Source organism: Bufo bufo, chromosome 1, assembly GCF_905171765.1.
Source record: "Bufo bufo chromosome 1, aBufBuf1.1, whole genome shotgun sequence".
In the NCBI taxonomy this organism is placed as follows: domain Eukaryota; kingdom Metazoa; phylum Chordata; class Amphibia; order Anura; family Bufonidae; genus Bufo; species Bufo bufo.
Genome location: NC_053389.1, coordinates 764,228,049 through 764,300,137, shown reverse-complemented (window position 1 = coordinate 764,300,137; position 72,089 = coordinate 764,228,049). Strand labels below are relative to the sequence as shown.

The 72,089-nt window shown below is 46.3% G+C and overlaps 1 protein-coding gene across 1 annotated transcript; it reads left to right on the top strand.

The window, feature by feature from the left end:
* The first annotated feature begins 23,826 nt into the window (after nucleotides 1-23,826).
* Nucleotides 23,827-70,419, top strand: EVI5L (ecotropic viral integration site 5 like). Its single transcript, XM_040414691.1, is given in 22 exon segments — nucleotides 23,827-23,936; nucleotides 29,151-29,311; nucleotides 35,468-35,633; nucleotides 36,188-36,412; nucleotides 36,852-36,925; nucleotides 37,281-37,407; nucleotide 37,687; nucleotides 38,258-38,320; nucleotides 38,323-38,400; nucleotides 38,483-38,571; nucleotides 42,269-42,366; nucleotides 42,449-42,509; nucleotides 44,071-44,124; nucleotides 44,530-44,562; nucleotides 46,862-47,002; nucleotides 50,245-50,373; nucleotides 54,720-54,860; nucleotides 54,948-55,106; nucleotides 64,678-64,824; nucleotides 64,929-65,024; nucleotides 65,125-65,220; nucleotides 66,232-70,419. Coding segments are annotated over 21 exon segments (2,427 nt in total). The 5' UTR covers nucleotides 23,827-23,936; the 3' UTR covers nucleotides 66,520-70,419.
* Nucleotides 70,420-72,089: the final 1,670 nt, after the last annotated feature.

Here is a 72,089-nt window from a genome sequence, read left to right as displayed (position 1 = left end):
TGAAGTATCCAGATAAGCTGCATAGATCATGGGATGTTATACATCCATTCCTGGTTGTCTGATAGTAGCCATTTCATCTAAACATTCACAAATCTTTATGGGGTTATTGACAGCACACACCTAAATCATTATCTTATAGAATGATGATAGTCAGCCAGAGGTGCATCCCAACACAAGTACCACCCGGAGTAATTCCCCAGTGAAATCACTCAGGGCATTGACTCTTCTTGTAGGAGTGGTGCTCAAACTGCTAGGATGCATCTGTGGGACCCTCTTTCAGAGATGATGTCCTCCACTCGACTGAGGGGTCTTCAGGAGAGGTGGGTAGTTGAGCTAGGCTATCAGACGGTCAACTCTGTAGCTGTGATGTCATCCTTCCTACAAAATGGACATGTGCACACCTGCAAGGAAGAATACAACATATAAATCATTTTCAGGCAATTGTGGAGGCAATAGAGGAGAACTATAAAACTTGATATAAACTAGAAATAAACCAAAACCAAAATGATTGATGCAAGAAATTATTTCAACTTCTAGAACAATGGTCTCCAACCTCTGGCTCAGCAAGTGCTGCTAGTAATACAACTCCCATCATCCCATAATAGCCTGCAACTGTAAGAACATGTTTGGAGTTGTTTTCCACTCACCAAACATCTCAGGGGTGATTTATCAAGAGCAGGAGGGATTTATCATGAAGGTCATGCCTGATTAAAAATTAAGTGCATCCTCTGATGCACTTCGATCATTTAGAGCAGAAAACTGGCATACATCAAGTAAATCTTCTGGGGCTGATGTCCAAGCCCACCCCTTTCAAAAAATGGAGAGGCTGGCAGTAAAAACGTCATTTTCACACTAGCGTTTTTCTTTTCCGTCCTAGGGGCTCAAATCCGGAAAAGAACTGATCAGTTTTATCCTAATGCATTCTGAATGGAGAGCAATCTGTTCAGGATGCATCAGGATGTCTTCAGTTCAGTCTTTTTGACCGATCAGGCTTTTCAGAAAACCGTAGCACCTCCGGCCAAAAATCCTGAACACTTTGACTGAACGCCGGATCTGGTCTTTTTCCCATTGACTTGCATTAACGCCGGATCCGGTGCAGTGTGTTCAGTAAAACCGGATCCGGCTTTTGCATGTTAAACCCGAAAAATGTGAAAAAATGTGAAAAAAATGTTAAAGTCCATAAACGGCGGATCCGTTTTTTCCAATGCATTTTTTCATTGTGATCAAAATCCTGATCAGGATTCAAATGTAATCAGTCTTCACACGTTTTTCCGGATCCAGTGGGCAGTTCCGGTGTCGGAATTGAACGCCAGATTCAAACAATGCTAGTGTTAAAGTAGCCTTCAAACATTTTTAAACAGAATTTGCAACTTTTGTTTATCAGTTTTGTGGTGTACAGGAATGATAAATCTCTCCTTGTGCTGTGAACTACCAAAAGCAGTAGACATAATAATTAGGCTACTTTCACACTCGCGTTTGGTGCGGATCCGTCATGGATCTGCACAGATGGATCCGTTCAGATAATACAACCGTTTGCTCCAAAGAAGATACAGGCGGCACTCCGCTGTCAGCGATGCGGTGCGCGTGTCCAGGGAAGGTCCGCAGATACTTGTATAGAGAGGACCGGCACTCGCTTTAGCTATGATTTTCAAGTAATTTTAATGGTCACATACAAGTGGTAAGTGACGCGTTTCGGCTACTATGAGCCTTTGTCAAACATAATCATTACAAGCAACAAACAAGTTTAAATAGCCCGCGATGGAGCCGGAAATGACGTAGGTAACCATGGCAACAAAGGGCACAACAATACAGAAATAGGATTTTTGTAAAAGAATGTCATTAGTTGTCAGGGCACCATGCTTTATAGTGCTGTATTTTGCTGCACATTGTTATAGTGGTGTATAATGCTAGAAGCTGCAAAAAAAATCCGCTGGAAAAAATGTCATAAATTCACAAGGCACAATGCTTTACACTGCTGTAACATGCTAAGCATTATGTTGTAGGTACAGAATGTTACATAATAATGAATATTAAATACTTCATGCTGAATGGTAAGCTTGCGTAATACTATATTATACTTTACAGTGCTAAACACCATACTTTACAGTGCTATATTTTGCTGCATATTGTTATAATGGTGTGAAATGCTAAAAGCTACATACTGCAATGAATTCGCAGGAACAGAGGTCATAAATATACAGGACACCATGCTTTACAGTGCTGCAGCATACAAAGCATTATAGTGATGGTACAAGATATTAGATATTAAACACTATAGATAATAGAACACGTATCACTACCCCGGAGAGGAGGAGACAGGCTTAAAATGCTTAAAAAACGAGAAGCCTACTGGATTCATCGCCTGCAAACCCTAGAACCTAAGGGGTTAAATCGTGACTATGATCTGAACAGTTTCCTTTAAGATATAGTCTGTAGTTACCTTTTCAACATGTTCCCTTATTCTTTCTTCCACAGAGAACTTGATGCATTCCAAAATCTGTGTCATTTAGTGTCTGATCAGGGCGTAAGTTCACCGTTTAGCATATAGTGTTTAATATCTAATATCTTGTACCATCACAATTTATGACATTTTTTCCAGCAGATTTTTTTTGCAGCTTCTAGCATTATACACCACTATAACAATGTGCAGCAAAATACAACACTATAAAGCATGGTGCCCTGACAACTAATGACATTCTTTTACAAAAATCTTATTTCTGTATTGTTGTGCCCTTTGTTGCCATGGTTACCTACGTCATTTCCGGCTCCATCGCGGGCTATTTAAACTTGTTTGTTGCTTGTAATGATTATGTTTGACAAAGGCTCATAGTAGCCGAAACGCGTCACTTACCACTTGTATGTGACCATTAAAATTACTTGAAAATCATAACTAAAGCGAGTGCCGGTCCTCTCTATACAAATACAAAAGTTTGCATCCGTTCTCAACAGATCCGTTTGTATTATCTTTAACATAGCCAGGACGGATCCGTCTTGAACACCATTGAAAGTCATTGGAGGACGGATCCATTTTCTATTGTGCCAGATTGTGTCATAGAAAAACGGATCCATCCCCATTGACTTACATTGTGGGTCAGAACGGATCCGTTTGGCTCAGTTTCGTCAGACGGACACCAAAGCGGAGTGGAGACGTAACGAAGGCAAGCTGAGGCATACTGATCGTATCCTTTTCCATTCAGAATGCATTAGGGCAAAACTGATCAGTTTTGGACCGCTTGTGAGAGCCCTGAACGGATCTCGCAAACGGAAAGCCAAAACACCAGTTTGAAAGTAGCCTTAATCATCGCCTCTCCTTACCTTGGTGTTATCATGGTTGCTATTGTTTGTGTGACCAGTGACCGGTGAAATAGGGGGAGCATTAACCAGTAAGATAGAGCAGCATCCAGGAAAATAGGGGAGATCATAAGCAGTAAGATAGGACAGAGACCAGTAAGATAGGATGAATAATAACCAGTAAGATAGGGTAATGACCAGTAAGACAGGACAGTGGAAATGTCAGACTATTAAGATCACTGATACATAAGATAATGGGCGATACAGTAATTAATAATGGGTAAATTGTCAGAGTCACTCACAATAAATATCATCCATAACCCCAATTGTAGTGTAAAAAAACGGATTTTACTGATTCATGACCATACCCAAAAACAGGACATTGAGATAACCCATAATTCCCAACATATCTTCTTTGGTGTTCTACATCATCAATCTCAGTGAATTGAAGATAGGACAGTTAGCAGTAAAATAGGGCGGATAGAGACCAGTAAGGTAGGGTAATAACCAGTAAGTTAGGACAGTGACCAGTAATATATGGAAGTGAATTGTAAGATAAGGCAGTGATCTGTAAATTAGGGTGGGAAGTGACCAGTACAATAAAGGGGGCAGTGAAGAGATGAACCAAAGGCACTTTCCAAATGGTCTGAAAGCTGGAACCTTATTGGCTGCTATGAACAGCTCCGCTCGTCTTATGCAGAGGTTTAGATGAACCTCTTCATCCACATAAATCATCCCATACAGTTCCCTGGTCCAGTAATGATCCCCCTCCTGCAATGTCAGAACTTACCATGATCTAAAGAGGGGTCGCAGACTTCACTACAGACACACGGATGCTTCTCTCTTGCAGACAGAGGGGGATGTGAAGCAGCAGAGCTGGGAGACATCTTCCTCCTCCTGCAGCCGGCAACCAGGAATGACAGTTGGTAACAGCAATTATCATTCATGTTTCTGAGGGGAAGTGCTGATTGGTTGATCAGATTCTAATCCACCAATCAGCAGCTCTCTGTTCTCTACAGCCTGGGACTGGAGGAGCACACAACAGCCCGAGCCCTGAGTGCAGCACAACTGATGTGTGCGACTGCGAGGTGGACCAGTTATTACCCCCATAGCAAAGTGTTGGTAGGGCTGATGCAAATTACATTTCCCATTAGTGTCCATACTTTTGCTCTTTTGCCCCTGAAATACTTCAACTTTTTTGTTTATAGCAAGGTACATATGGTTAAAGGAAAACATTTTTTTTTATTTCACTATGCCGTAAATAAGCATTATTATTAATCCCACTAGATGGATTTTATCCCGTTCCTGTTATTTTTCACCTTCCTGACAGAGCCTAGTTTTAAAAATCTGTAACTTTGGGATGCTTTAATTATCCAAGCCATTAAGAGACTCTTTTTCTAAATTTTCTAAATTTTTATTTCTCTGCTTTTGTATTTAACTTTTTTTGCGATATGTTTAATTTAATTCTGTGTTTGAGATAAAAAGAAAAAAGAAAAGAAAAAAGAAGAATATCCAGGAGGCTCCTGAAAAATGGAGAGATCTATTGCATGAGTAGGCATTCTGGCACTTCCCGTACTACAGTCCTCCATGAACCTGTGTGTGGGATCAGATGCAGCTCTGGCACCCAAATGTACACCGAGGGGGCAGTGCCATGTCATGAAAACGATGTGTGGCCTATTAGAATTGGGCATAGTCTGCAGAAAGGGGCAGTGCATTGTGCCTGTGTATACTATGAAGGGGACATGGCAGACTCCAAGAAATCAAACACTGATGGCCTAACCTAAGGAAAGGGCATCAGAATTAAAGTTGCAATAAAAACTTGCTCTGCTATATGGCTGCCCAACTGCGGTGCACAGTACATTACACACCGATCAGCCATAACATTGGAACCACATACCGTAGGTGAACTGAATGACATTATATTGTGTCAATATCAATTGTGGATTATACATATAAGGTGACAAGTGAACATTCAGTTCTGAAGTTGATGTACTGGAAGCAGGAAAAAGGAGTCAGAGTACACTGTGCATTACAGTTTGCTGTATATGTAATTGAGACCCCAGACCTGACCTCTGAATTAATTCAGACCCAAACCAGGCCAAAAAATGTATTCTAACCTCTGACCAGAACCCTAAATTAATTCAGACCTCATAGCAAACCCCTAAGTTAAAGTTGCTGTCACTCCTTCACTCCTTGTTCACTGAAAATGTGGCCACTGGAGTCATCAGCTGATGTTCTCTCAACATCTCCAGAAAACAGGGGGATGCCTCGACCATCCACATGCAGCCAGGTATTTCATTTCAGATGAATGGCTTCACAGCACAGCCGACAGCAGGAGAAGAGGAGCGTCTGCGTCCAGGAGCAGGAGAGGTAAGTGTTTTTTTTTCATATATTATGGGCAGTGGGCTGATGAGAGGCACAGAGGGGCTGATGAGAGGCGCAGGGGGGCTGATGAGAGGCGCTGTGGGGCTGATGAGAGGCACTGGGGGGCTGATGAGAGGCACTGGGGGGCTGATGAGAGGCGCTGTGGGGCTGATGAGAGGCGCAGGGGGGCTGATGAGAGGCACTGGGGGGCTGATGAGAGGCGCTGTGGGGCTGATGAGAGGCGCAGGGGGGCTGATGAGAGGCTCTGGGGGGCTGATGAGAGGCACTGGGGGGCTGATGGAGAGGCACTGGTGGCTGCTATGAGGCTATTAGGGGCTGCTATGAGGCATGGGGTTATTATCTGAGGTCTGATTGGGGGTCATTCATATTGGGATCTGATCTGAGGTCTTATTGGGGTCTTATTAACATTGGGGATATTATTGGGGCTGTTAGCTGAGGTCTGATTAACATTGGGGGTCTGATTGGTGGTCTGACCTGAGGTGTAATGAAAAATATTTTTTTCTTATTGTCCCCCTCTAAAACCTAGGTGCGTCTTATGGGCCGGTGCGTCTAATAGGGCAAAAAATACAGTATTTGCTTGCTCCAGCCGACCTCCCCTGCCCTTTGCGAACGCCGCGTGCTGTGACATCACGCGGAGGCACTTGGGTGAGTTCCCACACTTTTTTTCCCAGGACTTGACCCCTGGTTAGCCTAATTGTGTTCGGCCGGGCACGGCCGCTATTCCCGGGCACGGCCGCTATTCCATTTCCCGGGCACGACCGTTATCCCCGATGCAGATGTTGAGGTAGCTCCTCCCTCTCATTGCCCTGCTCAGAGGCCGAGCAGGCAGATGTAAACGAGCGTTAGTCATCTGAGCAGGCTGATGCATACTGCACTAGTACCTGACAGACCGGCGCTCGTTTACATCTGTCTGCTCTGCCTCTGATAACATTTTATTACCTGTATGCTAGCTCCACATTCTGCAAGCATCCACCTGAGTGTCAGCATTCTCTGCTACCAACAAAGCTTTCAATTTGGAGCGGAAATTGCGTATCACAGCAGACTTCCCAGCCAATAGAGTATTGTCTTTGACATACCAGGAAAAAGCAGTCAGTGAGGTGGTGTTGTGGTTCGCCTGTACGGAATTGGTGGTATTTGCCAGAGTTGCTGGAGAACTGTGAGTGCTATTTCGGGGGCACTGACCTGTACAGGGTGTGGAGGATGGGGAGGTTGAGATCCACTGAGGATATTATAAGACTTTTCTGTAGCTTCCTATATTGTTGCAAGGTCTGTATGTTGGTTGTTGCAAAGCTTGTGTGTTGGCTGAAGCCTTCCTATCTTACTGGTGGCTGGCCCTGCCCCTCAATTGTGCTTCCGGTTTTGGTTCCGCCCTAGACTGCAAGGGGGTGGGGCCTGTTGGGGGTGATGTGATTGGGCTGCTCAGTCAAAAATGCCCAGGCCTATTTTTTGTCCCAGTCCGGCCCTGCCCTGACATTAATAGTGTCGCAAACATGATGTCCCCCAAAAATAATTGTCAATCTGATACTGTGCCAGGTTGTCCCCCCACAGTAATAGTGCACCCAAAAGTCCCACCAATAGTAATAATTCTCTGTCATAGTGCACTTAGTAGTAATAATGCCCCTACAGTGCCTCCAACAGTAATAATATACTGTAACAGCGGCTGCTGTGCGCCACTCTTCCCCTGCTTACCGGCGGGGTCCCAGTCGCCGTGTTCAGCGGTGATCTAATGCCAGTGTTTCCTTTCAGCCCTGGCCACAGCATGCTTGCTGCTTGTTTACTGCAGCATTTCCTTAAAGGGGTTGTCCAAGTTATATTTATTGATGACCTATCCTCAGGATAGGTCATCAATATCAGATCGGCTGGGGTCCGACACCCGGCACCCCCGCCGATCAGCTGTTTGAAGAGAAGGTGCGCGCCGTGCCAGCGCTGCCTCCCCTTCACTGGTTACCATCTGCAGCGGTGAGCAGGTGTAATTACACCCAAGCCGTCCCATTCATTTCAATGGTACGGATCTTCTACTTCTGGCAGAGGAGCGTTAAACCAATTAACAGTTTTCAGTATATCTTAGCTGGGGCTACAAAGCAACATGTGCCTCTCGAAATGAATCACATCTAATATTGGTCCATGGGGCTACTAGGTGAAAAGTGACAGGTCTTGTCTGGTAAATTTTTGGTGCAGGTTGCAAATTGCACGTGACTGTCATATGCAACTGCAGTGACCAAGATCATTGCTAAACAGTTAATTTGGTGCTAAAACAGTTAAAGGGGTATTCTGGTTGGTACAAGTTATCCCCTATCCACAGAATAGGGGCTAACTTTAAGATCGATGGGGGTCCTACCACTGGGGCCATACCCCGTGAAGGCCCCTTGCAGCTCTCCTGAAATGACCGAAGCGGCCGGCTGGCTACATTCATTTCTATGGGAGTTGCGGAGAGAGCTCACCTATCTCCGGAACTCCCATAGAAATGAATGGAGCGGCCGCACTTAAAGTTATCCCCTATCCTGTGGATAGCGGATAATTTGTACCAACCGGAATACCCCTTTAATGCCTTGTGTTATGCTTTGCATGTGATCCCAAGCGCTGTCTATAGGTGGCACAGCTTAGTTTTCGTGCCCTACTCAGCAAAGGGAAAGTTGAACCTTCCCCTACTGAGGGAATGAGCTGTGTAGTGGCCTAAGTTACTGAAGTGACAGGAGCCGCATGTGCCCGTGTAGTGCATACCTCCCAACCGTCCTGGATATAGCGAGACAGTCCCGGATTTCCCGGAACAAAGAGACAGGACACAGAGACAGTTGCCTGTAATGGTGAAGCAGGGAGCCGTTCACTCACCATTCATCATACAGCTGCTCTGTGTAGAGGAGTGGTGCCAGCCTGGGAATCAGTCTGTGTGTACCAGCAGTGGGTTGTGTAACAATATCCTGCCTGCTGCTTGCTGCAGGCGCAGGATGAGCCCAATCATCAGTGAAGTAGGTGAGTATTTACTGTTTTGTTTTTTTCTTCCTGTGAAAGGGGCACTTATCTGAGTATAACTACTGTAAAGGGGCACTTATCTGAGTATAACTACTGTAAAGGGGCACTTATCTGAGGATAATTACTGTAAAGGGGCACTTATCTGAGGATAATTACTGTGAAGGGGCACATATCTGGGCATAACTACTGTGAAGGAGGCACATACCTGGGCATGACTACTGTGAAGGGGAACACACTTGGGCATAACTAATGTGAAAGGGACACATATCTGGTCATAACTACGTGAAAGGGGTGCATATCTGGGCATAACTACTGTGAAGGAGGTGCATATCTTGTCAAAACTACGGTGGAAGGGGCACATCTGGGCATAACTACTGTGAAGGGGGCACATCTGGGCATAACTACTGTGAAGGGGGCACATTTGGGCATAACTACTGTGAAGGGGCACATCTGGGCATAACTACTGTGAGTGGCATATCTGGGCATAACTACTGTGAAGGGGGCACAATGTGGGCATAACTTCTGTGAGGGGCACAATGTGCTCATTACTACTGTGATGGGACACAATAGGACCATAACTACTGTGTGGTGACACAAAGCGGGAATAATTACCATGTGGGGGCATTAAGGGGACTGGGTTGGATTGGGTTTGTATGGTTATGTTTTAGGCAGAGTTAAAGGCGTGGCCAAGCAAGAAACAATGTGCCCCTTTTTCTGCTTTTCAAAAGTTGGGAGGCATGTAGTGTGATGTTTCCTATTAGGATTCTCCATCCCTCTAGCCTGAGGACAAGTGCCAAATCCCTAAGAGTTTGGGAGGGAGTAACCCCAACAGAAAGCCGGAAAAATATCTGCATACTGTCTAGGATCACAAGGGACTGTGCGTGTTACCAAAGGTAAGCTCGTTTGTGGCAAAAGGCTTTGCTGTTTGTGAAGAGGGTATGCTCTGAGAGCGCCACCCGTTTGAGGATCTGCACCCCGCCGTGGTAACTGCAGAACTGATTGTGAGAGTTTTTGCATGCCTATGGTCAATTTTTAAGGATACCAAAGCGTTCGGAAAGAGCTCAGAGACTAAAACTACCATCATAGTTGCTGCCGCAGGGCAATTAGGTCCCAGTGTTAGGAATGCCCTAATAGTTTTTGTGTCACGGTGCTCCTACCTGGATACTGTCGCTCTCCGGGGATAGGCTCCGTAGCAACAAAGGAGTTGTATTTGGTGGAGTAAGAAGAGTCCAGACTTGGTAAAGTTCAACAGTTTTTACTTGAATAAACTTGTGTCATCCAAACAATACTTGATCTTTCTCTTGGCTCCAGCAGGCTAAGTGTAAACTGACAGGTAAACTTGGTTACTTTGCTTTCTCTCTCTGCTGCTGTGCTAATCTCTGGCTTCAGTCTGGTTCCTATCAGCTTCAGTTATTGTTTCTTATGAGAGAGTGAGGTATCCTGTGACCCATTTTGCTGAGTAGGGTGTCTTTGGCACCATTTTCCCTCTCAGAGGTAACAAGTCCTTTAATATATCAGGAATGGGCTGCTCATTGAGCTACTTTCCCAAAGCTCCTGCAGCAGTGAGGGGAACCCACATCCTCTCCACACCATGCTGCTTCACCCTCTAACTCCAACTCTCAACTCCACTCCAGGTCCTGCAACTCTTCCCTTGGTAGGATGCGGGACTAGCCCACTACTGCCCAAAAAAAGATAGAATGGAATGGTAAGTTCAATTCTACCTAAAGGTACTCTCTGCCAGACACACTGCCACCTGCTGGTGAACCAGGCACATTACCTGAACATAACAGTTTTAGCATATAACAAAATGACACTTTGCAGTTAGTGGTACAGTTGGTGGTGCAAACAAATACAATGGCGGCAAACAGAGTAGCAATAGGAATGTAGAAGTGGTAGTGTCCCTCTGGGCCACTACATATACAGCTATTGGGATTATACCGTGATACACTTTAGAACTGTACCTGTTGCTTCTGTTTTTCCTGCAACTCTCATCATCTTTAGTAAAAAGACTGAGCCTGGTTATTGACTCCACCTTCTGTCTACCAGCCTATGCACCTCACCTCCTGTCTTGCACCACCCAACCAACTGATCACCGTCAGGGGCACCCCAACTACAACTAGGCAGGAGTCCCAATACCAGGGAGTGCCTCGAGGGGAAAAAAGTGTATGCCCTCCATTCAATACACAAACCTAGGAGTCACCATAGGGAAGATTGTCACTGTGAACTTTGAGTACTACTACCACTCTCAGGGCCACAACCACCACTCCCATTCTCTCTGCCCTGCTCCTCCCCTCCAGGATATCTTCACAACTGTGACCTGCCAGCAACTTTTCTGTGTCTTTGTTCTAAAAGTCACACAAATGTTTTTGGTCACACAACTGTTCTGAGACCGGCTCTTGCGTGATACATGTTGAAGTGTAACCCCAACCTTACGGTGTCAAGTTACTATGATTTAGGGTACAGCCACATGGTCAGTTCTGAAAGCCAAAATCAGGAATGGACCGTAAAAGGAGAAAAAGTATAAAGAACAGATATGACTTCTCTTTTTTGAACCACTCTTGTTTTTGGCTTCTTAAACTGCATCAGGAAACCTGACCGTGTGGCTGAACCCTACGTTGAGATCATAGTAACTTAACATTGTAAGATCGGCGCTACACCACAACATGTGTCGCTAGGGTCGCCACCCGTACGGGAATGACCCGGACAGTCCGGGTTTGTAATCCTGTGCCCGGGTACAAGCCTTTCTCAGACCCGGGCACAGGATTCAAACTGCAGACTTGCACACCTGACAGCTGGCGGTGAGCGGCGGCGTCGGGTGTCAGTCAGCGGCGGCGGCCGATGAGGTGTCAGCAGCGAGGACGATCAGCTGTCACTGCGGGCGATCAGCTGTGATGCTAGCGCAGGGCGGCGCTGTCTTCAGACACTCCCTTCCTCCTTTAAATGTTTTCTTTTACTATTGTTCCTCCTTGTGTTTCCTTTTACCCTACTGTCCTCTCTGATATCCTGTCTGCTTGGCCCGTTCCTCAGTTACAGCTTGCGCTCCACAGCTGGACCCACTTCCGGCCTGTGGAACGCAACTTCCGGTCCCGATGCGTTCCACCCGTGTTCTGGTTTGGCTTGAAGAAAATGTGGCAACCCTATGTGTCGCCCAACAGCCACTTGAACGTGTGGCCATACCCTTACTGTGGTTGACCTTAAAACCAAGTAATAGTGTAACTTGACGGACCACTTGTACGTCAGTTCTCCAGCTGCTGAGGACATCCATATCAGAGGGGATTCTAGAACTGAAGACAAGAATCAGGAAGTAGTAATACTAGAGTAGTCTTATTCCTCTTTGTCTTGACCTCAGACATTCAAATTCACCTTATAAATAGCGGATTATGATTTTTTTTTTTTTGAGGAAATTGTTAACCAGACAGCGTGCTGGAAAGCCAACAGCCTGTGACATTACATTATTGTCATCTCTTTTTACCCCACGCTGATTTGTAATGGAAAGCTTAGTGTATGTTCACACCAGCAAATTACTTCACAGAAAAATATGAGTATATTGCCTGTGGAACCTGCGGCAGAAAGTCGAGGGGTTCTGCTGCAGCTTCTGCTGTGGGTCTACATGCTGATTAGCTCAGCTTAATGTGGCTGATCAGTATGTGGACACTCGCTGTAGTATATGGCCTCCAATGAGGAAACCCTGGCAAGATCTAGCAGGATGCTTTATTCAACTTGCTGAGAAACAAAACATTGGTCACTGCCAGGGGCATAGCTACCATGGAAGTAGGGGAAGAGGCTGCTACAGGGACCAATCTCAGAAAGGGGACCAGAAGGAGGACAAATGGATTTATTTTAGGGCCCAGGGAGCGGTGAGTATGGTGTTTCTAGTCCTAGCACTGTTATTACTCACCACTCCCTCGTCTTCTTCTCTGAACGCCTGTGGTGCACTAAGTCCTGGCAGAGCACAGCTTCAGGTCGGGATGTAGTGTGCGTAGGAGCGCACTGTGACCTGATTATGTACGATGGCCAGCCACAATGTAGTACGTACCTAGACGCAGTGCTGCATGAAGAGTGGAGACGCCCGCAGGAGAAGAGTGGGGAGTATTTTTTCTTTTTTCTTGGTCTAGTCTGAGGTCTGCATTAAGGGGACAGGGAAGGATGGGGCGCATTTAGTTCTAGTTACTCCGATGGTCACTGCCACCCAATGATCCTAATGATCAGGTTTTCTCATATAGTTTTGAAGCTAAACCAGGTGTGGATAAGACTAGATTCACATCTGAGCGAAATTCTGGAATCCTCTCGCAGCATAAGGATACAAAACTGGAATCGCTTTATTTGCATGCAAATGAGGAACCGGAGCACCAAGAGGCGGGCTTATGCGGTTTGAGCACCACTCCAGTGACACCCATGGTGCTGACTACAGGCGCCTCCAGCACTCCAAAAAGCCCCCCTCCCTTTAGTTTGACAATGCTAGACTCCACGTCTAGCTCTGAGTTCTAGCGTCTGCGCACTTGTAAGTCGTGGGTGGGGAGGGCTCCCCAGTATACAGCAAGGCCACACGGGTTGATAAGGAAACTTTGTATTTTTATTCCTAACAAATCAAACCTAGGAAACACCACAGAAATAACAGTATGGCAATATATGTATTTACAGTTCTGGGAGCACTCACCCTGGTGCTGCGCCACTCGCCAGAATATGTAGTGAAAGATGTTTCCCAATTTAATTATAGGCAAGACCGTGTGTACGACTGACAGAACTATATTATCTCCCCTTAGCGTTATAGATCCGCTGTAGTGTCTGCAGAGCCATTTGCTGGTTGCACAGCACGGGGTTCACAAACTTATCACCCGGCAGAGTATCAGACTCAGACCTGCCGGAACCTCTATAGACCAAAACACCACACAGCAATACAGAGATACCCAGAGTACCTTATATTCCAGACGCGAAGTCACTGTACCTGTCCGGTCGGACGAACCTAACGCGGAGCCTACAAGTCGATACTGTGCTGCGAGAAAGAACAAACCTAACTGGTGGCGCACACAGCAGAGCCTACAAGTCGATACTGTGCTGCGAGAAAGGACAAACCTAACTGGTGGCGCACACAGCAGAGCCTACAAGTCGATACTGTGCTGCGAGGAAGAACAAACCTAACTGGTGGCGCACACAGCAGAGCCTACAAGTCGATACTGTGCTGCGAGGAAGAACAAACCTAACTGGTGGCGCACACAGCAGAGCCTACAAGTCGATACTGTGCCGCTGAGTCACCTGTGTAGGCCTACACAGAAACAAGTTGATCCTCTACGTTTAGCGTGCACGCTGTTCACAACTCACCAGATCCGGATCTGCTATGGCTCACGGTGCCGGCGGAACCCTTCCTTCCTGAAGTCGTCACAAGGAAGCTCCTGCTACTGGTATCAGTTGCTGTACGGATCCAGAACTCCAGCACAGCTCCTCAGAGAAACAATCCTTTACACTGAATGATCTCTCTCAGACTTTTGCACCACAGGTCCTTGTCTTTTCTGTTCCCTTCAGCGAACACCCTTTTCTCTCCCCTGCAGCACAAACAGAGTTCCTTACTTCCTGTAGCCTTAGAACACAGTCCAGCCCAGCTCACAAGGGACACAGCGGCATCTGGTGGCTGGAGTTAGTACTACTGGTAATAACAGTCTATAAGTTCCTAACACTGAACTGATGCAGCCTGTGTGTTTCATAGGAGCACCCTGCAAATAATTCCAGTTCACTTGAAGGTCCACTTAAGGCTATATCCTCACCCTCTCACACACTCGTTAGTATACAGCATGTGTGCACCACATCTTCTGCTGCTTGCTGGTCCGAGATGATTTGTGCGCACAGGCTGGTGATGTCACTGAACCTGTAAGTAGAGGCGCCGTCAGCTTCATCTGCAGTCACCTCCACTTCTGGATTCAGTGACATCAACAGTGTTTACGAATGAGTGCGCAGACGCGAAGACTCAGCGCGAGACGGGTAGTCTAGCTCTGTCAATGTAAGGGAGGTGGATGTGTTTGGAGCGCTGGAGGCATCTGTAGTCAGCACCAGGGGCATTGCTAGAGCGGTGCTCAAACCTCTTAAGCCAGCCTCTTGGTGCTCCAATGCATCATTTGCATAAGAATAATACTGTACATTTCTCCACAATGCCAGAACCTAGAAAAAAAAGACAGACATAATTTTACTTAGCTGGATCAACCCTACCAGGCTATATTTCTGATATGATCCTGGTGACACAGCTTTCTTCAATTCTTGCTATTTCTGGGCTTTGAAGTCACTGAGGCGGTCCTATCAGTGATTGACTTGGTGTCAATCACTGATAGGACCGCCTCCTGGATGTCAAAGCCCAGAATGAGGGGATTTTAAATGATTCAATTAAAAGTTTAACTGAATCTTTTCCCATAAAACTATATATCAGTCGGCTCAGCTCCTCCTGATCTTTAACCACGGTGAAAAGTTCCCTTTAAACCCTTCTACCCCAGGCCAGTTTTCACCTTCCTGCCCAGGCAATTTTTTGCAAATCTGACATGTGTCAGTTTATGTGGTAATAACTTTGGAACGCTTTTACTTATCCAAGCTATTCAGAGATTTTTTTCTCGTGACACATTGTACTTCATGACAGTCATAAATTTGAGTCAATATATTTCACCTTTATTTATGAAAAAAATCAGAAATTTACCAAAAATTTTGAAAAATTTGCAATTTTCAAAATTCCAATTTCTCTGCTTTTAAAACAGAAAGTAATACCTCATAAAATATTTATTACTTAACATTCCCCATATGTCTACTTTATGTTGGCATAATTTTGGAAATGTCATTTTATTTATTTTTATTTTTTTATATTGACTTTTTTTATTTATTTTTTATACGTTTGTAAATTGCCAAGGACATTATAAAATAATATCACAGGTATAATATTGAAATGAAACAGTCTCAAATAGGACTAGCATATACAAAATGTGGCCAGCATGGCCCAGTCAGAACAGGTAACAAACAGGTTTAAACAGTTGTACTGGTGTAAGATAACAGTATGACATGAATACCTAGGCACAGATAATGTGTTATGAGTTAGGGGTTGTCTAGTGCACGGACATCCTAATTTTGGATAGTGGGTTATGTTACTAGAAAGGGGTGAGTACTAAGAGAATCTTCTGTAGATCCTCCAGGGAGTCCAAACCTGGAGAAAGGTGGATCTAGAGCGTGACTCCCAGTGAGAAATGTCCTCTAGCCTGTAGATCAGGTTCACTTTGTTAACCCAATGTTCCACACTGGGAATCTCGGGGGACAGCCAATGATTCGGTAAGAGTAATCTGGCAGCTGCTATCATAAGGGAGAAGAGTGATGATCTATGAGGACCCACTCCCCCAATTCCCAGGGATAATAAAGTTAATTCGGGGGTGCAGGGGAAGGAAGTCTGGCAGATCTTATTGCATAGTTTGATTATGTTGAGCCACCAGGGTTTGATTAGCTCACAAGACCACCAGATGTGGATAAAGGAGCCTCTATCTTTGTGACATCTCCAGCAAACATCAGAGGCACTAGGATCATATAAACATGTCTTATCTGGAGTCCTGTACCATCCTGTTAGGACTTTGTAGCTATTTTCTTGGATACGGATGCATCTGGAGATCTTATGAGGGGTGATTAATATCTTTGCAATCTCAGATGGTGTCAGAGTTCGCTGTAGGTCTTTCTCCCAAAGACTAATTACAGCAGGTTTAGCTAAAGAGGGAGGTGATTTTAATTGTTTGTATATTGTAGATATGGTTTTGGGGGGATACTGCGAGTTTCCTATCATTCTCTCGAACCATCTCGACTCAAGTGAAGGAGGAGTCCTCTTTGCAAGGAGGAGTGATTCTGATCTAAGGAAGCGCATAACATAAGAATAGGGTTTCGGATCTGAGTTTTGAGTATTTAGCAAATTTCAGGATCTGGGAGCATACAACCATCTTGGTCTAACAGTTTTGAAATGGCAACTTCCGATGACCTTAAGGAGATTGGACAGCTGTCTTTCAGCTCTTTGGGAGCCAAATCAATAACATCCTTTATAAGCATAAGGGGGTAGGGGAGTGTTAAAGCCCCAGAGCTGGCCGAGAACTACCTCCAGACCTTCAGAGTATTACGGATGAGGGGATTAGGAATTGAGCTGGGTGCAAGAGGTGGTATGTCAGCCAGCAGAAGAGCCCGGATAGGGGAAGGTAGCAAGGCATTTTCCAATATGAGCCAGGACTTATGATGTGGGCCTCTCACCCAATCTACCACTCTTGAAAGCTGGATAGCCTTCATGTACATCTCGGGGTCAGGTAGCCCGATTCCTCCCTTAGCTCTAGGTTTGGTTAGCATATCAAAAGAGATACGTGGGTTTTTTCCCTGCCATATGAATTTGCGAATATGTTTGTTTAGGGAAATGAAGTAAGATTTGGGGATCTCAATGAGGAGTACTTGCATCAGGTATGTGAGTCTCTGTATCACCAAGGACATGAGGATATTCTTTCTTCCGAACCAGGAGAGGTAGGGAAAGTCCAATGAGTCCAGCTGGGCAAGCATAGATAATAGCAGAGGTTTATAGTTCAGCTTGAATAGTTCTGATAGGTGGGGGGAAAGCTTCACACCCAGGTATGTCAATTGTTAGGTTTGCCAATTAAAGGGAGAATTTGTCTGGAGGGATGAAAGAGTAGGGGGAGAGAGGCCAACATCGAGTATTTGGGACTTGGAGGGATTGACTTTAAAATTGGATAGGGATCCAAAGTGGTTAAGCTTTGATAATATTAAAGGCATGGATTTGCGTGGATTTGTAGTGAGGATCAGTAAGTCATCTGCAAAGGCAGCTAATTTAAATTCACAGCCCTCAACCATTAGACCTCTGATCTCTTTGTCCTGTCTAAGAGCTTGTAGGAGTGTTTCCATCACCAAGACAAATAGGAGAGGTGAGAGTGGGCAGCCCTGTCTCGTTCCGTTTCTAATTGGGAAGTGGGAGGATAGGATCCCATTAACTGACACGGACGCCGAAGAGCAAGAGTACATAGAGAACACAGCATTAATATAAGGGTCTGGTATTTGAAATTTAGAGAGAGTCAACCTAATGTATGTCCAGTCCACTCTATCAAATGCTCTATCAAATGCCAATCAAGACTAGAGGGGTGGCTTTATGTGACGCATAGTATAGGGCGTTTAATATCTTGGTGGTGTTATCCTTCCCCTCACGACCTTTGACAAATCCCACCTGGTCTGGATGGATTAAGTTAGGTAGCAGATTTTGTAATCTAGTGGCTAGCATTTTGGCTAATAGTTTGAGATCAACATTAAGTAGGGAGATAGGGCGGTAATTGGAACAGGCCATGGGATCTTTGCCTTCTTTGGGAATAATTGTAATAGTGGCTTTTGTCATGTCTGATGTAAGTGGGTGGTTGGACAATGCGAGATTACAAATTGGGAGCAAGAAGGGAAGTACGGTGTCCCTGAAGGCTGAGTAGTAAGATATGGGGAGTCTGTCGGGGCCTGGGCATTTTCCCTTGGGGGTTGACTTAATGGCTGTCGTTAGTTCTAAGGAAGTGAATGGTTTAGTCAGGGTTTCTCGTTGTAAATGGGTTAAAGACGGGAGGCTGAGAGTGCCTAGGAAAGAGTCAATGTTGGCCTCTCTTCCCAGGGGAGGGGAGATTGTAAAGTGACTCATAGAATAATCTGAATTGTTCAGCAATCTCTTCTGCTTTAAATAATTGGGTACCTTGAGGGGATTTAATGCTTTGTACATAACAGAAATTTCTTCTCTGTTTAATTCTTTGCATCATATATTTCGAAGCCTTGTTGCCATGGGCAAAGACTTTTTGTTGGGCAGACAAGAAAAACTTGGCTGAACGTTCATTAAGAAGGTTTTTTAGTTCAGTTCTGAGAGAGGTAAGTTCCGAGAGTTGCTGAGCTAGTAGAGATTGATTATGAGCTTTTTCTAACGCATGTATTTTCAATAGTAGAGTAGTGAGTTTTTTCTCCGATTCTTTTCTAAGGAAGGAGCAGAGACTAATTAGTCTGCCTCTAATGCAGGCTTTATGGGCATCCCATAGGACCCGGGGGGGATATTCCCAGAGTGTTATTGGTTGAGAAATATTCCTCTAGGAAGGAGGATATTTGGGATTTATGTTTGGCATTGCCCAACAGAGACTCATTGAACCTCCAACTTGTGTGTCTACCAGATCTGGCAACGGGACGTACAGTATATCACAGAAAATTAGGGAGTGATCAGACAGGGTTGTGACGCCTATCCAGGAGGATGGACAGGATTGTAAATTTTCTTTTGGAATTAGGATATAGAGTTATTTGCTGGGGAGTAGAAGGAGTAGTCTAGTGTCTCAGGGTTAAGGCAGCGCCCTATATCTATGAGACCCAAGTTATAGAGTTTTGTTTGTAGCAATTTGAGTGCTTTTGATGAGACAGGGGATTTTTTTGAGGAGGTATCAATAAGTGGGTTGAAGGCTAAATTAAAGTCTCCAGCCAATATCAAGAATCCCTCTCTATGGGTTTCTACTAGTGAGAGGAGAGTAATGAGCCAGCTAATTTGGTCTGTATTAGGAGCGTAAATGTTCACAAATGTGAACAAGGTTTGTCTCACCAGGCCTTTGAGGATGAGGTATCTACCTTCTGGATATTGGATGTGGGACTTGTATTGAAAGGGTAGGCCTCTGTGGAAGCCTATGCTAACTCCTCTCGAGGCGGCACCCCCAGCCCCGCAATGGTACCAGCTGGGGAATTTAGAGTAGGAGAGGTTGGGCTAGTTATCATGTTTGAAGTGGGTTTCCTGGAGGAAAACTATTGAACACTTCTCTTTGTTCAGAAGGGAGAAGATTTGGCATCTCTTAGAAGGGGATCTCAACCCCTTGACATTATAAGATACTAGTCTGAAATCAGACATTTTCTAGTATGAAGAGGGGTATAGGGGGGGCTAAGGGTAGCTTGGTAAAAAGGCAATAACCAACCGGCAAAAGGAGGAGAGGGAGGGTGCCACCTCGAGAAAAGGACGTCCCCAGCCATCTTTCCGGACGGCGACAAGTCATTGCGTTCTTTCTTTGCACAAAACCTTATCATACACATAGATGAATAGTAAAACTAGTCGTTGGTACCTGTCAAAACAACAAAAGTGTAAAACATAAAATGAAACGTGAAATAGAAGACAAAATTGACTGCCCTTTCGCCGTACAAGAGAGGACTTAACATCAGAGCCTCTCTGATTAGGCGACATAAGGGGAAGGGGGGGGGGAGGTAGAATACCTTAAAGCATTTCCATCTTTGGAACCATTGGTACTGGAAATTACTATTGTTGGGGGACCTGGGGAGCTACGTGTTTCTGGAGATCCACCAATATTGAAATTGTAATAACTAAGTGTGGAGGTAAGCCTCCTCTGGCCTAACTAGAAAAGAGAGCTTAGTGAGATGTTAAAAGCAATAAAGGCACAAGAGTGAGAGCTCCACCCGTTGTGCCTTATGGGATGCAAGCTGTTATGCTACGGGTAATATAGTGTACATCTTGTAGATTACTCCGTAGCTATGAAATTGCCCTAGCTGAAGGACAGATGGGAGGGATCCCTACTGTCTTTTTGTCCCTTACTGAGTGGAGATAGGATCCGGCTGGACGATGCAAAAATATATGCTCTATTATCTCCACTCAGTAATGAAGGTAGCATGATGTGGAGCATACTTTGTTAAAAGAGTAGTAGCAAACAGTCCCGTAATGTAGGTCATAAGGCTCTCTCTTCAAAGTGAGGATGGTTGGATATTGGTTACTTATCCACAAGAGCTAGGCGTTTTGGGGTAGGTGGAAAGTTCCCTCTTCTGAGCCTTTGGAGCTTTGGGGTGCGAGGAAGCTCCCAGGATGGCACGTTAGGTAAGTCTGGTAATGTGGTTAGGTTCTGGACCACTTCCCAATTTTCTATGGGCAATGGGGAGAGTTGAAGGAGGTCATAGGCTTTATCCAGGTCACTGTAGGAAGAGATGTGGATGCGGCGTCCATCATGGAGGAATGAAAGGCCAAATGGAAAAGTCCATCGGTAAATGATTTTGTGATGACGCAGCCAATCTGTAAGCGGTTTCATAGCCCTGCATTTCCTAAGTGTAGATTGGGCTAAGTCCTGAAAAATGGTGATGGCATTATCCTCCCATTCAACTGAATTGGAGTTTCTGGCGCTTGCCAGTATGGCTTCCTTAACTGGGAAGTGTAAAAATTTACAAATCACATCCCTGGGAGGTTCTGTGGCTTGCGGCTTTGGGCGGAGAGCTCTATGAGCCCTCTCAATTATCACTTCATACGCAGAGTCCGGCCCCAGTAGTTTAAGGCAGATCTGGATCACCGTTTCAGGGATGTCAACTGCAGGTATCGTTTCAGGAATACCTCCTGTTCTCCTGATCTTCCATGGCAGTGTACAAGGAGTTAATATGGTTTTGAGCCAGTGTTAAGCTGGAAGTCACCTCGTTTTGGTGATGCAGGATTGCGGCCTGGGTTTCCTCTAGTATTTACACCCTCCAGCCTATGAGGCGTACATCTTCCTTGATAGAAGAGAGGTCAAGGCTAAGGGGTCCCAGGGCGTCTGCCAGAGCTTCTTTAAAGGGCTTCTGTCACGCCACTAAAGTGATTTTTTTTTTTGGGGCTAGTTAAATTAGGTATATAGCGATATATGAAAATATAATTGTGTTACTTACATTGATCCAGCAGTTTATTCAAAAAACGAAGTTTTATAATATGCAAATTCGGTCTCTACCAGCAAGTAGGGCGGCTACTTGCTGGTAGCTGCTGCAGAAATCCGCCCCCTCCTCTTGTTGATTGACAGGGCCAGCCGGGATCTCCTGCTCCGGCCAGCCCTGTCGGCGCCTGTGTTGATTCGGAGCAGGCGCTCTGAGATGAGGAGGCTCGTCTCCTCAGAACTCCCTCAGTGCGCCTGCGCCGATGACATCACCGAAATAGAAGACGTCATCGGCTCTATACAGCCTGTTATAGGGGGCGCTCCAGACTACACAACCAGACTGCTGTTATAGGGGGCGCTCTAGACTACACAACCAGACCGCTGTTATAGGGGGCGCTCTAGACTACACAACCAGACAGCTGTTATAGGGGGCGCTCCAGACTATACAACCAGACTGCTGTTATAGGGGGCGCTCCAGACTACACAACTAGAATGCTGTTATAGGGGGCGCTCCATACTATACAACCAGACTGCTGTTATAGGGGGCGCTCCAGACTACACAACCAGACTGCTGTTATAGGGGGCGCTCCAGACTACACAACCAGACTGCTGTTATAGGGGGCGCTCCAGACTACACAACCAGACTGCTGTTATAGGGGGCGCTCCAGACTACACAACCAGACTGCTGTTATAGGGGGTGCTCCAGACTACACAACCAGACTGCTGTTATAGGGGGCGCTCCAGACTACACAACCAGAATGCTGTTATAGGGGGCGCTCCAGACTATACAACCAGACTGCTGTTATAGGGGGCGCTCCAGACTACACAACCAGACTGCTGTTATAGGGGGCGCTCCAGACTATACAACCAGACTGCTGTTATAGGGGGCGCTCCAGACTACACAACCAGACTGGTGTTATAGGGGGCGCTGCAGAGTATATATCCAGACTGCTGTTATAGGGGGCGCTCCAGACTATACAACCAGACTGCTGTTATAGGGGGCGCTGCAGACTACACAACCAGACTGGTGTTATAGGGGGAGCTCCAGACTACACAACCAGACTGCTGTTATAGGGGGCGCTCCAGACTACACAACCAGACTGCTGTTATAGGGGGCGCTCCAGACTACACAACCAGACAGCTGTTATAGGGGGCGCTCTAGACTACACAACCAGACTGCTGTTATAGGGGGCGCTCCAGACTATACAACCAGACTGCTGTTATAGGGGGCGCTCCAGACTATACAACCAGACTGCTGTTATAGGGGGCGCTCCAGACTATACAACCAGACTGGTGTTATAGGGGGCGCTCCGGACTACACAACCAAACTGCTGTTATAGGGGGCGCTCCAGACTACACAACTAGAATGCTGTTATAGGGGGCGCTCCAGAATACACAACCAGAATGCTGTTATAGGGGGCGCTCCAGACTACACAACCAGAATGCTGTTATAGGGGGCGCTCCAGACTACACAACCAGAATGCTGTTATAGGGGGCGCTCCAGAATACACAACCAGAATGCTGTTATAGGGGGGCGCTCCAGACTACACAACCAGAATGCTGTTATAGGGGGCGCTCCATACTACACAACCAGAATGCTGTTATAGGGGGCGCTCCAGACTACACAACCAGAATGCTGTTATAGGGGGCGCTCCAGAATACACAACCAGAATGCTGTTATAGGGGGCGCTCCAGAATACACAACCAGAATGCTGTTATAGGGGGCGCTCCAGACTACACAACCAGAATGCTGTTATAGGGGGCGCTCCATACTACACAACCAGAATGCTGTTATAGGGGGCGCTCCAGACTACACAACCAGAATGCTGTTATAGGGGGCGCTCCAGACTACACAACCAGAATGCTGTTATAGGGGGCGCTCCATACTACACAACCAGAATGCTGTTATAGGGGGCGCTCCAGACTACACAACCAGAATGCTGTTATAGGGGGCGCTCCAGAATACACAACCAGAATGCTGTTATAGGGGGCGCTCTAGACTATACAACCAGAATGCTGTTATAGGGGGCGCTCCAGACTATACAACCAAACTGCTGTCATAGGGGGCGCTCCAGAATACACCCACATTCTGCCGTTTTATGAGACCGTCCATGCTTTACCACTACAGCTTGCATAGTATAAATATGGAGAACCTTCATGTAACATACACTTGTCTGACACCTAATTATTATAGCTAAAGGGAAAGATTTCAGTGTCGCTTCTCTATTGGTCCACGCCTATGTCACAAAGAAATCCAGTACACTATTGGCTGGAGAAATCGTTCAAGTCCCGCCTTCTATACTAAGGCAAGCCGCTGGTAACACTGTTCTCAAGTCCCGCCCAGCTGTCATTTTCTCGGTCTCCTATTGGTCATCCTCTCCCAGTCTGTTTCTCGGATTGGCTGCTCTGCCTTCCATAGTTGCAGTGGCTAGTCCCGCCCCGCTGTCACCCGGTGTAGTCGTTGATTGGTTTCTTTTTACGTCAATCATCTGAAGGTCGCAACCCCATTGAGTGGGTCTATGTTGACGTACAGCAGAAGGCGGGATCATGCAGTGTGTCTGATTTCTCCGCCGCCCGGTGCTGTAGTGCCCCGGGGAGGGAGGAGCTGCGTGACAGCGCCGGGGGCCTGAGGTGAGGACATGTGAGCTGGCTGCACCGTGCTTGTCGGCCTGTCTGACGCCTGTATGTAAGGAGATGGGGGATCTGTGTGGACATCTGTGATGGGTTTTGTGGACGTCACGGTGCCCGGCTGTGTGTCGCTGGGTTTGGTGACATCATCAGCGGATTTAGGCGCATCATGCAGATGTCAGAATTAGGCGATGCCTTGTGACGTCATTCATTAATCCGTCAATTAATGAGGTCATTATGGCTCCATAGGGCGCCCATGTGACGTCACTGCGCACCCATCCCCCTCCCTTGCTTCTCTACATCATCTGGTCCATCTCCCACCTGTGTGAATCCTTCCCTCCATCGTCTCCTGAGCCCACCTCTGTAGTCCCATCCCTTGTCCTCAGCCCACCCCTCTCATCGTGCCTTCCATGAACAGGGATGGTCCTCATCCATGCAAGACCCCTTTCCATAGTCTCTCTTTCCTTGACCTCTCCAAAGCTGACCACCAAACAGTTTGTGGTATCATATGTCCACATGTCAGGTTGTCGTGACCACATCTGTGGCTCCTGGGTTTGTCGTGACCACATCTGTGGCTCCTGGGTTTGTCGTGACCACATCTGTGGCTCCTGGGTTTGTCGTGACCACATCTCTCGCTCCCCAGTTGTCACACCAATCTGTTTTGATGAACTTGTTTTGCTCCTTAAGATTTGCTGACCATGTTTTTAGTTTTCTTTTCCCACTTGTTGCTTGTGATGGTGTGTAGCCCTCTGATGAGTCACGTACGAGTAATCTCTGAGGCCTGGACGCACTGGTCATGAGAAGAAAGGATGTTGTCAAAGGGGTATTCCAGTCTGGAGCATCTGTCGCCTAACCAAATGATAAGGCTAAATTAGTAGAAATTAAATTTCTGGGACACCCATGATCTCCAGCATGGGGGTGAGGTTCTGACTGCAGGGACTCCCATTGTTCTCCAGCATGTGGGTGAGGTTCTGACTGCAAGGACTCCTATCGTCCTCCAGCATGGGGGTGAGGTTCTGACTGCAGGCACCCTCATCGATCTCCAGCATGGGGGTGAGGTTCTGACTGCAGGGACTCCCATTGTTCTCCAGCATGGGGGTGAGGTTCTGACTGCAGGGACTCCCATCGTCCTCCAGTTTGGGGGTGAGGTTCTGACTGCAGGGACTCCTATCGTCCTCCAGCATGGGGGTCAGGTTCTGACTGCAGGCACCTCATTGATCTCCAGCATGGGGATGAGGTTCTGACTGCAGGGACTCCCATTGTTCTCTAGCATGGGGATGAGGTTCTGACTGCAGGCACCTCATCGATCTCCAGCATAGGGGTGAGGTTCTGACTGCAGGGACTCCCATCGTTCTCCAGCATGGGGGTGAGGTTCTGACTGCAGGGACTCCCATCGTTCTCCAGCATGGGGGTGAGGTTCTGACTGCAGGCACCTCATTGATCTCCAGCATAGGGGTGAGGTTCTGACTGCAGGGACTCCCATCGTTCTCCAGCATAGGGGTGAGGTTCTGACTGTAGGCACCCTCAACGTCCTCCAGCATAGGGGTGAGGTTCTGACTGCTGGGACTCCCATCATTCTCCAGCATGGGGGTGAGGTTCTGACTGCAGGCACCCTCATCGATCTCCAGCATGGGGGTGAGGTTCTGACTGCAGGGACTTCCCATTGTTCTCCAACATGTGGATGGGGTTCTGACCGCATGGACCCTAATCAATCTCTAGCATGGGGGTGAGGTTCTGACCACAGGGACTCCAATCGTTCTCCAGAATGGGATGAGCTTCTGACCGCAGAGGCTCCCATTGTGCTCCAGTATGAGGATGATGTTCTTACTGCAGGGCGCTGCAACCTAAACCAATTTTCAGCACAGGGATGGGGCATGGCTAAGATGGTGACAACCGCTTCCCCCAACTCTTGTTCCAACACCTCCAAAATGTTGTAGTGTGAGGGATTTTAGGGTGTTAGTCAGTGTGCTTCAGTCCTACGTTTATTTCTTAAAGGGGGCACGCCACAGTGTGAGAAAGTGGTGCCCTATGGTGAACATCTATGGAGTCTCCAAGAGAGATGCCTCAAATATCTGACTGCATGGAATCCCTTGAAATCTAGTATTGAGGTTGCAGTTCTTGGTGGAGAGATGGTCCTGCTTTGGGATTTTGGCCTATGAAGAACATTAATCATCTTCCCACGGGATAGGTGAAAATGTATGAAATGATGACTGACCCATAGAATAGGTCACCCAGCATTTCATCAGTGGGGGTCCAACGTCCAGCACCCCCGCCAATCAGCTGTTTGATTGTTTCCAGGCGCTGGACGAACACCGCAGCCTCCTTATGGTATACCAGGCACAGCGCCATACATTGGATAGTGGCTGTGCTTGATATTGCAGCCCAGCACCATGCAATTGAATGGGACTGAGCTGCACGTAGACCATGTGACCGATGTGATGTCACAGACTGAGGAAGAGGCGGTAATTCTCACCCAAACACCATGGCCTTTTCCAGTGGCTTATCGTGACCAGAAGTTGGACCCCACTGATCTGATACAGTCTACAGCTCCTGTGCGACTCTAGATGTCTCCATGGTTACAGACCACAAACAAACCCTATGGAGTCAGGAGACGTGGTGTTCCAACAAGATATTACCCACCCACACACTGCCCGCACTACACAGGGTGCTCTTCAGGGTATCCCGCAGCTCCCCCGGTTAGATCCGTCGCAGATCTCTCCTCCATCCAGGATGTCTGGGACGGATCTCCTATGTACGGCAGCCATCAACCAGGCTGAACTAGGCCTCCAAGGAGCTCGGGACGTCCACAGCATCTGTGTGACCATTACCTCCTGTACCACAGCAAGGGGAGATGCCACCTAGTATTAATGTCACCCTGCCTCATCACATACCTGCTGCAGGACCCAAACTAAAGGGGGCGCCACCCTGTGTGATCACTGACCAAACCCCACTAGCAGCTTCAGTCTCAGCTCAGTCACATTCAGTTGTCAAGGTCTTCATTTTTCATTTTCTGCTAGTATATCTATTTATCTATCTCATATCTATCTATCTATCAAATCAAATCAAATAAGCTTTATTGGCAGGACTAAATACATTTTAGCATTGCCAAGCAAGTGGGAAATAATTGGGTATGGTTGGGGATGGGGACATATACAGGGTGGGGGTATAGGAGTCCATGGTATATCAGGCTCCTCTCAGTCTATGGCAGGCACTGTACTGCTATGGCCGCTGTGTTCTCCTCTTCCCCCAGCAGTATGGATAGCCTTTCTTCCTCCTCCATGGAGGTAAAGTCTATCTATCTATTATCTATCATCTATCTCCAATCAATCAATCAATCACATATCTATCTCTCTATCTATCTATCTCATATCTATCTATAGTCTATCTGTATATTATCTATCTATCTATCTATCCATCTCATATCTATCTATCTAATATCTATCTATCTATCTATGTATCCATCTCATATCTATCTATCCATCTCCTATCTTCTAGCTGACCCATTGGTGTAATCGGTCCGTACATCACATGAGATGGCTCTTGGCTCTGAGGCACCTCATTAATGTCTGGTGCTTGTAAAATGTTAAAACCTGACACGATCTTTCATTATCACAGGAAGGTTTTGGGGTAATCCCATAAAGCAGTGATGTACTGCCTGCCATCTCACACGACTCCTCCTTCCGGTATAGCTGCCTACATCTGACATTATTGGGTCAGGCCTCCGGTGTACTGCACCGCCGCTAGAACTGCCATGATTATTCATATGTCATAGAGAGATGTATGAGAAGTTTTGATGGGTCGGGTTGTGAGTGCTGAGACCCCCATGGAGCTCTGACATAGCGAGCTCAGACCCCCACATAATAGGAAGGGATGGCATGTCCTGAAAAACTGAGCAGTGGTCAATCAGTTGGATTCCAGCTCTGACTCCGGACTCTTCCTTTGCCATCCAAGATGGCCGCACCACTTCTCAGACTACCTGATGCACACTGGGCATCAGGTTCCATGGACCCTTCTTGCTGCCCTTGGATTGGCCGGCGCTGTTCACGTGAGCACTGCTAACCAATCCGAAGGCAGGGGCAGAAAAGCAGGAAGTGTCTGAGATCAGTTTGCACCAGGTAGTCTGAGAAGCGGTGCGGCCATCTTGGATGGCAGAAAAGCACCCTGGGAACTAGTGGATCTGCAGCTAAAAAGATGAAAAAGACATCACTGTGTAAATGTTATGTTCACTCCCCAGTTAATGTGATTTAATTTTTTATTTTAATTATGAACCGGAGAGTCGCTTTAAAAAAAAAAAAAAGTATTAAAAAGATGATATACATTTTACAGTAATTTATTTCTATCCCAAACTGTGCTGGCAAAAATAAAAATACAGTTTCTTCTCGATAAAGCAAGGCCTCAGAGAGCCAAGGGGAAAAAAAGGAAGGTAGTCATTAAAGGCTATGGACACGCCAAATTTGTTCGCTGGGTTACATTGGAGATTTGATTAGGTGTGCTGTTTTATCCTATTTACTGTGGTGTAATGTATGTTAATTCTTACTGATATACCAGTTCTTAGAACACTTATTTAAAATGTGTTTTATTGCCTTATTGTACTTTTGACTTACTGAAAGGTTCAACAAAATCTGTTTAAACATAAAGGCTATGGACACCTTTGGGGACAATTGTTTATTTTATTATTATAATTGTTGCATTGTACTCATTTTGAGCTGAAAATCATTTTTTTCAATTGGTTTTTATTAAAAATGTTGAGCCCCTGTCTCTGTGCAGCCTTGAGATTCTCTAGTAGCAGGGGCTGAAAGTTCACTCTGTTCCGTCAGACAGCTTAGCGGACGGCTCCTGATCTCTGACCTTATAAACATTCATTATATCTTACTGATAAGAATGTGGTTCTAAGAAGTGTTTTTGATCTTTTAGTAATTCAGAGATAAGTGTTATTAGATGACGTCATAAAGACCAATTGAAAAAATGATTTTTAGCCCAAAATGAGTAAAATGCAATCATAAATAAAAAAAATTGCCCCTGAAGGTGTACATCACCTTTAAGGCTCTTTGAGACCTGGTTAGGTTGGAGTTCAGAAATTGAAATCTGGTCTGGATGTCGCCCTGCTCACACAGCTGATGGTTTGTTACAATGAATGCAGTATTGACAACCCCCTGTGAGTGAAGCAGCAGCCCTGCTCTCTCCTGTCCTTACGGCTAAACCTCCTTATTCTTTCAGATGAGCGCTCTGGCCCCCCTCCATCTCACCGACATGGCCAGCCCCGCTCTCAGTCCAGATGATTCGTCCCTGTCGGCGGCTTTCAGCGTCTCGCCCTCAGACTCTGAGAACCTCAGTCCAGATGAACTGGAGCTGCTCAGCAAGCTGGAGGAGCAGAACAGGTACGCAGGTTGACCTATAGAACTGGGGACATATAGGTTGCATATCCTACAGCATAGGGGCCACTTGCAGCACGTGATGCCATTCTGTGCGGCCCCAACCATCTGGACATGGAAATGGTTGTCCATGTGTGGGTGCCCACATGTAGTTGCCATGTCAGGAAGATAAAGAGTGGCACGCACGCAGGAGTAGGGATGAGCAAGTACCAATGCTTTACCATGTAGCTAGGTCTGGGTCCCCGTACCCTGTTTGGCACCCTAGAAAAGGAGTAGTAGTTTATGGAGGTTGTGAAATGCTAGGCTGTGACTACAACCATCCATATTCTGTAATGGAGAGAGACTCATGCATGCAAGGTCTCCTACTCTTTTTAGAATTATATTTGGAGAAGAATGGGGCCCCATTCTCTTGATTGGTGAGAGTCCTGTAAGTGGAACCCATAAACGTCTAAGATGATGATGCTCCTTTAAGTTATATTGTGGCCCTTGGGAGTGGTTCAGCATAACAGTGTGGCCCCGGATCAGAGAAGGATGTGCACCACCCTGGCATGTAGTGTGCACCCCTGTACACTTGCAAGCTTGACATAAACCTGCCAAGGAAAGTCAAATAACGGTAAGTAGTTGCCAGACTGCCAATGACTTCCCCTGAATCTGCACTTAGGGGAGGAGAACGGAAGGCCACCATGCACATTGATGGTCAAGTGGTCCCACCAAAATTGGTGGGTTCAGCCGACGTACATTTAATGTACATAGCCTGTTTAAGACTGGTGAAACAGATCCCCCTGAGAGCTTCTTAAAGTGTCCTGAAGGTTGATAATCTGAGGAACGGTATTGATTTCCTGGAAGAAAACACTGAATGATTTACATCTGAGGGATTAAGAGGAACCTTAAGAAATCAATAGTGAAGCCAGCGCTCTTTGGTGCATGCTTCGTCTGATGTGTCTGTTACTGAACGGCACTTTTTATGGTCCAGGATTCTCAGCACAAGGTTTTCATTTTGCTTCAGGGAGAAAGAATGTTTCAGAGTTGTCCTCATAAGTCAAGTTATTAAAGTGATGGTGGCTCAAGAAGCCATCTTCTTTTCTGGTCTGCCTCCTGGTATTACTGGAGCTTCAGCTGGCCAGGGTACATTGTAGGGAAAAATATAGTATTATAAGGCAGCCATGTCATGCATCACTCCATGCTCAGGCTTTAAAGTGAGGTCCCAAGTGGAGAACCCCCTATATGACATCTAAATTCCCTAATAGGGTATATAGAGGCAACCACTTTCAAAAATTGTATTCGTCCATTTCTTGGTTAGCCCAAAAATAACAATGATAGATGGTGGTAGGGCGTACCATGTTCTTACCTGAATTAGGAACTGAAATTAGTTGAATACAGGGAGTGCAGAATTATTAGGCAAGTTGTATTTTTGAGGATTAATTTTATTATTGAACAACAACCATGTTCTCAATGAACCCAAAAAACTCATTAATATCAAAGCTGAATATTTTTGGAAGTAGTTTTAGTTTGTTTTTAGTTTTAGCTATTTTAGGGGGATATCTGTGTGTGCAGGTGACTATTACTGTGCATAATTATTAGGCAACTTAACAAAAAAACAAATATATACCCATTTCAATTATTTATTTTTACCAGTGAAACCAATATAACATCTCAACATTCACAAATATACATTTCTGACATTCAAAAACAAAACAAAAACAAATCAGTGACCAATATAGCCACCATCTTCTTTGCAAGGACACTCAAAAGCCTGCCATCCATGGATTCTGCCAGTGTTTGATCTGGTTCACCATCAACATTGCGTGCAGCAGCAACCACAGCCTCCCAGACACTGCTCAGAGAGGTGTACTGTTTTCCCTCCTTGTAAATCTCACATTTGATTATGGACCACAGGTTCTCAATGGGGTTCAGATCAGGTGAACAAGGAGGCCATGTCATTAGATTTTCTTCTTTTATACCCTTTCTTGCCAGCCACGCTGTAGAGTACTTGGACGCGTGTGATGGAGCATTATCCTGCATGAAAATCATGTTTTTCTTGAAGGATGCAGACTTCTTCCTGTACCACTGCTTGAAGAAGGTGTCTTCCAGAAACTGGCAGTAGGACTGGGAGTTGAGCTTGACTCCATCCTCAACCCGAAAAGGCCCCACAAGCTCATCTTTGATGATACCAGCCCAAACCAGTACTCCACCTCCACCTTGCTGGCGTCTGAGTCGGACTGGAGCTCTCTGCCCTTTACCAATCCAGCCACGGGCCCATCCATCTGGCCCATCAAGACTCACTCTCATTTCATCAGTCCATAAAACCTTAGAAAAATCAGTCTTTGAGTTATTTCTTGGCCCAGTCTTGACGTTTCAGCTTTTGTGTCTTGTTCAGTGGTGGTCGTCTTTCAGCCTTTCTTACCTTGGCCATGTCTCTGAGTATTGCACACCTTGTGCTTTTGGGCACTTCAGTGATGTTGCAGCTCTGAAATATGGCCAAACTGGTGGCAAGTGGCATCTTGGCAGCTGCACGCTTGACTTTTCTCAGTTCATGGGCAGTTATTTGCGCCTTGGTTTTTTCCACCACGCTTCTTGCGACCCTGTTGACTATTTTGAATGAAACGCTTGATTGTTCGTTGATCACGCTTCAGAAGCTTTGCAATTTTAAGAGTGCTTGCATCCCTCTGCAAGATATCTCACTATTTTTGACTTTTCTGAGGCCTGTCAAGTCCTTCTTTTGACCCATTTTGCCAAAGGAAAGGAAGTTGCCTAATAATTATGCACACCTGATATAGGGTGTTGATGTCAATTAGACCACACCCCTTCTCATTACAGAGATGCACATCACCTAATATGCTTAATTGGTAGTATGCTTTCGAGCCTATACAGCTTGGAGTAAGACAACATGCATAAAGAGGATGATGTGGTCAAAATACTCATTTGCCTAATAATTCTGCACGCAGTGTATATAGCACCGGATTGCTAAAAATCATATATGGGTTCCGTGACATTACTTTTTTTTTTCTTTACAAGCAGCACCATCTATCCAAGGATCAATTTTTTTCCAAGGATGGTGGCCAGCATAGCAGTAATGAATATGGAGAATCCAGAAGACCCCAATACAAAGTGAAGACCATGTTGACAAACACTATTCATAGTCACCAGCATGGAGGGACAGTATACTGTAGGGTCAGGCAGACCACTCCAGGTGCCAGTTTGACTTTTAAGTGGGCTTACAAGGAGAACTTTTATAGACAGCAGTAAGAAAAACATTCCAAGTAGGTTAGCACCTTAAGAAAATTACTCCAGTTTCCTTGGATTTTTCTTGCCTTGGTCACCAGTAGGTTAATGAATGACTATGGTGGCACTTATAAGATCTTTGTTCCTTAGAGTCCTTTTTCGTGGACTGATGCCTAGCAATAACAAGCTCCTAACGACGATATAAAAGTCAGCCGGTGCTCCTTCAACTCCCAAACGGTTTTGCCTGAGTTCTGCTTGGGCTTTCAGACAAGAACCTAACAGATCAGCCCGAACTGAGCTCGGTTGGCAGGGTGAGGACGGAGGGCAGGACTGCTTTAACCCTTCACATATCGGGCTGTGTAGCAGCTAGAGATGTGGGCCTGGTCTTGTTTGAAAGCTTTAAAACAAGACCAGGATCACTCCTTAGCTCCACTACATTAGGTCGGGTGATATAGCCTTTGAAAATCAGGTAATGGATGCCCTTATGCCTTCCCTAACAGGAGAGATAGCAGTTGAAAGCAGGTAGAAATTGCCCAGTGGCAGGAGGCTGGCACACTCCAAATGAGCTTGCCCGTAGCTGGTATGATTCTCATGTTTGATCATTTCTGCGCAGAGCTCATTAAAATGTGCCGCGACCTTGTGCTGAAACCTTCCATTGCTGCGTGTGTCTGGGAAAGTCAGCTGCAATTCTCCCAGCAGGACAATGCTGTATAGATAGCGATGCCAGGCGGCTTTCATCCTCTGCACAATGTCCTCTTTCAGGCACATGGGGCCGGGTGAATAGCGCAGGCTGGCTTCTTTTCCACATTCATTCATACCAATTAAATATAGCATTCATTACCATGTACGAGGCAGAATAGGATTCCACGGACAGTATGTATAATTAATACACAAGCACTATACAAGGCAGGGTATATTCTATTACCACAGTGCAGATTCCTGTACTAAACATTGTTGTGCCCTTTGCTCAAGACTGCCCTCAGAAGGTAAAGGGAAGTACTGCAATGCAAGCAATTAAAGGAATTGTCTCATCTCAGACAATGTAAATGGGTTCAAAACTATTTGCACTTAAAGGAGTTGTCTCATCATAGACAATGGGGCATATCGCTAGGATATAGCCCCATTGTCTGATAGGTGCGGTCCACCTATATTGAGAATGGAGCCCCGAAATTGGTGGAGGTCACACTGCGCATGCGCAGCTCCCTCCAATAGCCGTTGGCTATTTCCATAAGGCTCATAGAAGTGAATGGGAGCGGTGGCCGCTCATGCGCGGTAACGCTTCCCATTTACTTCTTGGGAGAGCATTGGTGGTGGGCCGGACCGAGTCCTCCAGCTAACCACTTTGGCGGGGCTCCGTTCCTGGTATAGGTGGGGTCTAAGCGAGCCAAAATACTTTATGGGTCTCAAAGATGGGAGACTAAGGGTGTAAGTAAAGGAGGTGCCAAGATTGCCGTCACCACTTCTTCAGAGCATGCCCCTTTGCTCTAAAATGTGAAAAATTGGCTTCTACCTCACAGTTTTTTTTTTGCCTTCCTCTGGATCAACCTGCAGGAGAACAGGCCGAACTGGATGGACAGATGTCTTAATAACTATGTAAAGGGTGCCTATCATTTTAATACTGATATGTCAAAAGTTCTGACTGGTGCGGAGACCCTCACTGATCACTAAAATGAGGAGGCCGAAGCATTTAGCTGAGTGATGTTCCCCTCCATTCCTGGCTATGCTTAGATCTTCTTGAAGAGCAGAGTGAGCGGTGTATGGATTCCTGGACAGTCTATGGTGCTGGACAGACATGGCCACTGAGCTCAGCTGGGCACTTCTGTCCTGTGTTCTAGCAATTAGTGGGGTTCTCGGCACATGGTCCATCAAAACTTTCTGACCTGTCAGAGGTTTATTAAAATGATAGTTACCATTTAATGGGATTCTCTGATGACCTTTCCTTAGGATAAGTCGTCAATATCATATCGGCAGAGGTCCCAATACCATGTAGCCACCATGCTGGGCAACTGCAGTATTGCTCCCAGACAAGTACACAGTGTATGGATCTTCTGTAGACAGCTGGTGGGGTGGGAGACCGTCCCCTGCCGATCTGATCTTGATGGTAGTCTGCACACATCTATAGACTACCCATCGCTACATTTTATTACATCCAAAGAGTTATATAATGAACCAGACCCAGACAGTATCAAAAACCATTCCATAAACCTGCCATGACGTGGGGAGCATGCCACGATCGGTAGCACAACCTGGACTCAAAGCAGAGTTGGAGTCAGTGTTGCGATCAAGAACCGCACGGCCAAACTGGTCCTTAATTGCATTGTTAATGGCCACGCGGCCCGTGGATTTTTTGGTGCAGATCTGATGCAGTTTTGCCACAGATCTCACCTTCCATTGAAAGGGTGAAATTCACAGCTAAAACCGCAAACATAATTGACACACTGCAGATTTTGAAATCGGCACAGAATAAATCTCCAGAGTGTCCATGAGACTTGTCTATTCTCGTACACTTTGCTGATACTGTGCTACGCTGTGGTTTTTCAGCACGGGAATCCGCACGTATTCCGCAACGTGTGCAGGTGGCCTTAGCGGCAGATATGGGTGGGCTGTCTTTCTGGCGGTATTGAGGTTATTTCTTACGCACATCAGTGGGCCATCTTTTAATGATGGTCTATATGTGCGGCTTCTTTACTGCTTGTTGGGGACAGGTCCAGGCTTTTACTGGTAGGTTTTTCTGAAATGCTTTTTAATATTGTCTGGGTCATTATATAACTCTGTAGACCTAATAAAAATGTATGGGTGGCTATGCTTTTCCTTTGTGGTTTTCCTTTGTGGTTGCCGTCCTAAGGATAGATCATCGGTAACTAAGTCCAGGAGAACCCTTTTAAGAAAATCTCTGGTTGCCATTGTCTGATGTCTGCAATCTTCCTCGTTGTGTCTTAGACTCCTGGAAGCAGACTCCAAATCCCTACGCAGTGTTTCCGGATCCTGCAGGACAAATGTCACCTCCCCGGGGCCACCACCTCTGGACCAGGACAGCTGGGAGCTTTGGGGACGCATTGTCACTCACTGGGAGGAATGGACCAGGAGGAAGGAGAAGCTTTTGAAGGTCAGTGACAGGCATAGTTGATGGAGAAGACACCGGGTTTAGGTTACAACTCTCTGGAGGGAATATTACATTACATTCCAATGTCTTACACTGCTGGCAATCATTAACGCTGATTGTCTTATTACTGTGAGGACGGATCAGTGCACAGATCTTATACTACCTGCCTCATCCTGTGTTATGGTTACCTCTGCCGGTACTGGCTGGTAAGTCACAGGCTCAGCTTTCTGTCCAGGGTCTTCAACGTCCACACAGGTGCCGTAACCCAACCCGTGTCCGTGCCATCATTGTTGAGAACATGTACATTGCAGGTGGTAACCCATCGGGACAGGTCCCATGTCAGATGTATGGCCTGTGATCTATAAGGACAGGGACTGCAGTGCGATGCAGTCAGGAGGGGCCGAATGGGACCTCCAAAACAGTACCGATTGGTAAACAGGACTACATTAACAAGTGTAGTACTTTTTAGATTTTGGGCACATTGGTAGAAACAAATGATGAGAAACTCCTTGAAATAGATCTCTCGTTTGTCACCTTCTTACTTTTGCGTCCCACAGGAGCTTATACGGAAGGGGATCCCTCATCACTTTCGAGCCATAGTATGGCAGATGCTGTGCAACGCAACAGACATGCCAGTGAAAAAGCAATATGCCGATCTTCTAAAGATGTCCTCTCCATGTGAGAAGCTGATCCGGAGGGACATTGCTCGAACCTACCCAGAGCATGACTTCTTCAGGGGCCAGGACAGCCTGGGGCAGGAGGGGCTGTTCAATGTCATGAAGGTAAAGCATGGGAGGATCACATGTCCATGGATGCATGGGAGGAAAATAAAAAATGCCCTTGCTGCATGAGGGATCAATGAGAAATGTTACCGCTCAATTAGTAAACTCAGAATTAGTATAATTAATCCTATTCGGTGTTCAAGTAATACCCTCCCCACCTACTCTCCATGTATATAGTTGTATGAAATATGTTCACATATACTGGTTAAAATTTACATGTAAAATACAAACTGTATGCAGTGAGCTCCCCCTAGTGGAGGCCGCAGGCAGCAAGAATTGTATTATTTAACTCTAGGTCTATACAGGGGGTTTGGGGCTCGGTATCAGTAAAATGGAGCCTCAGTGACTATAAAGATGCATAGTACTCTAGAGAGAAAATGTGGTTTGTCTCCATAGTGCTGTATGCAGGATTATCAGTTTTCTGTCCCCCTCCCTCCAGGCATACTCACTGATAGACCGAGAGGTGGGCTACTGTCAGGGCAGTGCTTTCATTGTGGGCTCCTTCTTATGCTGGTGAGTTATGTATGATACTATCTATACATCCATTACAGCTGATGGCTATTGCTCCTGAATTCCCATTGCACATGCACACCTGACACAGCCGAGCATGCGTATGTTCACAATGGGGGAGAGAGAAATAAGCCTGCGGGACCAGGAGGATTGGACAGGTTTAAAGTCAACATTGCCAATCTTTCTTTTCCCCTAACATCTGCCATCAGGTAAGGGTTGGGACACACCCCCATACCTAGTAAGGGCTCAGAAATCGAGCGGTTCAGCTTGGACTTTATCCAATGTGTATGGCCACCTTTACTCTGATCTACAATCCTGTGCTTTTCTCTTATGTCCATTGCTCCTCCGCCCCATTCAGATTGCCTGAGGAAGAAGCCTTCTGCGTGTTTGTCCGGCTAATGCAGGAGTACCGGTTACGAGAGCTCTTCAAGCCCAGTATGGCTGAGCTCGGCTTATTGTATATACCAGCTGAGTATATGTTACAGGTACGTTGGGCTCCATGGGTTTTTTGGATCTTGATACAATAACCTGAGTTTTTTTTTTATTATAGATTTCTAATAATTGGTTGGACCTGTAAATGTTTGCCAGGTTTCACTACAGGCTCATCTGGACCCTTCATGGTCGTAATTACTTTGGCTGAAACCCTTCAATCACCTTCATTGAGAAAGGAGACTAGATACTAGGCTTCATTGTGTGCATTGTACGCAGTAAAATAGAGGACACTGTGGCAGAGTAGCAAGTACCCACGTATCAAAGCCAGCTAGGGTGTACAGCACATTAATGAGGATGGCGATTTAAAACCATAAAAGGCTGACCAGGCAGGAAGTGTTGTCATGGGGCGCTGGAGTACAGAAGTCTGTATGGGATGAGATGGCTTACCCAACATTCTCAGAGACAGGGATGTATTGATGCTTAAAAGAGTGGTGCATACATTTGATCTCTAACCCCGTAGAAGGTGCATATTATGTAATCTGTAGTGAATATAATCTTCTTACTGTGACTGGTATTTGTGAGTTATTAACCTCCCTTCTGATCCTCAGCTGTGTCATGTGACCAGCAATCAGACTTTACAATAACACAGGAAGGCAATTTCTCTTATATTTCTATGGGAGACTCAATGTCAGTCTCACAGGAATGAATAGAGAAGCAACTGACTTCCTGTCCTGTGGTCAGTTGGAGATCTGAGTGCTGGTCACATGACAGAGGCTGAGATCAGAAGGGAGGGGAATCTCACAAATACAGATTTTATCTGCAGGTCACAGAATGAAACCTTTTTTGTGGGAGTACTTCTTTACACTCTCTATATCTTCAATGTTTCATGCTTGTCTTCTTCAGACCAGCTCCCAGAGCTAAACCTCCACTTTCGCTCTCACTGCTTCCACACGTCTATGTACGCCTCGTCTGGTTTTTGACCCAGTTCCTCACATCGTTCCCTTTGCCTATAGCCACTCGTGTGTTTTGATATCTTCATTTACGAGGTGAGTGGCAGACGTGACGCCGCCCGTGTACGGCGTGATTTCTGTGATTTAACTGAACTGAGGCTCTGGTGTCTACTTGCAGGGACTGAGGTTATATTCCGGGTAGGGATGGCTCTGCTGACTGTAAATCAGACTGAACTGATGCAGCTTGACATGGAAGGGATGTCTCAGGTAAGGATTTAGGAGCTTCTTGTGTATGGCGATCATTTGGGAACCATTGCCATAACCAGTAGTGGACAAGACTGCCTGATGTCTTGGGGCTGCCGGAATTTAAACTTGGTAGAATTGGGGGTACATTTACACATCCATTTTCCAATTTCTTTTCACTACAGTTTTTGGGGCATGCTGTAGGGAGTCGGCGTGCCGTTGTCTAGTGACAGCGTGGCTCCTGCTTTAAAGGGGTTTGTCCCGATTTAGACAACTTATCCCCTGTCCACAGGTTAGGGGATAAAGGTCATCGGGGGTATCCGCAGGATCGTAGTAACCTGAAAGAATGAATTATGAAAACAGATTAGTCAGTGTTAATCGTGAACGGTATAAAAATATTAATTCCAAAAAATCCCTTTTCTTCTATATTAGCGCCAAATGATAAGGACAAATTACACCAAGATGATATATGGTCCCAAATGCTGCTAATAAAAAATACAATTTTCTCCCGTCAAAAATCGAGGCCTTATGTAGCCCAAAAAAATAAGAAAAGATTAGGCTGCTGAAAGGCAGAGAGGCAATAACAAAAGTGTAGTTGGTCAGTAAGGGGATAATACGTGGCTTCTCTAATGTCTTTTTCAGCCTAATTTTTCTCCTCTTCTGCTGCACAGCTAGATGCATTTCACTCACAAGCAGGGAGCGTCCCCCTTCTGTTGAATCTACCGGCACGTTACTGGTGTGACTCCTTTCCCCTACTCCTTTGCTTCAGCTCCGGAGCTCATAGAAGAATAAGGAGGAATAGATCCCACTTACAGACACACAGGAGGCTCCTGTTCAGAAGCATGTAGAAGCCATTCTCTTGTCAGGCCCAGGATCCCAGCTAGCGCTGCCACGCCGCCATTTTCTGTAAGGCTACTTTCACACTAGCGTTTTTGGTGGATCCGGCAGGGTTCAGCAAAAACGCTTCCGTTACTGATAATACTACCATCTGCACCCGTTATGAACGATCTGGTTGTTATTATTTTTATCATAGGACAGACGATCCGCCATGAACTCCATTGAAAGTCAGTGGGGGACGGATCAGTGTTCTATTGTGTCAGAGAAAAACGGATCCGTGCAGCGGCTGGACCGCAGGGGCAATATGTGAGCTACGGTGGGCCGATGGGGGGTAGTAGGCAGTTTTACTCACGGTTAGCAGAACTCCATGGGCCGGTGTGGCAATGAATGGAAGGTCAGCACCAGCTCCTTCGGGGCACACTCTGGGTGTACAGGGATTCCCTGCCAGATGGTGGTTGAGGTGCCCTTGGTGGTCTGGGTTTTAGGTGCCGTGGAGTCAGGGTCCCTATTGTTTGTGAGACCAGCACCGCAAAGGTGCAATTGGAGGATGGCGAAGAATGAGTCAATAAGTTGCTGAACCAAACTAGAACTTTACTTAGTAAGTTGCCTTGAGGTAGGTATCCAATATCAGTGCTTTTCCTTATAATTAGTTGGTAAAGCTACAAATTCTTCAACAGGCTTAGCAGAGCTGAGTTGGTTTAAGAAATTGATCAGGCTGGAGTAGGCGAATGCTTTCACTAGCTGCGTCTATCTTTGTATAAACCTTGCTTCAGGAAATCTGGATCCTTATCACCTCTGGGCTACCAAACAGGGCGGTCTCCCTAGCGGCAGGCATCAGGTCTTCTGCATCCATTTTTTGTACAGGTGCTTTCATATAGGAAGAAGAAATCCAGTCACTTTTGGCTTTGGTCTCCTACTTATCTGGCCCTTCTGGAAAGGTGTGTCCGCCCTTCTCCTCCGCTAACCTCTAATCCTCTCACTTCTGTTGACTGAGGCCTGCTAATTTATATGTGGTGTGATAGCACCACCTAGTGACGTGTGGATGAAATGCTATAACCAGCCGTTGAAAGGATTTGTGCAGCTATTACAGAGATGTTGATATTATTATGACCTGAAATATACAAAAGCTTTTAAGTTCCCACTTTTAACACGTAGTGGGACACTACATCCGTCCCCATTGACTTGCATTGTGGGTCATGGCAGATCCGTCTTTTTCCGCATCCCATGACGGAAAGCAAACCGCGGCATCCGGTATTAGAATGCAACCAAATGGAACGGAATGCATTTTGGAGCATTCCGTTCTGTGCAGTTACGTTTTGTCCACATTGACAATGAAAGGGGACAAAACAGAAGCGTTTATTTCCAGTATTGAGACCCTATGAAGGATCTCAATACCGGAAAATATTAACGCTAGTGTGAAAGTAGCCTAAACTGTCTCTGTTACCAGGGACGGATCCTGCCTGACAACAGGCAGTGGACTGCATCTAAGGTGGTAGCGAGACCCCCTAGTGGCCATGACTTGGCAGATTTTTTTCGGGTGGACGCAGGCAGATTTTTTAAATAAAGCGATTTAGAAATTTGCTAGTTACACCATTCTCTATTAAATGAAAGGAAATTGTGTAAAAGTGCAGTGACTCTTTAAAGGGAGTCTGTCATCAGCATTTCACTTTTTATAACCCTTCCCATAGCTCCCTAGCATGCTTACATTTAATAAAAACGTTACCTCTGGCATCAATCCTGGACTTATAGAACCATCAAAAACGATCTTTATAACTTATGCAAATAAGGGCTCGCAAGTGCCCAGGGGCGGCGTTACACTCGTAGGTGCCCTGCTTGCTCAGCCTTTTTTTATTGCGTTCCCCCGCCCCTTCCTACCCTCCGCCCGTCCATCCTTTCCCTCTGACCGCCTTTCTACTAACTTGTTATTCCGCCGAGATCCCGCGCCTGCGCACTCAGTCCGTCGGCTGGCGCATGCGCACTGCGATGCCCATTCCTTGTATGGCATCACAGTAATTAATGTGCATGCGCCGGCTTCGCGCCGTTAGCCGTGGCATGCGCAATAGTTACTGTGATGCCGTACAAGGAATGGGCATCGCAGTGCGCATGCACCAGCCAACGGACTGAGTGCGCAGGCGCGGGATCTCGGCGGAATAACAAGTTAGTAGAAAGGCGGTCAGAGGGAAAGGATGGCGGGCGAGGGTAGGAAGGGGCAGGGGAACGCAATAAAAAGGATGAACTAGCAGGGCACCTACGAGGGTAACGCCGCCCCTGGGCACTTGCGAGCCCTCATTTGCATAAGTTATTAAGATCGTTTTGATGGTTCTATAAGTCCAGGATTGCTGCCAGAGGTAAAGTTTTTATTAAATGTAAGCATGCTAGGGAGCTATGGGAAGGGTTAAAAAAGTGAAATGCTGATGACAGACTCCCTTTAATAGAGGAACTGTCACCCGCTCCTGACATGTCTGTTTTAATAGCTACATGCATTCCCTATGTAAATATGTTCTGCCTTTATTATTTCCTACTAGAAGTTATGAATGAATTGCTAGCAGGTCTGCAGTAAGGGTACAGAGGGGGTGGTAACCAGTTGGGGGCGTGTACCTGCTCACTCTTCCTCTATCCAATCAGTGCTGCCATTGTGAGACTGTGCAGGTACACGCCCCCAACTGGTTACCTCCCCTCTGTACCCTTACTGCAGACTGCTAGCAATTCATTCATAACTTCTAGTAGAAATAATAAAGAAATGGCAGAACATAGAGCCATAAGAGTAAATGCTCCAGATTTGGTATTACACGGGGAATGCATGAAGCTATTAAAACAGACATGTCAGGGGCGGCATAGTAACTTTAATACAGGTAGTAATATCTTTTGCCTTGCTATTTCTCAGTACTTTCAGAAGGTGATCCCACATCAGTTTGACAGCTGCCCAGATAAGCTCATCCATAAGGCTTACCAAGTGAAGTACAACCCCAAGAGGATGAAACGGTATGGAGAAACTCTCCACCATTCCCAGTATGGTTTATTGTGTGGCTGTCAAGCTGAGACATCTTGTTGGTTTTCTCTTTAGATTGGAGAAAGAATACGCTGCTATTAAAAGCAAAGAGATGGAAGAGCAAATCGAAATCAAGGTGAGCACCATGAATGATGTTTTACAACTATGTCCGCCTATAGCAAGGTGAAATACAGCACTTAAGATGTTCCAAGGTACGCTCTGCCTCAGTCTAGTCAGGATATGTAGATCTCATTGAGGAGGGCCCTGGTCTATAAGCCAGAGTGGGGAGGTCTGGAGGGCTTGGAGTTACCATGTAATACCTAATTTCTCCTATAGTGGCCACTGCAGGAGAAATGTGCAGCTTCCTGCAGCAGTAAAAGCATCTCCTGATCTGAAGGACTCCATTACCATGTAATACCGCATTTCTCCTGTAGTGGCTGCTGCAGGAGAAATGTGACCCCTGCCCCAGCAATAACAGCCGATCCCTACAGGTTTCATCTGCCTACAGTGGCTTACAGGCCTTACACCCAGGCAGGGGCGGACTAGGAACTTAAAGTGGCCCTGGAAAAAAGTGGCCCCGTTTTGTAGTTGGGTCCAAATTGATGGAAGGCAGGGCCACTCATATTGTGGCACATTATACATCTCCAACAGAGCCAAATACCACAGTCTATCACAAAATACTCCCCCAGCAGCACAAAATACATACCCAAAAACTTCCACTGGCCGGCCGCAAGGAGGGCTCAGGTAGCCCCCTGGGCATCGGCCCACCGGCAAATTTTCCTATAAGGTCTATGGCCAATCCGCCGCTGCCACCAGAGCCCTCCTCATTGCTCTTGGCTGGTTAAATACTACTGGGGACACTATAGGGCCAGGCAGCATGCTAAAGGTAGATCTGGCTTGGTGTTGTGGCCCACATCTCACTTCCTAAGCCCCCTGATCCATGGCTTAATTAGTGACAATTTGAGGAAAAGGAGGACAGAACATGGCAGCTACTGATGGCCACCACAGAGGGACAGCTTCTGAGGCTGTATTTTCTGCTGCACTACGGTATCGCTGACCCTGCAAACTTATATTGACCCCATCGACATGTGTTGCCCTGCCGTCTGTCAGTTTGGGGCCACTTTTAGTTTTTTTTTCCTGAGCCACTTTAAGTATCTGGTCCACCCCTGGCTGCCTAATCCTGGCAATCGGCTAATTATTTGGAGAAGGGTTGTCAGATAAGGCATGAAGCAGTGCGTTTGTCTCTCCAAATTCTAAAAGGAGATCACGAGATAAAGTCATTTGAGATCCTACAAACAGTTGAGGGAACGTTTCATGTTCTTTTAATGAAACAGAAGTGGAAAGTTGAGAGAAGCTTCCAAATCAAGTCCTAGATATGTAGTAGAGCTTTCTCTTGGCCGTTTTGTTGCCCCTTGCTAAGTAACGGACTAAGGACTGTATGACACTGCCCGATCTTAGGGCAGGATAAGTGCTGAGAGACAGTAAACTCTTCAATCAGCGCACAGAACCACTGCAAAGTACGTGTGAGAAGAACGATTGCTATGCGATCATTCCTCCCCCATTCAGCACCTCTCTGATTTGCCGAGTAACCTTGTATCCTGTGGATAGGAGTAGGAATACTACACGTTATTGCAAGGAGTGTAATATTAGTGCGGAAGGTTTATTGTACCTGACTTTTCTTACTACCCTTTATACAGCGATTGAGAACCGAGAACAGACTTCTAAAGCAGCGCATCGAAACTCTAGAAAAGGTAAGGCATAAGCTGTCATCATCGTGTCCCATCTGTAGTATACCTATCTTCTTCCATTCCCATCTTTCCTGTGCGGGAGATTTAAAGATGGCTGCCTTGCTTTCATGCTCCTATTATAATTACTCTGCTGACTGCTTGACCCCATGAATTCTACCAAACTGGATGTGTTATCAGTGGACACTGAGCGGCAGCCATTTTTCATTCTCCTTGGGTAATTTCTGGCTTTAGAGTTTATAAATTGGTCTAAAGCGAACCTGTCATGTTCTGTCCTGCTCTTGTAGTGCGGTGGTGGTTACCTTTTTCTTTCTCTCTCCCCCCCCCCCTTCTTCTGCTCTGTCTTTGTTTCTCTCCCTCTCTGTCCATTTATCTCGTCCTGTCCCCTCGTCTTTGTGGACTACCTCATAGGAAAGTGCTGCGTTAGCGGACAGGCTCATCCAGGTATGGTCATCTATCTTCTTGTCTTGTCTTCAGGATCGTTCCTGCTTTTTCCTGTTGTTTTTTTCCTAACAAAGCGAACGTAAGAAGAGGTAGCGTGGAGCCAGTAAAGGTGGTTAGGGGTTCATGTAAGGAAGATGTCAGGTTCACTAGTTCTGAGCCACGGTCACGGGTCATGTAGTATTTCCTCATCCTCATTATAATCTGAGTATAGCTAATTCCCTTTGCTTAAAGGGGTTCCCTGGGAATGATTTAAAATGGCCTCCATCAACCTGTCATGGAATGTGAGCAGGACTGGTTGCCACCACGTGCAGAGCTGCCTTGCATATACTACACATTGGTGAGCGTTCCTGTCAGGCTGCTCAGCCATGATGGCATATCATAGGCAGAATCACATAAATTACCCCGTCACAACTGGAGCCAACCAGCTCTGCTCCCATTTTAGAACAGGTTGCTGGTGGCCATTTTGTGTCATTTTTGGAGAACCCCTTTAAAGGGAACCTGGGAGGAGATTTGCTGCCTGAACCATGAGTAATATGAAATCCCAACAGGCTCCCTGGTTGTATACAATTATGAGAGTCATTTATGACACCTGAAACTTGCCTAAAAAAGTCGCAAGCCCGCGATTTGCAACTTTTTGAATGCCACTGCGCTTAAATGTAGGCACATGTGGCATTTGTACACCTCTCCTGCTACTTTTCAAAAAAGGGGAGTGGCAGGATCTTGGGGGGGGGGGGGGGGGGGAAGGTCCCTCAACCCCGGCAACATTCATCATTCATTGTCCCCCTAGTTTACTGGGGTAAATGATGGCTGAAAGGATGTGCCTAATGTATGATGAGACCTGCCCCTCTGTTTCACTCTAAAACACTGTGGAAGGAGCTGGGAACAGAGAGAATAGACACCTGGGTCGATCCCCTCTGACTTTTCTCCACCCAACTCCGCTGGATTGACAGATCTCACTGTCACAGTTCAACTGGGTCAGACTGTCGAATATCCCTATACCAGTGTACCATCCAGAGTTCATGCCCTATCACTGTAAGGCATGGTATGTCTCCAAAAGCATGGAGGTCAACCACAAAAAGTGCAATGGAGATATAAAATAAAACTGTGATGCCAGAGGGGTATGAAGGACCTCAAGTAAAGAGGACGATATACACTTTCCCTACCCTGTATCGTGAATGCACTAATACTTAGCAGAGCATCAGACCTATAAGGAGCAACACTGCACTAGAACTTCACCCTCATGTACCCTGTTAAGTCCTTACTACTGTCCCAACACATTCTTAAATCCCCCGGCCAAATAGACCACTGGTGCAGCAAATAGCTTGGGCCTTAATGGAGCCAGTTGCAACACCCACAAGCCCAGCGTTGCCGCACACCCTCTCCACAATGGTTAATCCCAGTTGTCAATTTATTAATAAATTTCCAGGAGGAATAACATAGTGGTAGCACAATGCAGGAAAGATGCTCCAGCATTGCTGTTTCATGGGGAATACAAGTAACCAAAACAGATCTTCTTATTCTATATGGATGGAGACTGCTATTTTACCCAGTGTCAAATTTAAAGGGAACCTGTTCTGTTGAACATGGTGTCTGTGCTGCAGGTGGCATGTTATAGAGCAGGAGGAGTTGAGCAGATTGATATATGGGTTTATGGGAAAAGATTCAGTATAACTTGTGTTTTATTCATTTATATTCCAGCTCATTCTGGGCTGTGAAGTCCAGGAGGCGGTTCTATCAGTGATTGACAGCCTTCCCTCTATGAGGAGGCGGTGCTATCAGTGATGATGACACCTTTCCCTCTGAGGAGGCGGTCCTATCAGTGATTGATAGGACTGCCTCCTCATAGAGGGCAGCCTGTCAATCACTGATAGGACCGCCTCCTTATAGAGGGCAACCTGTCAATCACTGATAGGACCGCCTCCTTATTGAGGGAAGGCTGTCAATCACTGATAGGACCGCCTCCTTATTGAGGGAAGGCTGTCAATCACTGATAGGACTGCCTCCTGGACTTCAAACCCCAGAATGAGCAGGGATTTAAATGCATAAAATTCATGTTTTACTGAATCTTTTCTCACAAACCTATATATGAATCTGCCTCAACTCCTCCTGCTCTTATAACCTGCTGCCTACAGATTACTTTGCATTTTTATGCTCACAGGTTCCCTTTAAGTTTCTCCTAGACTGGGGGGGGGATGTCCCCCAAGCCTAGAGGATTCCCAGAGGAGCTAGCAGTCAGGCTCCCTATTAGCAGGGAGGCAGGAGTGAGACAATAAAATTAATAATTTTCCTTCACGTTTAGGGTCAGGTGACTCGGGCTCAAGAAGCGGAAGAAAATTACGCCATAAAAAGAGAGCTGGCTGTAGTAAAACAGCAATACTATACTGCTACCGAGAACCTGCAGAGCGCCCAAAATCTCATACGAAAGCTGCAAGATAAGCAGGTAGGAGGAACTTTGTATCCTGTGTCCAGAGGCCCCATCATGAGGGAGTGAAGAGGTAGTGCTAAGAGTGCTCTAGAGGACTTGGCTCCACCATGTATCACATGCTCTCTCATTCAGTGTGTGACTGCCCTCGAGCTTCCCTCAGTAATATCAGCTAATTGCCGGGGTCATTGCATTCTCAGCTGGTCCTTCAAGGTTCCTGTAGAAGTCATCATCGATGTGATCTCGCACCTTCCCTGATAGTTCATACATTGTAGCCAAAGGAACATCCCTGAAAAATATTCTCACTGCCAGAGAACCCCTATTCATGTTCCTACCTTAAAGTTCCGTCACCAGAAAATGCACTGTTAAACCAGGCAAGGTGCGTTGTAGGACTAACTTGACTGAATGCAACAACACTTCTCCCTTAGCAATCCGTTGCTTCATTCTGGTGAAAAGGGCACTTTTTAGGCCATATGCAAATGAGCAGTTAAGTGCACAGAGGGTGGGCCCTTGCTCTTCCTGCTTCCTCTGCTAGCTTCTCCCTCTCCTACTGGGTTGAAAGGAGCAGGTGAGATGACTCTGCAGGGCTGGCAGAGAAAGCTCTTTTGTTTATAGATTAAAAGTATTTTTTCCCCCCCAAAATAAAACAACAGATCACAAAGTGAAAGGTATCATTACCTTCAGCTGAGCTAGCGCTACACGACATTAAGGGACAGTTATTGGGACCAGCGCTCCCATATGCCAGTATTGATCCCTGTGCCAGAGTGAGATGCAGCTAATTTGATAAGAAGCAGATGTACCTAAATAAATTGGGCGTATGTCTGCCCTGCTGCGCTCCAGAAACTAAGGTCTGCATCAGCCAGTGGCCGGTGTAGGTTCCGCTAGACACTGTAAGCTATAGCTGAAGTCATAGTAAATCCGGCAGGCCGCGTGAGCCTAGACCCCTTTTCTCACCACTTTAGAAAACTTGTGAGAAGCTCAAATAGGGCGTGTGCCATATAGTGGTGTAAGAACTTTAGTAAATGCTCCTCACTGTTGGATGGTGAACCTGAGGTCTCTGGACTGGTTTTCATTAAGACTATCTCTGTACTTTGCTGCATTCAGCTTTCCCTTTTGTGTATGGTCTAACAGGGACATTTCTGGTGACAGACCCCCTTTAAAATATCTTGGTGTAGTCACGGGTAAAGCCTTCTATTATTCTTAGTGGTAGGTTGTGGTGGCTCACTAGCAAGTAGTTAAGGTATGGTGCTGCAAGCTCATATAGAGGGAATCACCCCACCCTCTCTTAAAGGCAAATGTAGTAATAGGAAAATGAGCGAGCACTCATACACTTGGCAACCAGATTGACATATGCAGAAAATATTTATTAAATCCCCATAAAATACAAGTAATAAAATTTATAAGAACAATGTAGCAATAATATACAACATTACAGTCACATATATTGTGGTAGATATGATCGACACTATATTCATATGACTCAATAGTGCGATAAATTCGATAGTATATATCTCACCAAAAAACTTCAAGTATATGCTGTTATTTGGGAAGAGGGGATATTATCTTCTAGCACTTTATCCCAATTTGGGAAACTGAATGTCACTGAAAATATTGTAGGTGTATTCACTGGGAGCGCAATATATTCATAAAGTGTCCACAGGAATCCTGATAATGTGAAAAGTCTCTTATAGCATATCCTTTTAAGGTCGATATGAGCTTTGGATTGAAGAAAACTTTAAATCGATGTTTGGCTTACCGTCTAGCGTCTGCTGTCTCCCTATTGCTTCAATGGAGCTTTAAATATTTGCCGGCTTATTCAGTCGCTCCATACAGCAAGCTGGTTTAAATTTCGCGGGAGTTCCAAAGATCGCGGGAGTTGCCACTCTGTTCCGCAATTTCCTTTGGTGCAGCTTTCGACGATAAGAATAGTTAATCCTTTACTGTAGAGATTTTCTTCTGTATGGCCATACAGTATTATCGGAGGCTTTTCAATGCAGGTACATCACTTGTTTCACCATACGCGTTACGGTAGATTCACTCTCCCTTCCTCAGTGACCACTGAGTATCGATCATATCTACCACAATATATGTGACTGTAATGTTGTATATTATTGCTACATTGTTCTTATAAATTTTATTACTTGTATTTTATGGGGATTTAATAAATATTTTCTGCATATGTCAATCTGGTTGCCAAGTGTATGAGTTCTCGCTCATTTTCCTATTACTTCTATTATTCTTGCCCAGCACTGTATATTGGCTGATATTTGTTGCCTGCTGTCACGGCTGTATGTGAGCAACAATAGTATACACAGTAAAAGAGCTACTGACCAGACCCAAACTAGGGAGGATAAAGGGTGACCCCTGTCAGACCCTCAAAGCTCTCCCTATGCTTCTAAAGCACATGCCCGGATCCAAATGGCGGAACGAGGCATGCTCACGTACCTAAGACTGATGACCACTGTAACCCCTACAATAGTGGAAGGGGCACGGCCACCGGTGCCCTACTCAGTATATGGAGGGAACCGTGGCCACCTCAGATCCAGTCAGAAAATAATCAGGTACACAACAATGTCTGTACACTTAGCTGAAGGTGTTGCAGCCGCAGAGAGAAGACGGATCCAAGGACAGCTGGCAATATCCGGAGTGCTTGCTGCAGCAGAACACAGGTCCAGTGAACTGATAGCTACAAGTGAAGATACTAAAGCAAGAGCTACAACTGAAATGAGAACTATAATCCACACCCTACAATAGGAGGAGGGGTGATATAAAGAGAGGGAAATCAAACGCATGAGGAACAGCTGGGAGGAAGGAAACCAAAAGTAAACAGAGCAGTGAGAACTCCTCCCAGCTCTAGTAGTGACATCATCACAGGGGTGGAGAAACAGAGCTGTGAGAACGTCCCAAAGCTCTGGTAGTGACACCTGCTTTGACAGGCATTTTTGAGGAGGCCTTCTTGGCCATCTCTACTTTAAAATATTTTCTTGACCTGATCCAAAGGAACCCTATAGGAACCAGATTTGGGCAAGTCTGAAAAGGTCCAGATGGGATTGGTGCATAAGTATAAGGGAGAGTGGCTTCCACTGTGTTGGACCTGGCCCATCATTCTACTACATGGCTGGCCATTCATTTACTGCATTCAGTACTACATGCCTAGTGTAGTGGCCATTGCAGGAGAAATGTATGGCCACCTATAGATTCCAGGAGCCAGATCTATCTGTAGTCAAATGATAAGCAAATGTTCTTTTCTTTCCTTGCAGAATGATCCACGTGTCACAGAAGAGGTCGTCAGCCACCTCGAGTCTGAACTAGAAGAATCACGGCTTAGAGAAGCTGAGACATTGGGAGCCTTGAAAGAAATGCAAGAAAAAGTAGTTGAACTAGAAAAGGTGAGTGTTTAGCTGGCCATACAGAGTAGATGTAAGTAATGTTGGCCGAACAGCTGATGGTGGCCTCCCAACTCCATCCCAACAGCCGATATCTAGGGAAAGAAGGATCAGGCTGGTCTTTCCTTCTCCTCCCATCGGGTGGACGCCCCCTCTGGCTCTTGAAGTACCAGCACACTCAGCCTGGCCTGACCTTTGCCTGTTAACCCCGCCTGCCTGACCTCAGACTCATTCCTGTGTTGCACATACTCCGCCAGCCCTAATCATAGCCTGTCCATGACTTAGATTCTGCCTGACCCCCTTTGGTTCCCTGCGCCAGGTCTCTGACACCTGTGGGTCAGCTGTTAACCACACAAAGACTATTGCAGGAGGTACAGCCCTGTGGCTCTCCTGCAGCGAAGCCCAGACACCTGTATAGAGGTTAAAGGGTGAAAACCAGAGGACTGCCAGGATAATGCCCTTAAGATTACCCCTAAACCAAATGTTGGACCACACTCACTGCCCATAACACTGTTTTCATATTATTAGACCTGCGTTAGGGCTCCATCAGGGGCATACATAGAAATCATGGGGCCCCATAGCAAAACTCAGTCCTGGGCCTCCCACACCCGCCCAAATATAATTGATTACATACAGCGCTGTAACACATACAGGAGAATACAGCCCTACATACCTCTTACATCTAGTGATGTCTCCTCTAATGTAGATGTTCTCTTTACTCATCTTTTCCATTAGGACCAGACCAGGGCCGTCTTTAATGTTGATTGGACCCTGGGCAAGAATTTACTTGGGCCCCCTGGATCCCCCCCCCCCCACTTTGCTGTACTTGCTATACAGCAGCACTTACCTGTCACGTCCAGGGCCTCCAGGTGACGTCTCTCCTCTCTGTCATCATCTTCTCTGTAGATCTTCTCTCTCATCATCTTCTCCACTCGGTCTGGACAACTTCTCTCAGCCGCCTCGTCTCTGCAGAGTGTGACACACAGACATCTTAGCTTCCTCACATTCTATCATTATCCCCCAACTGGAGCCCCCAAAGTGTTATCCTGCTGCTTGCTGTGCCCCCCCCCCCCCCCCGGGGTGTAGCTATAGGGGGTGCAGAGATAGCAGCCGCTACCGGGCCCAGGAGCCTGAAGGGGTCCATAGACACTTGTGCCGCATAAGAAGACACACAAAGCACTGAGGGAAGGGGGGCGCCCAAGCTGAACTCTTGCACCGGAGCCCATGATCCTTTAGTTACGCCCCTGTTCCCCCTCCTAATACCCCCAAATACTATCCTGAAGAAACATTACTGCCCCCCATAGTAATAGTGCTCCTCATAGTCCCACCAATAGTAATTCCCTTCTAGAATGCCCTCATTAGTAACACTGCCCCAACCGTGATAATGCTCCTCAACAATGCCCCCATTATTAGAAGAGCCCTCCCATATTAATAATACCCTCAGAGAGCCCCCCAGTAGAAATAAAGCCCCCTATTGTTCCCCCAGTGGTAATAAAGCTCCTTACAGACCCCTCAATAGTAATAAGGCCCCCATAGTGCACTTAGTAGAAATAAGACGGATCTATAAGTCCCTCCTATAGAGCCCCCAGTAGTAATAAGACCACCTATAATGTCCCCTGGATCTGCAGTGCCCCCTGCAGTTATAATCCTCCCTCCACCATACAGTCCCATGTAAATAACATCACCTCCTCCCCAGCCGCCTCCAACGCACAATCCAATGTAAACATCACCCCCTAAGGCTACTCTCACACTTGCGTTCGTGCGGATCTGTCCTGTACTTGTACAGGACGGATCCGCACCGATAATACAAACAAATGCATCCATTCAGGACCGATTCGTTTGTATTAGATTTGAATTTCTAAGTCCCAATACGGATCCGTCCTGACTTACATTGAAAGTCAATGGGGGACGGATCCGTTTACAATTGCACCATTTTTGTGTCAATGCAAAGGGATCCGTCCCCATTTACTTACATTGTAAGTCAGGACGGATCCGTTTGGTTCCGCAAGGCCATGCGGACACAAAAACGCTGCTTGCAGCATTTTGGGGTCCGCCTCCAAAACGGAACGGGGGGCTGTACGGAGCCGAACAAATGCATTCCAAATGGATCTGCATCCATTCAGAATGCATTGGGGTTAAACTGATGCATTTGGGGCTGCTTGTGAGAGCCTTGAAACGGATCTCACAAGCGGATCCCCAAACCCAAGTGTGAACGTAGCCTAAACATTAAGTCCCATGTACATAAACATCATTCCCCCCCACCATCCACTTTCTACATACAGTCCCATGTAAATAACATCACTCCCTCCCCCAGCCACCTCAAGCACACAGTTCCATGTAAATAACATCCCTCCCTTCAGCCCTAACATACATCCTAGTTAAATAACTACAACTCCCAGCATTGCTCTGCCTCTCCCTGTCCCTTCACTTACCTCTCCAGTCCTCATATACAGACATCAGCATTAGGCTCCTTCCCCTCTTCACTCCGGTCCAATCCTGCACTGGTCACATGATGGTGACATCATCCAGGTCATCCTATCACAGCCTTGCTGATCACATGACCTGTGATGTCACCACAGGTCCTTCACCTCTACAAGTGACCCAGTGTATTAGATTCAATTGTATTGCCGTTCTGTGTACGGCAATACAGTTGTATCTAGCAGGCAGGCAGGACATTCGGGCCTGGGACAAAACATCAGGGGCCCAGGCCCCGAATGTTTTAATCTAGTGATGCAGTCACTAGTGAATGGAAGTCAGGAAACGGAGCTCCCTTGGGCCCCCAGGAGCAACTGGGCCCTGGGCAGCTGCCCCTTTTGCCCTGTGGCAAAGACGGCCCTGGACCAGACCATGTACCCCCAATACTAATAATGTCCCCACAGGGCCTCCCATAGTGTCCCCAGAAGTTATAATGCCCCCTGTACTAGCCCCAGTATTTATAAAGCCCCGCTGCAGTGCCTCCTGTATTATAATGCCTCCTGTAGTGCCACTACATATAATGCACCCCCCGTAATTTCCATATGTATGATGCCACCTGTATTATAATGCTCCCTATAGTGCTATGATGTATAAGCCGTCTGTGTCTGCCCCGTAGTATAATGCCCCATCTGTATTGATAGTATATATAATGGCCCCCTCCCTGTAGTGTGTACATTTACAGGCTCCCCTATAGTATATTCAGTGGTCCTCTCAGTAGTATATACAATGGCCACCTCTATATTAGATAGATATACACCCTATAGTATATACAATTCCCCCTCTGTATTATATACAATGCCACCTCTGTAGAATGCTCCCTCCCTGTGTAGAATATACAATGGCCCCCTGTAGTATATAGAATGTCCGCCTCTATAGTATGTAGAATACCCTTCATAGTATATAGAATACTGCCTATAGTATATACAATGCCCCCCTCTGTATTATATATAATTCCCCCTCTGTATTATATATAGTGCCCACCTCTGTAGAATGCTCCCTCTGTATTATATAGAATGCTCCCTGTGTAGAATATAGAATGGCCCACCTGTAGTATAATTAATGCCCCCCCCAGTAGTATATAGAATACCCTCCTACAGTATATACAATGTCCCCCTCCCCGTACTATATACAATGCCCACCTCTGTAGAATGCTCCCTGTGTAAGATATAGAATGGCCCCCTGTAGTATATACAATGCCCACCTCTGTAGACTGTTCTCTCTGTAATATATATATAATGCCTCGTGTGTAGGATATAGAACGGCCCTCTGTGTAGTAAATATAGTGCCCTCCATCATCATCCCCCCCCCCCAGTATGGCCAGCATACATACATTTAAAAAATAAATAAATCTATACTTGCCTGTGTTCCGCTCTCTGCTTCCGTCTGCATTCCTCTTGCTATCGCGCATCCCGGCGCAAGCGTTTGTGATGACATCACTGTTCCCTCCTGCACCTGTTTTGCGCGATGACGTGTTGATGTCTCAAATGTCGTGGCCTCATCATGTGAGACCCAACACCGGAGGTCACGGTGATGTCATCGCGATCTCTTACTCTGTCCTAATGCCTCATAGGCTTCAGGCATAGTGGTCGCCCAGGCCCCCCAAGCTCACGGGCCCCATAACATCTGCCTGGTCTGCCTCCACTGGGCTCCATTGACCCAACAAATTGCTACTTCTCTCCTGTATGTCGACCTTTAACTCCAACAGGAGAAGGTGAAAGTAAAGTGTGACTTCAGTTTTGTGAGGTACAGTGTTGATGGCGCTGTGCACAGGAGCAATGCCTTCAAACATTACACATAAAATGGCGAGGACTGTACCATTGATTAAATTGGGCAGGCAGAAAGGGGTTAATGAAGAGGTCTCTTGTTCTTCTTAGAGAAACAGTTCTCTCCCCGACGAAAGCAACGTTGCCCTTCTCCAGGAAGAGCTTCAGTCTCTGAGGAAGAGAGAGGCCCATGCTCTGCAGGTCATGAAGGAAGGACAGAAGCAAGTGACAGAGCTGAGTGACCGCTGGCAGGTAAGAACACGTACATCTGCTCTCCTGTTACTTCTACAGTCTCTTCGGCATGTGTACTAACGATTCATCCTATCTTTCATTATGTAGTCCATGTCTACTCGGGGTGGAGGTATTTGGAAAGACTCACCTCGTAAAAGTGCAACTGGGAACCTACAGGATGAGGTCATGTCTTGTCGGTTACGAGAAGTCATGGCTCAGAGCGAAACGCGTGAACTCCGGCAGAGGGTTCTTATACTGGAAAGTCAGGTCTACTTTCCATATGTGATTGCCTTTTTGTGTTGTATATTGAGTGGTATATTCTAGACTCATAGAAGGGGAGATTTATTAAGAATGGCGCCAAAAAAAATCCTGCTGTGCATGAGAACTACGGAAACAGTGTAGCGCAACAAGCTATGCTGCTTCTGAGGGAAGCAGTATACCGTAGCTTGCTGTGCCTCGTTGTTTCTGTAGCTCTCATACACAGCAATGAGAGCTGCTGAAACTGCTGTTTTCTGGGCGGGAGGTGGGACTGTGTCTCATCTCGCCTTAATAATGGCCAGATGAGACAACCCCTTTAATCGCAGAAAACAGTTTCCAATCCAAGAGGCTTTGTCAGCATGGTCAACGGTATTAAAACAGGTATATTGCCTGGTAGAGCTCATCATGCTGAGTAAAAGTATAACTTTCTTTTGTCTGTATGCTAAGCTGCAAAGATATCTGCGTTTTTATTCATATGCAAATGAGAATTTTGAGCATCGAATCCTTGGAGCACTGCTTTGTAACGTCCCCTGTGCTGTGCATACTCCCCCTCCCCTCGATTGACAGGGCTATACATGCTGATGGCAGAGCTGTCTCCTAGCATCTATAAATCATATACACTATGTACTATAGCTTCACCACACTGAGATCTGCTCAGAAAGCGAATCTACATATTACTGCTTTATTCATGGGCACAATATATGATTAGAAAGACACCAGTGATATATATTCGCTTATAAGCATAGAAAAACACCATCTTCTCTATGTAGTAAGTGCTTAGTTTTGTATATAGAAATCCTAAATTCAAGTCCCAGGAGAAATTTACATGAACTTTTTTTTCTTTTATGTTTTTTCTCTCTCATTTAACCTGTAATAAAAGGCTATACTACGATAAATTATATATATAGTAAGAAGGTACAAGGAATCATAGGATGATAGGTACGTGTCACCGAGGTTCCTGGCCTCGGTGGAGTAAGAGCCGGTTTTTATGTGTCAGCAGCAGTTGCTGTTTGACACCTTAATACTTATTATAGCTGTATAGCTGATCCCGGACGGCTCTTACTGGGAATAGTCAAAGTTATGGGTGGATGACTACTCCCCATGTTCCAGGCTGGGTTTTGCCAGGCCTAAAAACCAGCCAGCACTGCCAGGTGAGGAGGATTACCTCAGTCTGACAGTGGAGCTCAGGAGGTCTGTGTGCTGGGACCTGAGGCTTGTGCCGTGCTGGAGGGCTGAGACCAGTCTGTAAGGGAAACGGGCCCCTAAAAGCCTGCTATGGACTGCGGGAATCAGAACTGCCAACAAGGTGATTTTTGCTATGTGGACTTTCCATTGTGTGTGAACTAACACCAAGACTGCAAAGTGATGTTTTGTTTTTGCTTTATGTGGAATACATAGTAACATAATATATAAGGCCGAAAAAAGACATTTGTCCATCCAGTTCGGCCTATTATCCTGCAAGTTGATCCAGAGGAAGGCAAAAAAACCCTGTGAGGTAGAAGCCAATTTTCCCCACTTAAGGGGAAAAAAAATTCCTTCCCGACTCCATTCAGGCAATCAGATAACTCCCTGGATCAACGACCCCTTTCTAGTAGCTATAGCCTGTAATATTATTACACTCCAGAAATACATCCAGGCCCCTCTTGAATTCCTTTATTGTACTCACCATCACCACCTCCTCAGACAGAGAGTTCCATAGTCTCACTGCTCTTACCGTAAAGAATCCTCTTCTATGTTTGTGTACAAACCTTCTTTCCTCCAGACGCAGAGGATGTCCCCTCGTTACAGTCCTGGGGATAAATAGATGACGGGATAGATCTCTGTACTGACCCCTGATATATTTATACACAGTAATTAGATCTCCCCTCAGTCGTCTTTTTTCTAAAGTGAATAACCCTAATGTTGATAATCTTTCAGGGTACTGTAGTCCACCCATTCCAGTTATTGCTTTAGTTGCCCTCCTCTGAACCCTCTCCAGCTCTGCTATGTCTGCCTTGTTCACAGGAGCCCAGAACTGTACACAGTACTCCATGTGTGGTCTGACTAGTGATTTGTAAAGTGGCAGGACTATGTTCTCATCACGGGCATCTATGCCCCTTTTTGATGCAACCCATTATCTTATTGGCCTTGGCAGCAGCTGCCTGACACTGGTTTCTGCAGCTTAGTTTGCTGTTCACTAAAATTCCTAGGTCATTTTCCATGTCAGTGTTACCCAGTGTTTTACCATTTAGTATGTATGGGTGACTTGCATTATTCCTTCCCATGTGCATAACTTTACATTTGTCAGTGTTAAACCTCATCTGCCACTTATCTGCCCAAGTCTCCAGTCTATCCAGATCCCTCTGTAGTAGTATACTGTCCTCTTCAGTGTTTATTACTTTACACAGTTTAGTGTCATCTGCAAAAATTGATATTTTATTGTGCAAGCCTTCCCACCAGGGCGGTGGGATAGTCTTTTAAGTCTCCATGGATGCACATGACCCTGACTTTCCGGCCAGCGTACTCTGTGGACCGTACCAGGGGAGCCCTTACTAGGGACACCAGACTCCCTGAGTCCAGCAGAGCCTGCCGGACGATCAAGCGGCCAACTACCAAAAAGTAAAGGGTGAGATTTTGGCAAGACTGGGGGGTGAAAGTGTTGATCCGGGCCCAGCGGGTACATCAGTGGGGGTTTAAGCTGGCTGAGCCTGCGAGGACCCAGTATTATGACTTACTCCACCTCTTGCAAAAGTGGCTACAGCCTGATGTGCTGAGTCCTACGGCTATGCTGGATAGACTATTGGCTGATATGTTCTGGAGGGCTCTGCCACCCCCTCTAGCACTGGATCAGCCAGGTGTCTCCTGGCAATGCCATGGAAATGGTGGACCTGGTGGAGCGCTATGAGGCTACTAAGAATCTTACGGAGGGGGGGGGTTCTTTTGGGAGGGGGGTAGGCAAACCCCATAAATCTCCATCCCAGACCCGGCGACTTGTAGCAACCAAACCCACCCGGGATGTTCCCCCTACGAACCTGGCTCCGATAGTCTGCTGGCGGTGTCAGGAGTCGGGCCATATAAGAGCTGACTGTCCCCATCAGGTGGAACCCATGGATGCTAACTATGGCTACCGTCAGTCATTATATGCCAGGAAGCTTTGTGCAGCAGGTACCCCAAAAACTCTAAACCACTTGTGCCGGGTGGAAGTGGGAGACACTGTCCCTAGTAAAGGCTCCCCTGGTACGGTCCACGGAGTATACTGGCCAGAAAGTCGGGGTCATGTGAATCCATGGAGACTTAAAAGACTATCCCACCGCCTTGGTGTCTCTAACCACAGGGGGTGGCAGATGGACTCACGAAGTGGCAGTTGCCAGAAATTTACATTACGAACTTATAATAGGGAGAGACTTCCCGGGCTTCCTGGCACTGTGGCCTGCTACGAAAGTGGCTGATACCTATGAGACAGGGGTAAACCCATCAGAGTGGCCTGGCTCCAGGGGGAGGCCAAAACCCTCAGAAACCGAGGCCGAGGGGCCACTGAATGTAATGGTGGGAGATGTAGAGGACTTGCCGCCGGGGCCTATGCTGGCCGACCTTAATGTCTCTGGATAATTTTGGTACCGCCCAACGTCGGGACCCAACCCTATCCAGTGCCTGGGGAAATGTATTAATAGTAGATGGTGAACCACAACAACCAGGGGCAGAGTCTGTGTTTCCCCGTTTTGTGGTTCATCAGGGTATGTTGTATCGGGTAAACCAACTGCAGGGTGAACATATTGAACAGTTAGTGGTGCCCAGGCTTATCGCAAACTCGTGTTCGAGTTAGCCCACCAACATGTTCTCGGGGGCATCTGGGAATGCAGAAAACACAGGACCGGATACTACAACGGTTTTACTGGCCCAGTGTGTTTAGAGAGGTGGACGAATTCTGAAGTCTTGCCCGACTTGCCAGGCAACTAGCCCCCAGCACCTTTTCCGCAGTCCCTTGGTACCTCTCCCGATCATCGAGGTACCGTTTGAGAGAATCGTTTTGGACCTCGTAGGCCCAGTACCAAAGTCTGCTAAAGGACACCAACACGTCCTGGTCGTCCTAGATTACACCATTCAGTACCCGGAGGCGGTGCGACTGCGACATACATCAGCTAAACTGATAGCTAAGGAGCTAATGGAGATGTTCTCCCGAGTGGAGCTACCTAAAGAGGTTCTGACTGACCAGGGGACACCTTTTATGTCTAAGGTCATGAGGGAGCTCTGTAAGTTGCAGCATATCAAACAGTTACGGACGTCCGTTTACCATCCGCAAACGGATGGTCTAGTTGAAAGGTTTAATAAAACATTAAAAACCATGTTAAAAAGGGTGGTGTCTAAAGTTGGGAAGCACTGGGACCTTCTTCTGCCCTACCTCATGTTCGCTGTGTGAAAGGTGCCCTAGACCTCTACTAGGTCCTCTTGTCAGGGAGCATATGGAGGCCACTCAGCGAGCCCAGAGTCGGATCTATAATCGGCAGGCTCGGGTCCGGATCTTTAACCCGGGTGATCAGGTTTTGGTTCTGGTGCCGACCGTGGACAGTAAGTTCCTGGGCAGGGGCCCTACGAGGTACTTGAAAAAATTGGAGATGTAAACTACAAGGTACACCAGCCAGTGAGGCGATAGCCAGAGCAGGTGTATCATGTGAATCTACTCAAACTGTAGAAAGATAGTGAAACCTGTACTGAAGACAGCTCGCGGCCGGGTTTTCTAGGAGAAGAGGTACCGGCCCCTCTGTCTGAAGCAAGGGAAGCGGCCGCCACAGTAAAAATTGCTGACAGCCTCTCCTCTAAACAGGCTCAGGAAGCCAGGGAGTTTATTAGCCGGAACACAGAGGTGTTTTCGGACCTCCCTGGATGCACTTCGACAATTCGGCATGACATTGTCACTGGCCTCAGGCGAAAGTCTGGCTAAAACCATACCGGGTACCCGAGGCTCGGCAACAAGCCATCTCAGAGGAAGTGTAGATGATGCTGAGTCTAGACGTCATTGAGAAGTCTAAAAGTAAGTGGGCTAGTCCTATAGTTTTGATACCCAAGCCGAACTGGACACTCCGGTTCTGTAACGATTTTCGTAAACTGAACGAGATTTTCAAATTTGATGCGTATCCCATGCCCCAGGTTGATGAGCTTATTAAAGAGGTTAGGACAAGCCCAGTATTTTTCTGTTTTGGACCTCACGAAAGGGTACTGGCAGGTGCCCTTAACGGAGGCTGCCAAAGAGAAAACTGCCTTCATCACACCTGAAGGACTGTATCAGTACAAAGTACTACCCTTTGGTCTGCATGGTGCCCCCGCCACTTTTAAACGGCTTATGGACATTGTGCTGCATCCACTTCGTCGGGCCGCTTTGGCTTACCTGGACGATATTGTCATCCACAGTACCGACTGGGAAAGTCACCTACCCAAAGTGCAGGCTGTAGTGGACTCCCTTCAGAAAGCAGGACTAACCGCTAACCCAAAAAAATGTCCAATAGGGTTAGAGGAGACTAAATACTTGGGGTATGTCATTGGGCGCGGAGTGATCAAACCTCAAGTAAACAAAATAGAGGCGATAAGTAATTGGCCCACGACCTGTCACCACTAAATAAGTAGTCATTCCTAGTAGAGATGGCCTTGTGGTTCACCTGGCGGTCGGTTTGCGGCGAACTTCGCGCGTTCGCGATTCGCCGAACATATGGAGATATTCGCACCCGCCATATTCTTTTACATTGTGAAGAACTTTGACCCATGACACATCCATCAGGTGGTACAGGGCAGCCAATTGAGACATTTCCGCACATGGACATACCCCCTACCTTATATATAAACCTGATCTGTCCGCCATTTTACATTCAGTCTTTTGCCAGTGTAGGGAGAGGTTGCTGTGTGGCGCAGGGACAGGCTGTTAGGGACACCAAACGCTAGCTAATAGGGCCCCAAAAGTCCTTTTAAGGATTGGTATAGGTGTGCAGTACAGAGGGGTGTAATACAGTTATAATATACTTTCTAACATAGAAAGCATATTATAGTGGATTTGTATTGTGCAGCATTGTGACTGGTGAGCGGTAACTGCAGCTACACAGAGTGACAAACGCAATTAGAAAAAATAATTATAACTGGTGTGATATACCAGTCGCCCCCAAAAAACTGATAGAAGCAGGGTGTTTATATACCAATATACTTTCTTTATAGTGCATTTGTGCATGCGCGTACACGAAAATTATATTGCCGATATTTCGCATTGAAAAAAATTATGAATGGAGATCGCAAATTTGAATAATACATCTGGTATGTCACTGTCCATGTTGTGGGACTATTTGTGCACTTCTAGTAATTATTTCTTGGCTGCAAATATGAGCTGAAGGTGTTTCAGGTTCGCCTGCCATTAAAATGAATGGGACTCGCCGCGAACTTGCGGTTCGCGAATATTTGATCGCGTTCGTGCACCGTCCCGGCAGATGTTCGTCCATCACTAATTGCTAGGAATGATGGGCTATTACATGAGATTTATTTCCCACTTTGCTACTGTAGCCGCGCCATTGACAGTGTTATTGAAGGGACGCAAGTCAGTGATGGTTCACTGGAATGACCGGGCGGAAGAGGCTTTCTCCGCTTTGAAGTCCGCCCTGTGTGGGTCCCCGGTTTTGATGACGCCCGACTTCAAGCGGGAATTCAGAGTACAGACAGACGCCTCTGAAGTAGGCATCGGTGCTGTACTGTCTCAGGAAGTCAACGGGGAGGAGCATCCGGTTGTCTTCGTAAGCCGCAAGCTCACTCCAGCCAAAACCAGGTACAGTATAGTGGGGAGAGAGTGCCTGGCTATTAAGTGGGCACTCGAGTCTCTCCGCTATTATTTGTTGGGGAGAACATTCCGCCTGGTGACCGACCACTCCCCTCTCAAGGGGATGAGCCAGGCCAAAGAGAGAAATGCCCAAGTCACCAGGTGATTCCTGTCCTTATAAAACTTTAAGTTCTCTGTAGAACACAGGGCAGGCCGGTTGCAGGGAAACGCGGATGCCCTGTCCCGAATATACTGTATGGCATGTGTTCATCCCCTCAGGGTTGAACAAATGGGGGAGGTATGTAAGAAGGTACAAGGAATCATTGTGGATTATAGGTACGTGTCACCGAGGTTCCTGGCCTCTGTGGAGTAAGAGCCGGTTTTTATGTGTCAGTAGCAGTTGCTGTTTGACACCTTAGTTAGTAAGTAAACCTTACTTAGTATGGCTGTATAGCTGATCCGGGACGGCTCTTATTGGGAGTAGTCAAAGTACTGGGTGGGTGACTACTCCCCATATTCCAGGCCGGGTTTTGCCAGGCCTAAAAAACAGCCAGCACTGCCAGGTGAGGAGGATTACCTCAGTCTGACAGTGGAGCTCAGGAGGTGTGTGTGCTGGGACCTGAGGCTTGAGCCGTGCTGGAGGGCTGAGACCCGTCTGTAAGGGAAACGGGCCCCCTAAAAGCCTGCTATGGACTGCTGGAGGCAGAACTGCCAACAAGGTGATTTTTGCTATGTGGACTTTCCATTGTGTGTGAACTAACACCAAGACTGCAAAGTGACGTTTTGTTTTTGCTTTGTGTGAATAAACATGGACGTTTGATTTAAGAACTGGTAATTTGCCTCTGTAGTGCGTCCATACACCCTGTCTACCAGAGCGAATCCCCACAGTATATTTTTTTTGCTTACAAACCCAAAATCTATGAGGGCATGGTTCAAATCAGCGTTATGAATTCCGTTATAGCTATAACTGAAAATAACGGATTATGTAAGACGGAATTCAAAACGAAAACCCTTAAAGGCATGGACTTTCTTTTCCGTCCTGGATAACGGAAACCAGACGGATCTGTTCTGTTTGCCCCGGATCAAAACGAAATGCCTCTAAAGGTTTCCATTCTGAATTCCGTCTTACAATGTCGGTACTTTCAGTTATAACCATGTTATAACGGAAAACAATAACGGAATCCATAACGCTAGTGTGAACCCGCCCTTATAGGCACAATAAAGAAACCAACAATATGTATTAGCTTTTTAAACCTAAAAACATTTATTTTCAATGTGATAAGGATAAGTACTTTTATTATGGGTTAAATGTGAAAGAAGAAAAAATATCTGAAGGAAAAAACCTCTTCCAAGAGTCAAACCTGGGATCTCTACATGCAAAACTAAGCGCTGATCTCTGAGCTATAGTCTCTCCACACAGAGAAGATGTTTTTTTTTCTATGCTTATAAGGGTACTTTCACACTAGCGGCAGGATGGATCCGACAGGCTGTTCACCCTGTCGGATCCGTCCTGCCGCTATTTCGCCGGACCGCCGCTCCGTCCCCATTGACTATAATGGGGACGGGGGCGGAGCTCCGGCGCAGCACGGCAGTTCACGGTGTGAGGCCGCTAGACTTTCGCCGTGCACTGCTGTGCTGCGCTGGAGCTCCGCCCTCGTCCTCATTATAGTCAATGGGGACGGAGCGGCGGCACGGCGAAATAGCAGCAGGACGGATCCGACAGGGTGAACAGCCTGTCGGATCTGTCCTACCGCTAGTGTGAAAATAGCCTTAGATTACACATATCACTGGTGTCTTTCTAATCATATATTGTGCCCATGAATAAAGCAGTAATATGTAGATTCGCTTTCTGAGCAGATCGCAGTGTGGTGAAGCTATAGTACATAGTGTATATGATTTGTAGATGCTAGGAGACAGCTCTGCCATCAGCATGTCTATCCCTGTCAATCAAGGGGAAGGGGAGTGTTCAGAGCACAGGGGGCGTTACAAAGCAGTGCTCCAAGGATTCAGCTCCGCCTCCTGGTGCTCCAGTTGCTCATTTGCATATGAATAAAAACACAGATATCTCTGCAACTATTTATCATACAGACAAAAGAAAGGTATTGTTTTAATCCGCATGAGGAGCCCTACCAGACAGTATGTCTGGTTTAATAGGGTTGATCCTGGTGGCAAAGCCTTCTTCATTTCAGCCCTGACCCAAAATGATTTCAGTGATCTTCTTGTTGGCTCAGGAGGAAGTGTTAATGAGGTCAAGGGAGCAGAGATCACTGTCATGCTGATTGAATTAGAATAGCAGAATGCTATTGCTTTAAAAGTCAGGGAGCTGTAAATCATTATCTTCTTCTGTTAACCTTGGTTACCTCCAAGAAAACGTGTAGTCATCATTGATTTGCATCAAAAGGGCTTCACAGGCAAGGACACCGCTGCTTGTAAGGTTTTCCGACCAGTTGATTGAGAAGGCGCGGGCGCTCACAGCAGCGCCCCCGAGCCTTCTTGCAGCTTTGCCTAGTCCATGTGACATCACATTCATCGGTCACATGGCCTGGGCGCAGCTCAGCCCCATTAAGTAAATGGGACTGAGATGCGATACCAAACACTGCCGCTATGCAATGTACGACATTGTGCTTGGTGAGCAAGGAGAAAGTCGCAGCGCTACTACAAGCATCGGTGCCTTCTCAAACAGCTGATCGGCGGGGGGGGGGACTTTTATACAAATAATAGGGACACCTCAGTGAAAAATGTATTTATATAGCTACATATGTGCCGCTCTGTTTCGGGAGAATCCAGTACATTGAAGTTCTTCGTACCTTCCAGGAAGTAATGCATGAGAAACAGCTCTCACGTCTGGAGAAAGAGTGCAAGGAACTGAGAGACAAACTGCAGAACGAGGCCGCACAGTACAAGGCCCTGCAGTCACAGATGAGCGAGGATAAGAGGAGACATGCAGTATCTGAGTGCAAGGTGAGTGTCCAGCGACCCTGATTTATCAAGAGCTGCGTGTTCATAGACTGTCTGGCTTCTATGGTACACTGTCGTCTTTCTCTCCTAACCACGATATATCCTAGAATAAAGAAGAGGTAATGGCGGTGCGGCTGAGGGAAGCAGACAGTATGGCGGCTGTTGCTGAAATGCGTCAGAGAATAGCGGAGTTGGAGATCCAGGTAAGATACTTGAGTGGTCTCCCTAGACTTCTGTGCCTTCCCACCAGCCGGTATATGAGCTGTGGTTTTTTTGCTTCATTCCTCTTACTTACGTCTATAGAAAGAAGAGGGGGTGATCAAAGGGAAACTGGATGATTCCGATTTTTCCCAGTACATCCGGGAACTGAAGGATCAGATTGAAGAACTGAGGCAGGAGGTAAGTGTTTGGCTGCAAACTATTGTACCATTTACAACTAACTTGTCCTGATCTCTTGTACACTAGTCACAGTCAAAGCCACATTCAACATTTTCCTGACTTCCTGGGTGCACCTCAGGCTGGACGTACTCCTTTCTCTTTCAGTCTTTGTACAGACAGGTTGGCACCTCCAATGAGGCCAGGTGAGGCGGCGAGACCTAGAGACGAGAGGAGGCAGTGACAGGGCCGTGAGAAATTTGCGCTTCCGTTGTGGAGGTGCTCCTCTCTCTATATTCATGTGTATGACAGTATGCCTTTGGCTGGAGGGGGGGGGGGGGCGTTGTTTCAATTTCCGCCTTAAGGCAGCAGCAAGGCTAGGTGCTCCCCTGTAGACTGGCAAATAAGCCATTTGGAAAGCATCAGCGCTTCCTCCTCCACCAAACTGTCTTTTAAAGGGATGATCAGTGATGCCGTATCACTAGGTTATGCCATCACTTTATGATTGGCAGAGGTGTGACGTGTGGTCCCCCACTGATCCAGTGAATGAAGGGGATACAATGCTGGTTTAGGGCCACAGTGGGGAGGACACGGTGCTAAATCGGAGCTCCTTCCTTTTCATTCTTAGAATCGGTGGGGGGTCCCAAAGGTTGGAACGCCAACTGATCATAAAGTGATGGGAATGCCCCTTTAATGTAATATCAATAGGATTAGATTTTATAGGTACATGGAGGTACTGCTGTGATCATGGATTTCCTTCCCTGATGTGATGCATTGACAGAACATAGCAGTACGAAACAGGGCAATGAATCTTAGGTTATCGGTAAAATTTGAATGCAGCTTTGGCTGTGACTGGAGATAAAAATCATGTAACTCAAAATTAGTACGTGATGAAGGAACGATTTGCAAAGTTACTCATCAGTATTTATACCGGAGCTGCGTTATACCGTCTACAGCTAAAATGATACAGAATGATGGGTGTTGTCATTTCTATTCAGCTTTATATGTAAACTTCTTTTTTTTTTTTCTCCAAAGATCCTCATTCTTCGAGGTTATAAACCTTACTCCGATCCCATCTCCTTTGATGGACTGAACCTCTCCTCCCGCTCAGGCCAAGAAGACGAATACTCCCTGCCGTCTTCAGATGAAGAGCTTCTCTCCCGGCCCCTCGGAGCCTTGCAGGATGCCCTGTACCCCCACTCCCCGCACAAGGCTTGCTTCTTGAGGCCTCTCAGAAGTTCTGCCAGCTCTGACAGTGAAGAGGGAGTGGAAACCAACGGCGCAACATCTGATTCTCCCCCTGAGCCCGCAGAGGAGGAATAGCACAGGGGAACGAGGGGGCTGAAGCAGAGGAGCAGTAAACAATCCTTCGTACCTTTTGGGATGACACTACCTAACCTCTTCAGTTCCCTTTCAGAATGATCACTCTTAGGGTACGTAAATGGGTGCTTGAACTGCTCTTACCCCAAAGAGGAACCTTAGGGGGGTGAGTAGTAACCACACGGCTTATGTTTATGGCCAGTTGGTGGAACGAGACTCTGGTGTGAACGCACATGGGGTCCAATGAAGAAGTTCTCCTAAACTACTCCTTTAAATGTAGGTTAAAATACTAATCTGAAGGTGGACACTACATCTACAAGCTTTACCCCTGCCAAACAGTCATGCCAGTATGGAGTCGGGGGTAAATGGGGCAATTTACAGTCCCATACATAACCCCCTAATTGCACTAAAATAATAACGGCCAATAAGTGTCCCATACCTGGAAAACTAGTTTGCAGCCCATTTCCAGTTTTTGTATACGTCATTTCTGGTAGATTATATCGGACTGGATCAGTATTCCTAACTTCATACAGTATTCACCTTCTAGTCACTATAGAGGCAGCCATTTTGTGGGCTGCATAGGTGTTCAGCTTTTCCATGACATGACATTCACTAGTTTTGGGGTTCTTCAAGTGATCTGTACTGTAATATCCATTGTGTACTCATTGAGTGGTAGGCATGTCTCACCCATGGGCCCTGTCTATGTAACCAGTGTGGTCCACAGAGCCAGGTGCAGGAGCATACCGAGGGTCCGTCTCCATCAGCTTCATTTATAATAAGCAGGAGAACCCCTTTAATAGGTGACCAATGGATGCAAATGGAGTTTGGGTATGTTCAAAATGGCTTTGTGAAGTGCCTCTCTCCGTATCTCTAGTCCTTTTCCATGTTGCTTTGTCATGGATGGAAGTCCACAACATGGCTGCCTCCACCAGGCGCGGTTCTTCCGCAGAATATACCTCCATAAGTTACGGGAACACTTCCGTTACGCTAATGAATATAGCATTACTAACCAGATTGGACCTCAGTTGGTACCTCCAGAATCTCTGTTCTTTGAGGGACCAACATGGAGCCACCGCAATGACAGCCTGACATCCCTGAGAATGAGCAGAGCTGGTCTTGTCCTACCCAGACACTACCACAACCATTGTACCACTGTCCTCTTCCAACATGGCTCCATCAACTACTGGGAGATATGGCGAACAACAACCAGGGCCTGTCAGACTTGGCACCTGAAGCGGCACCACTTTTCACAGACGCGTCCCAGATCACAAAAAGGATTGAGTTTTTTTTTCCAGAAACAACGCCACTCTTGTCCATAGACCGTGTCCGGTATTACAGCTCTGTCACATACAAAGTAAGTAAGGGCTCGTTCACCGCACCGCTATAATTTTCCGTTTTCCTGCTCCGTTATAGGAGCAGAAGAACAGAAATAACGGAAGTGCAGGACTCCGCACATAACTGACACTAACGGAACCCAACATTGCATTGACTGTAATGGGATCCGTTCATTTCAGTTCAGAAGAACATTTTTTGCGGGACTTTTCTCTCTCAGATTTTTTACAAAAGGAGCCTCCAACGCAAACGAGCCCTTAGTAGGTAAGTGTAATGCTCGGTACAGCCCGTGGACAATATTGGCGCTTTTTTTAGTCTTAGTAGGGGAGAAATGAACAAATGTAATGGTGAAGAGTCCAACTGAGGGTCTACTTATACTATATACATCAGGAGGATGCCGCTGTGTAGGCATACGGCGGTATACGTCTCCCGCAGGCTCCTATACTGTATACTGCGCAGTATAGTTTTTCTACAGGATGCCTCTGGGTGTAGTAGTGCAGCAGAATGACGCTATGTCATACCGCAGAACAAAGGCATCCTGGTGTGTACCACTTGATGGAGGCTACAAGGACAGGCTTTTGGCCTCTGTCGATTTTGAGTGGAACCCTATGGATACATTTGACTTTTCCGGCACATACACCAGACGGATGCAGTGTGAATACGCCCCATTTCTTTTTTCTGTACAGACTTGGAAGCAGTTCAAGGAGAAATTGCCCGCTCGGGTCAAAGCTTCCGCTCTTAGATGCTTTAGAAATGTAACCTGTTTAGTCACTTTGAAAACCCCATTTCACATAACAATTTTGGATGTAGACCCTTTGTTGGACCCCTCTCCGCGAGTTACGCCTAGGAGGCGAAGCATGACACAGGGTTTTTATAGAACGGGATGCATTCGTTGTAGAAAACGGTTCACCAGTTTTACTCGGAGTCTTCCTTTTAAAGAAAGTGACATTTGCCAAAAATTCTACTGAATCCTTAAATTCTAGCCAGAGAGGAAAGCCCTTCTTCTGTGGTATACGTCTCCCCACAGCCAATCTCGGGGGCTCCTTCCTGGAGACTCGAGGGTTCATGAGCTGTAAACCAGTGGCGCAACTAGAAGTGACTGCAAATTTTTGAACGGGCCCCCTCCTCCCAGGGAACCCTCACTCCTTTCTCAAACCAGGCCGGGCAGCCTCTGTATTATCCTGTTGAGGGGTGGCCCTGACAGTAAAATCTTTCAGCCCTCCTCATGGGCGGGCTCTTCCTGAGTTCAGGGCCCGTGGCAGCCGCTTCCACTATAGCTACGCCCCTGCTTTAAACTGGTTCTCATGGCACTGTATTAATGGTTAACGAAAAGGAATTTGACCAAGGGTTGTCTAAAAGTTGAAGATACTTTCCATTTTTGTAATGTTCTCGGGGGGGGGGGGGGGGAATTTAGCAAATGGCTTCCCCTTTATACAGGGTATATAGGCTAAGACAAAATGGCAGCTGACATAGAAAATCAGGTACCTCTAAGAGTTTACCCAACTCTGCCAAGTAAGCCTTATGGCCCTTCCTCCACCCGCGTCCTGCAGTATTACTAACCCCCCGACACCAGAGAACAAGCTGTGGTAACGTGTACATACCTATGTATATGACTGTTTCGTCTTTTGTAAATGCTTCGTGTGAACAAGACGATCACGCGGCGGATGTTTGATTTCCTTTTTATCCTCAAAAGTGGAAGAGTCTATAATATATATTGTTTTTAAAGAGGACCTGTCCCTTCTCCTGACATGTCTGTGTTAGCAACCAATAACTATTCTGGGGCATCTATTCTTATGACTATGTTGTGCTATTCCTCTGTTATTCCTTCTAGAAGTGAATGAATAAATTGCTAGAAGTCTACAATAAAAGTCCAGATGGGGGGGTGAACTGGTAGCATGCATTGCATTGTGCCCCAACTGGTCACCTCCATCATTGCAGACATTTGGCAATTCATTCATAACTTCTAGCAGGAATAATAAAGGAATAGCAGAACATAGAGCTATAAGACTAGACGCAGCAGAATTGTTATTACATGGGAAATGCTAGTATTTACTAAAACAGACGGGATACATCCTTTTTAAAGGGGTATTCTGGTTGTTTGAAGTTAGCATCATTATTCAAAGGATAGGGGATAACTATTAGATGGGTGGGGTCCCCGTACCCCCTGCAATGAACGTAGCGTCCGGTCGCACATGTTCACTCCATTCATTTCTATGGGATAGCCGAGCGCTGTACTTCGAACAAGCAGAATACCCCTTAATGTCAATGGTCATGTTGTTTCAGACGCCTGAAGTAATCGTATAAAATATCGAGAAGTTCCTTTTGTAAATGAATTGTATTAATTATCTTGTGCTTATCCCGTGTTAAATCCTGTGTTACACTCCAGAGCTGCATTCATAATTCTGCTAGTTGCTTTTAGACAACTGTCAACAACCCTGCTGACAGACACATCCCTTTATAATTAAACCGAGCTCTGCTGCATCCTATTATTGTACAAATAACCAGTGCCGATACATGTGCACTTAGAAGTCTTGTATAGGATAAGTGCAGCAGCGTATTTGCAGAGATTCATTGAGGGGGGGAATCCACATGACACTGATGTTTTTGTGTGGACGTACCCTGAAAGCAGGATTTTCGGCTGAATGTGGTGTCCTAAAATTTTCCAGGGACAGATCCATTTTTCTATGAGCCAAAACGGCTCACAAATATTAGTACCCTATTCAGCTCACTAATAACGCACTTTGCCATGAACGCCATCTTACCATTTTCTACATAAAAAGTACAGTTTCTGAATTCCAGCCTGTATTACAGTTCTGAGCTGCAATCACAGCTCTGCAGAGTTCACGTTCCCCCGCAACCCCTGCTTGTTTCTGTGATTTCCATGCTGGCAAGTGTCCTCTATACCAGGCACTGAGAAAGGCTAACTGTCCTTCTGCATTATAGGGGCGTGCCTGATAACAAGCATGCTGTTTCCAATGACAACCAGCAGAACTGTGAATGCAGCTCTGAAGTGTAATACAGGACCAGGACAAGATACCAACATTTTTAAGTACATAACATGTAAAATTTTGACGTTCATAAATGTTCATTTTTATGATTCTAAACATTTCGGGCGTCTTGTGGCTCCCTAGGGGGTGAATATGGAGCCTGTGGTTACATGACGGAAGCCCGATGTCCGATTTACACGACAACTGTTGCCCGAGGCCTTGATCCCTGAAAGTATTAAAATGTATAAAGTCTATACAGTATAGATATACGGTATATATTGTTGAAGTGCAATACGTTTCCACACCACGTCTCACCGCATCGCATCTTTTCTATGATATTTGAGGAGCAGATTATGCAAATCTGTCCTATATTTTGTACAATATCGGACACTCCAGCGAACAGACCGTAACCTGACGTTATTGTGAAGAGTGCGCTATGTCGGCCTGCGCGCCCGTTGTTTATATGTGTATAGTATGTACATAGTACTAAATGTTTATGTCTCATTCTATCGAGTGCCAAATGCATAGGAGGCCGTCAGCAAGCAGGCACACAAGGCTGGCAGTTTCCAGAAAGCGGGCATCTGACCTGTATGTGTGTGGTGAGGTTCTGTAAGGATTAGGAGACATTTTTATGTTAGAGTGATGCTCTGCAGTGATATGAGAAATGCCCATGCTCTGGAGGAACAGGAGGCGTTGTGAGATTTGAGTGATGCTCTTCAGAAACATGAGACAATGTGGAATCAGAGTGATGCTCTGCAGTGATATGAAACATGCTGATGTTCTTCAGGAACATGAGACAATGTGGAATCAGTGATGCTCTGCAGTGATATGAAACATGCTGATGTTCTTCAGGAACATGAGATAATGTGGAATCGGAGTGATGCTCTGCAGTGATATCAGACATGCTGATGTTCTTCAGGCCATGAGACCATGTGGAATCAGAGTGATGCTCTGCAGTGATATGAAACATGCTGATGTTCTTAAGGAACATGAGATAATGTGGATTCGGAGTGATGCTCTGCAGTGATATGAGACCTGCTGATGCTCTTGAGGAACATGAGACAATGTGGATTCGGAGTGATGCTCTGCAGTGATATGAGACATGCTGATGTTCTTCAGGAACATGAGACAATGTGGAATCGGAGTGATGCTCTGTTGGTAAATTGTGAGTATTCACATGGTGCTCCCGGAGGTAGAGTAAACCACCTCCTTGAGAAGACCACCCTCCAGATTTTGGAATCCTCTTATCTTCTA